The sequence below is a fragment of the Lotus japonicus genome, chromosome 1 (assembly GCF_012489685.1).
Source record: "Lotus japonicus ecotype B-129 chromosome 1, LjGifu_v1.2".
Taxonomy (NCBI): Eukaryota; Viridiplantae; Streptophyta; class Magnoliopsida; order Fabales; family Fabaceae; genus Lotus; species Lotus japonicus.
Window position 1 is genome coordinate 91,369,877 of NC_080041.1, and position 71,812 is coordinate 91,441,688.

Genomic DNA, 71,812 nt, shown 5'->3' on the forward strand with positions numbered 1-71,812 from the left:
TTTTACTATTCATCAATGCATTTTGTTTTCTTCATCAAATTTGGGCTTGCCTATGATTTTTTTTCTACCCGAGCCCAATGGAGGTTGGAATGCCTAAACGGTTAATGCCTTAATGGTGAATACAGAGGAAGGTGGAACTATTCCTCTTCCTCTTAATAACCATTTAATGAGTAATTTATCACAGTTATACTTTATTATCTACACATGGAATATTTTTTCCCTAAAATATCCTCACAGCCCAACAGCCATGAACAAATCATCAAAGTATTATGCCCATTATATTTAATTATGAATAATCATGATAAAAAAAGTAAGTCATGTTACATTTTAAAAAAGTTATATTATATTTTTAAGTTGTTATGTTATAATTAAGTTTTTTTATTCATCATCATTCATGATTAGATCTAATGATAATATTTATTCCTACAATTTTCAGATAAAAACATTTTTTTCATACGTACATACTTTATATATATATATATAATGATTATTTATTTAGTGATGAATAGAACAATTAAAATGAGTCCAATATCTAAATTACTTAATTTAATTTGATTTAATAAATAGTAGTACATATTGGAAAAATAATTAACTCATATTTTAATAAATTCATATTTTTCTGTAAAAATATATAAATTCATATTTTAACAAATTGTAGAATTGCTGCTCCGTGCGATGCACGGGTACAATCCTAGTCATAACAAATGAGCAGGTTCAAGTACTCAGGAATAGGAACTTGAATGAAACAGGATAGAAAAATATATTAGGATAAGACAAGAAATTGATCATTAGAGCAACTCCAACCCTTGGTTCCTTATCTGGTTTCTTAACACACTATTCAGCACTATTCTGCACTATTCCTGTGGGCCCGTACTGCCACATCAGACTTAAGAAACTCCTAAGGAACTGAACCAGATTTTGCTCCAACCCATGGTTTCTTAAATTACTATTTGAAGGGTCCCACCCGTGTCCCACCATACAACATAAATTAATAATATTTATTTTCACACAATTTAGATTTAAAATTTAATACTAAATCAATTAAAAAATAATTTAATTAATATTTATACAAATTTAATTTAAATTTACTTAATAAAACCGGTCAAACCGGTAAATTCAAAAAAATTTAAAAAAAAAAAAGCCCAAACGGGCAGAAAACCGGGTCCAGCCGGTCAAAACCGGTCTGGACCGGTCCCAAACGGTTGGATGACCGGCTAACCCGGTCATCCACTATAAATACTCCCTTATCACTCCCTCCCTCATTAACCCTAGCCGTTTCCCCTTTCTTCTTCCTCTGCTCTTCTTTTCTTCTTCCTCTGCTCTTCCTCTGCTCTTCTTTTCTTCTTCCTCTTCTCTTCTTCCTCACAGCCAACTCCTCACCTCCTTCGACCCGCCACCTCACCGCCTCCTCACCGCCACCAAACACCCACAACCTCAAACAAAACCCACCTCTCCGCCACCAAACACCCACAACCACAACCAAAACCACCTCACCGCCACTCACCCGCCACCAAACAACCTTCACCGCCACCAAACCCGCCTCACCGTCTCCTCATCGCCACCAAACACCCACCACCGCAACCAAAACTTACCCCAGCCGCCATCAAAGCTTCAATCCGGACCCAAATCGCCCCTCAAGCACTGGATCGGAGACATGCAGGCCTTCCACCCTCCGCCACCGCCACCAGATCGGAGAAAAACAACCGGATCAAGCTTTCCTTTACACCCTTCAGCTTCTGTAATTTTTTTTTTTCATTTTTCTTTGTAAAAATTTAATCTTCTGAAGCTTTGTAATTATTTTCTATTTTTATTGTTTGAATAAAATTGTAGGTAGTTCATGCAATCTGTTTCTACTATTTCTTCCCTCTGAAATCTGTTGGAAGTGAATGTGAGAGAAAGTATGTTATTTTAATTAAGAAACTGATAAAGCAGAGTTGCTTGCAGAAGCAACTCTGCCCACTTTTCCTTAGCTAAGGAACCTTAAGGAACCCTGCTCCAATGGGTAAGAAACTGGCCCTTGGTTTCTTAGCAACTCCAACCTGGTTAAGAAACCAGCGTTGGAGTTGCTCTTATATTTCATAACTTAATTGTAATCACCACTATAGCTTATATCAAGAGTATCCAACTCCTCACAATTTCTTTATATATATTGGGAAAAAGAATTACAAGCGACACGAGGATCACAAACCAAAAAGCTATCTCTAGGACAGGGTCCTGAAAAACTATCAATTTTGAGAAGGGGAATTTGGAAATCACGCATGCAAGTGTCCTAATTGAGTTATCGCATTTGAACTAAGTTGCATCCACAATCTCCTATAAATCTGCAAAGAAGTTGTTTGATCCATTGTTTGCATCCTTTCTCTTGTTCCCTGCAAAGGTATCAAATAACCATCCCATGTAGTTAGCGATTAGAATTCTATGACATTTACATCTATCTATGTAAATCATATCCTACCTTCACTGAACTTTGAAGGATCATCATCTTCATCCATCTCATCATTGTCATTGTCAATTACTCCAGTTTCATTTCTCTGTGTGCTTCTTGAATCTTGGAGTATATTATCCAAGTCCCATAGCTGCACAGAAAGAAAAAAATTAATGCATATTCAGGCAACTAATTTATCAGTATTATGATAGGTTCTAACTAGTAACTGAGAAGAAAAAGGAAATGATAACAAAAGAAAGCAAGAGACGTGTACTATTCAGAAAATCCCCCCTGATCAGTGTGATAGAGGTAGAAGATGAAACACAAACTCCTATTCCTCAGGTATTCGAGAACATGAACCCTCCCTACTCCAATAGTCCAATCCAAATTTTCCTACCCTTAACTTCCCTCCCTCTCTCCTCTATCACTTAGCTAGGGTGTTTATGCGCCTCTGACGTGATCATTCAATTATCAGCCACTATCATATAATATGTACAAAAAAAAATAAAACACAAACACCCGCGTGCATGCATACATTTTAATTGATTGACAAGCAAAATTTTATGCCACAAACTGTTACAAACTCATCCAACCAGTATGTTAAAATGCATGCTCTTTATTTTTCTTTTAAAGGTCATTGCAAACCAAAAGTGTCTAAAATAATACTGCCATAGCTGACATCTCTAAGTTTATATTCCTATCTTTAGTCGGTGTTGTGTTCAGCATTTGTAAAGCACCAAATTATAAGTAATGCCATAATTACCATAGATATCACCCATCACACTAAGCACAAAATTCAGTGACTCGTGTATGCTATTGCATAACATCATTTCTCCCTTTTCAGTTGCAACTCGCAAATGCCCATCCAATTAAGAAGACACGTCTTGACATTTTAAGTAATATTGATAAACCATGCAATCCAATAGGAGCAGTTTGGAGCAAATTATTTAATTCTACTAAAAAATGAAATTCCTAACCACTCTGAGTCATCTGTAGTTAAGGCAATCTTTCTATAAAACAAAGTTGTGAAGCCCCAATAAAATGACCAGATAGGGGTTTAGAGTTATCATGATAACGAGTCGTGAGCAAAAACTAATGGAGCAGAAGAAACCTTTCCAAGCAATCTTTGGAAATTAACAAAGATAAGTACCTTTAACAATTGATCGTGTGCAATACTTCCAAGGAACTTTCTGTCATGAGAGAATGCTACAAGACCAAAGAAAATTATCAAGTCAAACTTACTCAACCACAAACAAGAAAAACCATGAACACAAAGATATATGCTTGTGCATGAACATACAATAGTGCGGCTGAAAACAGTAAGAATAAAAAATGAACACCAAAATCCATCTCCGCTTAGCAAATGAACAGCGATAGGAAAACAACAAACTAACAGCAAAGGATTTGATGCTTAGAACAATTTCACATATTGACCAAAAAAAAAAAAGAACAATTTCACATCAAATGATGAGAAAAGAGTGACAGTATGTTACCAAGACGCTCAACAGGATATTCAGAATGCTCTGCAATGGGCTGGATGATTCTGTTTGGTAATATCCCAACCAAGCTGAACAAAAAAAAATCATATATGTAAATGAAACTGAGAACAGAAGAAATAAAAGATTGATATATGATTCGAACAAGAGGTACAATGCTCTCAAAGTCTCAAACCGCTAAAAACTCACTTGATCATCCCATTCTCTGATCCAGTAATAATCCTATCTTCATCAAGCTAAAATAAAATAAAATAAAAGTATTAAAATAACAGGGATGGGAAAAAAACATACAAATTCCTAAAGTAATTATATTATGCTACTATCCACTCACCTTTACCATAGTATCAAGAGAGTTTGAAGAGAGATCAACAAATCGATCGCTGCAGTTGAACCATTAGAAAGAACATAAGTCAAAGAGGTAGAATAAGAAATAAAATAGAAAGAGAACATCCAATTGATGTCTCTCCTCCATAAATAGAAACACTTCTATCATAGAATCATGAAATATTCCATATCATGTACCTACAATCCTTGAAGCATCCCCAAGAGTACAATAGAATGATTCCAGTTTGTGATCCACATACAACTTTCCTACCATTCTGATCACTCATACAAAAAATGTGAGCATCAGCCATGTGCATATTTTCGAAGATGATAAATGTGCAAAAAAACAGTGCATCTACCAGTACAAAAGTAACTAATTGCATGTTTGGTCATGCTGTCAAACCAATACTTGTTTTTAGTCTAAAAAAAATTCTTCAATCTTAGGTATTTGGCCAAAGTAAGAAGCACTTTATAAGTGAAAAATAAAAAACAGAGTGTTAATAAAAAGCAAAAAAATAATTAGTCCATGGCAGCAAGAACAAAAGCACAAGAAACAATTATAAATGAAGTTCCTTTTTAATAGTTCTTTTTCAAAGAAACATGTAAAATAATCGTACAAAAGCATATAAGTTCATACCTTCATTAAAACAACAGACAATAGCTCATCTTCAGAAAATTCAGACTGAGCTTGGACCTGTCAACAAATCAGGAAAAGGTGGTCGAAATACAGTTGCTGATAAAGTACATCGATGTTTCAAAAGGAACTAGAAAACATGGACATACAACTTACTTTATTTCTCCGGAGATTGCAAACAGACAGAGTCCCATCTCCACTTAACAACAAAAGGAAATTTAAAAAAACAGAGAATTTAGACTACATTGATAAGCCGGTGAAAGTACAGTATTAAAAACATTGTTATTCATGAAGCATATTAAAAAAAGCACTACTAGAAATCTGAAAATGGTGATTGTCAGCTCCAAGGTGACTACTGTAAGGGGGGAAATAACAAAAAAGATTGGAACATAGCTAGGTTATGCTTTAATTCAGTACTTGCTATGAGCAAAATGTTTGATCACTGCCTTTGGCCCTGCTAATGCCTAATACTAATCACTGAATTATTCAAATAAAAAATAAACAAATTTATTTGTAATGCCCTACCAAATTATGCCAATAAAATTTCAGCTAGACCAGCTGTCAGTTAGTCAACCAGTATAATTATAGAACATAACCTTATTTCTACAGCAGTTACAATTGGCGATGAGATTTTTTATTTTCTATTTAGCTAAAATAATATGAAAATAACTTGAAAGGCAAAAAGTTGCTATTAGAATTTAAAGATACGATTATTTGGCAATTGTGGTTTCTTTTAAAATGCAACTCTGAATCTGTAAGGGGACACCAACATGAAATTTTCGAAATTATAAATAAATATGGAATCCCTTTTCACCAAAAAGTTCAAAAAGATCTTTACAACCAGTACCTCATGCCAACAAGGGTAATTTTTTCTATTCATTCATAGTTTTGGGTAGGTGAAGTAAAGTTACTGGCTTCGCTACCTTGTTGCCAATAGTTTCATTGCATCAGATGCAAATGTCATGTCTGAAATGTAATCTTCATGGACATCAAATGAATTGCAGCAAGACTGTTCTCTGATATCCCAAACCTACAAGAAGGATACACTATATGAAAAGATCTGAGAAAATGTTGACTATCTAATCCTTTCCATAACTCTAAGACATCAACTTTAACCATCTTCAGGTAACAGGTGGCTTTAAGAAGAAGGAAATCAGTGAAAAAGTGGCATAACAGTAATAACAGAGAAGAAATAGTATTAAGAAAAAAGGAAAAATGACATAATATTGAAAAAAAGGAATGTCCAGAAGAAAGGCCATTAGTTGCTACTTGCAGCAAGTGTTGAAAACATAAGCAATTGTATGTGAGACCACCTACTATGTGCACTTTTCCTATATGCATAGTGTGATAAAAACAGAACAGGCAAACATAGAAAGAAAGGAATTATAGATGGAAGATTGCATTAACTAGAAAGACATTGGGCCCCCTATGGTCCAAATATTTGATGGCTAGGCACACTTATTTTTTGTGCTTGGTAGAATTATAAAACAAGCAAACATGTTGAGAATGCCTAATCAAGTTTAATTTATAAGCTGGGCAAAGGTTGAAAGTTTAAAAATGGAAATTTACTGCTTAGAACTAACATAAAAGTGAACATCTACATCATATATTATCAGTGCACTGTGCAAAATACTCTAGAATAGCACATGTAAATGGAATAAACATGAAATAAAACTAGCAAAGTTACCTTAATACAACCTTCATCATCTCCTGAAGCAACAGTTGACTCAGTCAAGTTAATCAATCTATTGATTGCAGCCCTGTATCAGAACAAAACACCACATGAAAGTTCTAAACCAATGAGCACACAAGCGATCCAGTAAGCCAAATTATGAAAATGAGCAATAGCAGCATATATACTCACTCATGGGCATTATCAATACGGGTGATGGTAGATCCAGTTTCCACATCTGTAGCCAGTATTGAGCAATCCGGAGAACCCGTCAACAGCACTAATAACCAAACATCATAGTAAGCATTTAAAAATCAAAATCATCAAAATAAAACTGTCCATAAAATTTAGTTAAAATCATAAAAAAGAAAAAAGTATTAAAAACTATATTGTGCATTACCACGTCCACCATTGATGAATCGAGCAGCTCTGCAAGACTCGGTGTGAGCATGAACTTCCAACAGCCTGGAATTAAAAAAAAAAGATTGCAAAGTATGGATTACATAACAAAAGTATAAATATATAATGATGAATTGTTAATGTAAAGGCAATATTCATGTGGGTTGAGTACCAAGCGGAAAGTTAGAATTTATACCTCACGGGGTCATTATCATTGCTATCAGAGCTATAACGGTATCTGTAGGACACATGATTCATTAGTCATTACAATCATTACCATAAATACAAAATAATAATAATAATAACTAAGTTATAAAAAACATGTTGGTTAGATATGGAAACCATAGCTCCAGAGCAACTTACATATGAAAGTCACCACTGATCAGTCCTGCAGCCACAAGATTATCTGATGGATGAAAATCGATGTCAAAACCGAGCTTCCCCAAATTTATTTCCATTGCTGTTTAGCAGACCACAGAAGAAGAGAATATTAGAGAAGGGTCAAACAAATTGGGAAGAAAAGCAGTAGTTCAATGGAATACATCCAAACCTCTTTCTACAGAACCCGGAGATGTAAAGAATATAGAAGAACAGTTTTATTGTTACAAACTCTTTTTTTTTGACAAATTATTGGTACAAACTCTATTACACCAGGGACACAAGAGACATGGAACTCTCCCAGTTTCCTTCAAATTTCCAAGACATAACCCTCTAATCTCCTCTTTCTGGTACTTATAACCTCATCATATCTCTCACTCTCTAGCCAACTCCTTAACTACTTAAATATTGCACAAACTAACTCTCACTAAGAGTAACCTATCAATAGTACTCCCCCCTAAATAGTCACCTTGTCCTCAAGGTGAAGGGTACTGTAAATGCTGAAAACACCAAGGCAAGTTGCATTGACCTCCCCCAGTGTTATCAAGGTGGGTCACGGCAGAAAGCCAAAATACCGCCATAGAATTAAGGCGGATGCCATGGCAGCCTTAATAAAAAATATTAAAATTATATATATCTATAATATATATACATATGCATACAACGATACATACACATGGAAAAACCTACATAATACAATATACAACAGATAAAAATTCTGCTAACTAACAACTTATATCATCAAATATAGGCTCAATATATAATACCAAAAGTCTCATACAAAAGTTCAATAGATAGATATTAAGTCTCATCGAACATTTTACATACCAAAACATCAAGACAAATTCAAGACTTTAATTGACATTGCAAATGAAGTATAAAGAGTAACACCCACCAGCACTAAACAGGAGAAAGAAAACAGAGACTTAAGTCTTTAAACAGAGGAACAGGGGTTTAAGAGAAAAGACATAAGCCTTTGGGAGATGATAGGGGCGTGAAAACAGAGGACAATTATGGGGAAGCTAAGAAAACAGTACCTGAGAGCTTGATCAGAGCAGAAACGCGGTGGCCGGAGACCGGAGTGCTCGCCGGTGGTCGGAGGTGGTTGGGCAGCAGCTATGGGAGTAGTGAAGATGAAAGATATTGAGTGAGATTGAGTGGAATTAGGGTTTTTTTTTTTGGTCAACAGTGGAATTAGGGTTCAAATTCTGAATTTGGGGGGATTAGATGCTGAAACATGGACTTGGGCCATAAAAATTTATGGGCCCTTGCAGTTTTTTTCTCTCAAACAATTTGGGCTCTTTCTGCAAATGTTATCAACCGGCCCGACCGGGACTTGGGTAGGAGGCCGATTCGATTCCTCCAAGAAACTAGTCAAGTAGAAAATTGGTGGAGAACTAAAAAATCGGTCAAGAATCGGCAGAATCAGTCAAAATCGGTGATAGGCTGGTCAATAATGGTTCAACGTTTTTATCCTCCATCTTCACAGTGTGAACAAAATGAGGGAGAAAGTGTGAGTACAAAAATGTGACACCCGAGGCCGACGAGGGCGGGGAGTGATCGTCGGTGCAGTGAGGCACGGACCAGGAGCGGCTTCTGGCAGGCTTCTAGGCGAAGGGGCACATGAATGAATCGATCTCACACCCGAACAAGAGGTATTCCGAGACTGTATAGGTATGAGACTATACAGTTGAGGATGGCTTAAAAGATTTGATTGATACTACTCATAACAACAAGATGCATCTTCTTTCGGGAGCCCAACTCATACAAACTCCAAGGTTAAGTGTGCTTGCCTTGGAATAACATTATGATGGGTGACCTGTTGGGAAGTTTTCCAGGGAAGTATGTGAGTGAGGACAAAGCGCACTGAAAAGACTCGTGTCATTACCGTGAGGTCAGTCGTCAGATCGAAATGTCACAAAAAAGACGATGATATACTCAGAAAATGAGAGCGAAAAAGGAAGAGGGGAAATAAATAATTTTTCGTTTAGTTCAGTGAAATAAGAGTGAGGAGATATTTTAAAACATATTTACTTTAATTTACTTTATAGTTTTTACTTCCTTTGAGAAACTAAACATGAGGAAAGAGATTTTTATCCAATGATGTATATTCCCTCCAATTCCTCCCACCGGGAAATAAAATTGAGCTATAAGGGCTTTTACCCCTCCATTCTCCTTCCTTCTTAAAAATTGAAACGAACAAACTTGATAAGTTTAAAAAAACTTATTTAACCCTTGAAAATTATAAACAAACAAACACCAATGTAAACGTTCTGCTAAAAAACCTCATTTTGGTAACTGATGTTTGCAATTTTATTTGTTTTGTAAGTCTGAAATAACAGAGCTAGCTAGCATGCTACAATAATTAATTGTTTTGATATAATAGTGAAATAACATATCTACAAATACTATATGTAACCAATCACAACGTACTCTTCTGCTTTTTATTTAAATTTTGACATGCATTATTACCCATTTAACCATACTTATAATGTTTTATTTCATGTATACTCAAACCTTTACAGTAATGTGTTTAACCTTTTCCAAGTTAGGAGACATATGTTTTCTTTTCATTCAGTGAAAGTGAAACCATCAATGTTCTGCTTCTTTGCCGCTTACTCAAAACAACACGTTTGTAATTAACATTGATTGATAATCAATTTAGATAGAGTTAATTAGATATTGTCTATGAAATACAGTAATATGTTACAAATTACAATCATCATATCAAAGCGTACTTAATTCATTTTTTACAATATTGATGATATCTTCTCTCTGTAACTTTTCCAGTTCTTCTTGTTTTGTTTTATGATTTTATTTTCTATTTCGTTATTTATTTCAAGATTTTTAGTTTCTTTGAAAAACTGAAATTCAATCTAATCCAATCCAAACTAATAAAAATTGGATCGGATCGGATCGGATTTGAAAAAAAAAGATTGAATGATTAAATTATAAAACTGAAACGATCGGATCGGATGAATTTATCATTTAAAACCGAACCGCGAGCACCCTATCATGAAACATGAAATAAATCATTTTACACAACAAATAAAAAGGAGTGAATAAGAGGATAATAATAAACTAATAATATTGCGATCATACAGTGGTGGTGGAGAATTATAAAATAAAAAATGGAATAAAACTCTGAAAACAATAAATCAAAATACTTATTAAACAATGTCACAAAGAACAGGTGAAAGAGAATGTTATAGATTAAAGAAATAATGTGAGAAATGTCTCAAAAGAGCAAATGAATTCTAACCAATGTGCATGTATAGCAAAATTAATTATTTTCGCATTAAGATAAAAAACATTACCTTGCACATGATTGATAAATTATTTTTTTCTATAGTTGTTTCAAATGAAAGAAAATTTGAAGGTGAAAGTTCATAAACATGAAATCGAATAACGAATTGAGAAACAGAAAAATGAAAGGGAGGAAAGAGTGGAGTATGGAAAATATGGAAGAAGGTTGAAAATACTTACCATGGAGTAGACGAACGGAGAAAAAGTTTTTTTTCATAAGAAATTCCAAAAATGGGAAGAAGAAGTATAGGATGAGACTAGGAGAGCCTTCTTTAATTGGGAATTGGAAATACACAGCAACTTCATCAACCTTTTAAACAATCACTTTCCCTCGAGAGGTTCCGGGGACCGCATTTGCTAGTATTTTGAAAGCTCAGGGCTATTCTCAGTCAAAGGATTATGTAAGTGGATCGAGGACAAGTTAATTGAAGAAGATCATTGGGCACTTCCATCTCAGGTGAGGAAAATAGTCCCACCTAAGGTGGGATTGCTATTTTGGCAGGGGTGTAACAACAAGATAGCTTGTAAACAAAATCTTCTAAGTCGAGGGGTTTCCTTGGCGGACAACGGTCTCTGCTCGCTATGTTCCCAAGGCCCTGAAACTGCTGATCACCTTTTTCTACACTGTTTGCTGTCTTGGAACATGTGGAGTGACATAGTAAATAGAGAAGGTGTTGCGTGGGTACATCCAAACTCCTTGGCTGATTTGGCCAAACAGTGGGACTTTCTTTGTGTTAATTCTGATCTTATCTTATGGAAATTAATCCCTTATTCTCTGGTTTGGTCCTTGTGGGTTGGAAGAAATGACTTGATATTCAGAGATAGAGCTTTCAACAGAGATGAAGTCTGGGATATGCATGTTATGCGAATTGGATGGTGGGTAAAAGCTAAATGGAAGGACTGCCCTTATAACACCGAACAATTTAGTGCAAATTTCTGCAATATCAGATTGAAAAGGAGTGCTGCGAGCGTTAGGACAGCAAGGTGGCAACCCCCATCGACAGGTTCTCTCAAATTTAATGTTGACGGTGCATCTCAAGGTAATCCCGGACCTAGTGGATTGGGGGGAGTTCTAAGAAATCATCAAAACAGGGTCTTGGGTTATTTCTCTATCAACTCAGATTTTGGCTGGGCTTTTGAAGCTGAGGTACGTGCTATACTCAAAGCTCTGCAATTTTGCCAGGAATTTATGGTTTATGAGGTGAGTATAGAGAGTGATTCGACTGTTGCGGTGGGATGGATAAACTCCAAATTAAATAGGCCATGGAAACTCCTTAATGAATTAAATCAAATAGACTTCTTGCTGGAGCTAACCAAATGTTCAAAGGTGAGTCACATCTATAGGGAAGCAAATGAGTCGGCGGATTCCTTGGCAAAATCTGGCTGCAATCGGTCCAATCCCCTTTGGTGGTGTTCCAATTCTTTCAGAGTTTGATGTCTTTGTTTTCTTCTCCTCTATTCGCTGCCCAAGCTGATGTTGTGCCTGCTAGTTGCTCTCTCGTCTCTGGGGTTGCTGTGTGGTGTCTCGCTCTCTTTGTTTTCTTGTTGTTTTTCGTTTTTGCTTTCTGCTTTGGTTGGTTTATTCCTTTGCTATTTATGTTGCTTTGTCTTTGCTTTTTGCTCTTGTACTGAATTCTTTTTCGATATTTATATAATTTCCATTCTCAAAAAAAAAAAAGTATAGGATGAATACAAAAAGGAGGAAAATGGAAGTCCTTGCCTTGTTGTCGAGGAGATATGCACACACTGATGCTGAAATTGTTACTAATGCTATAAATTTAACATGTAATTTTATTTCCTAAATTAATAATTTTGATTTATTAATGCTTAATTTTTTCCTAAAATGAAATATTCATTATTTTTCAATAAAAAATTAATCAGAAATCAAACATATCAACAAAATTGTAAGTATTAATGTTTTAAGGATTCATTAATTAAATTATATCAATTTATTTTCGAAAATGTGGAATATTCCATTTTGAAAATTCAATTCTTTAATTAATCATGTCTAATATAATTAAATTTTTTCATTATTTATTAAAAACCATTTCATTGTTCCAATAAATTATCAATTCTTGAGCATCAACGTTTTTAAAATTTGAATTTTAAAAAGATAATGAATTATACTCATTAAATTTAGGAATTAATTAGAGGCATTAATTTCAATTATAAGAAATATAAATTAAGGGTGTAATCGGATCGGATTGGTTCTAATTTATGATTTTTACTTCTAACATGTTCGGATTGGTTCGGTCCGGATGGTCGGATTTGAAATAAAAAAATATTATTTGGAAATATGCACGAAAATTATTCTAAAAACGTGAAAAATTATAAAAAACTATAGAAAAATCTAACATTTTCAAAGAACAGAACATTCAATAATGACATAATCCATATAATCGAAATAAAAATAACACTTCTAATACAAATATAAATATGTAATGTAATGGGCTGAAAGTGTTTCAATCCCCAAATATGATACCCGAACCCATGGTGATCAGATTCAGTAAAAAAATCTGAACCGAACCAATGATCCAATCTCATCCATCATAATGTGTTTGGTTCGGATCAGTTTGATCGGGTTCATGGATCAGACCATACCCGTTTACACCCCTAATAAAAATTGTAGTATCTAAAATAGGAAGTATTTATTCAATTGGAAATTTTTTGGAAAATTCAAAATAAAAAATAATGATGCTGAAAATTTAAAAAATTCAATATTTATTTTTATTTGAAATAATTACGAATATTTATTATTAGTATTTAGTATATTATTAATTAAAATAAAAAAGGATTCCAATTATTTTTATGAATCATATTTGCAAAGTTGTAATATTTTTTTTTAATATTTGATATATCTTAAAAAAAGAATTTAAGGGAAAATAAAAATTGAATTTTTTTACAATCAGAATTGATTAATTTGCAAAAAAATTAAATCTAATAAAAAAAAATTAATCATGGATGAAATGAAATAGGTTCAGAGATGTTCATGTATTGTATCATCTTTTTAAAAATTTGGAGGGGCTGAAAATAATATTATTTGGAATTTATATCCTTACTTTGATAGTTTTTATAAGTATTACTTATGTTTTATTATTAAAAAAGAATTTACCTCTGAGTGTAACAAAAAATAAAATAAATGTGGTTACTGGTATGAGGCAATTTACTTTTGTTGATATATTATTATTTTTCTAAACATTTTTTAAAATTATTAATGTATTGTGTATGTGGCCATAATATTATTAAACTTAGCAATTCATGTGATAAAAAAAGTTGAAATAAAATTTTTTGTTTTCGAGGGAAAATGAATTACTTAAGAGGAGACATGTGGCATAGGTCTTGTAGAAGAAAACATTCTTTTCATATTTATATAGATATAGATAAATTATTATTTGGAAAACGTAGCTTTTAAAATAAACTCTGAAGGAAAGAATCACCTTCTTCAAAACATCTAGTTAATTATCATGAAGCATCTGCTACCTGGAAGAAACATTAACGAGGAAAAATGTGTATGGCACTAATTTTAAAGGTATATTATCCAAGCAAAAGCATTTTAAAGAAGTACCTATAGCAAATCAACTCTGCATATGAATGAAACTGTTGGAAATGGGCGAACATGAGTATGGTGGAGTGAATGAGAGGGGAAGAGAACGTGAGTGAAAAAGAATGTACCTTTAAAAAATTGTTATTGCATCTGAACAAACTCCTTAATGCAACCAAAGAGAAACATGAATGAGTAAAAATAATGAAGAAACGTGAGTTACAACGAATGGGAAGGTCTCGCGTTTATAATTTATAGTAAACATATAAGAATTACAATTTAAATTAGTGTGTCTTAATTGCTAACAAAAAATATATTCTGATTTGATTTTTTATTATATTATATTAATTAGAATAACTAAATAAGGAATTATTAATAGTTTTTTTCATTCCATGGAGTGATTAGGAGTTGATATCCCTGAATAATGGAAAACATTTAAAAATGTATTTTTATAATTGAATCACAAAATTGATTGTGTTAAAGAAATGATTTGAATTTGAAGCACTTGTTAATTTAAATGTTTAAAGTATTTATAAAATTAACTAAATAATTAAAATATGCGAAGTAGAGAACTTGAATACGGGGCATTACAATTTCTTGACCAATATATGCACATATATCTTTGTAACAATAAGAGTCATAAATGTAGTAAAAATTATTTGGTTTAAATTGCTCTTTATATTCCTTAATTAACTAATTTGAATTCAAATTTGAAAAACTTTACTTATATAAATTATTTAATATTTGTAAATTAATTAAAATAAATGATATAATATTTATATGTTGATATTTTTGAATTTCTTATTTTTCTTATAATATTTGATATATTTAAAAATATTTTCAAGTAAATTTTACATTAAAAATATGAAATTTTATAATAGTAAAGGATATTAAATAGGGTGAGAGATGATCATATGCTTTTCTTTTTTGAAATTTGCCGAGATGATCATATGAAATAAAAAATGTGGGAGTACCAAAATTAAAACTTTAATTAAATAAGACAATAATATATAGGGTGGGTCTTGATTGTATGTTGTGACAAAAAAATAGAATTATTTTTTTTCTTGGAGGGAATGTGGATGAATTTGGGGGTGTCATGTTGAAAACCATTAGAATTAGTTTTCAATTGTTAATAACCACTGTATCAAAATACGTGTTTAAATTCTTTTAAGAAAAATCAATAAAAAAGAATATGGGTTTCAATACTTTTTTTTGTTAATATCTCTTTTTACATAAAAAAAAAGAAAACTGAAAATGAAAATTGTAATTAAATTAGTCGTATTGTTTAATTTTTTGAATGTTAGGCATGTGTTTTGTTTAGCATTGATCGTTATTAAAAATAGGAAAACATTTCTAATTTAGGTAGAAACTTAATGAGTTTGGCTGTATTAACAATGGTTGTTTAGATTCAAAAAAAAACAATGGTTGTTTAAAATATGAAATTTTTTTAAATTATTTGAATGAATTTTTTTAATATAACTGTATTGCAAATCATCTTTTCTTTGGTATTATTTTAAAAGCTGTGTTGTATTTTTTTTTGTAAAAAACAAATATGGGGTTTTTTTCTGATAAAAAAAAGGGGTTTTAAATTATAATTTTGCATTATTTATTTATAATGTTAAAACATTATGAAATTTTTATTTTAAATGCTGTGTTGTAATAATTTTGTATAAAAAAAAGCTGGGTTTCAATATATTTTGCTGTGAAAAAAAATTAATAAAAAGAATCTGGGTTTCAATCCTTTTTTTTGTTAATATCTCTTTTTACATAAAAAAAAAGAAAACTGAAAATGAAAATTGTAATTAAGTTAGCCGTATTGTTTAATTTTTTGAATGTTAGGCATGTGTTTTGCAATTGTTTCAAATTTATGATTATAAAAGAAAACTGAAAATGAAAATTGTAATTAAATTAGCCCACAACAATTATGGTGAGTCATGGTTTTATGTTGGGACAAAAAAGTAGGATGAGTTTTTTTTTCTTGGAGGGAAAATGGAAAACTTTGGGGGTGCCGTGTGTCATAGGTTTCTAGAAAAAAACCTTATTTTCATATATATATATATAGATATAGTTATAGTTATAGGTTAGAAAATAATGATATTTTAAATTAAAAGGATTCCAATTTTTGGTGTGTATCATATTTTTGAATTTGAAATAAAAAATTAATGTTAGATTTATTTTTAAAATAATTTCAAGTTATTTTTATATTTAAAATTAAAAAAAAAAGAAAAAGATTCGTAATAATACTTGAATTGTTACAAACTTTCATAAATATAACATTTAAAAATATACATTCAAGTGTATCATATGGAATAAGGAATTATTAATAATAAATGAAATTAAATAGGGTGAGAGATGAAATATGTTGTAACAAAAAAAGTGGGATGTCTTTTTTTTTTCTTGGAGGGAAAATGAATTATTTAGGAAGGGACATGTGGCATAGGCTTCTAGAAGGAAACATTATTTTCATATATATATAGATAGATGATATGCTAAGTTTGAAAATGTTCCCTCCGGAGCAAAGTTTGAGTTTTAGAAACTACATGATTTTGGTTCGTGTCGAAGGTGGTGCTACAGTAACTTTTGCCACTAACTCACTAATTAACATAACCTCGGCTAATCGGTGAAGCCATGAAGCAAATGTCATCGGACCACCACCTCCGGCAAGAACCAAAACCAAGTAGTTTCTCAAACAATAAGGACTAAGTTCAAAGTTTGATCCGAAGAGAGACAATTTTCAAACTTAATGTATTATTCAGGGACCAAATTTTTTATTTAACCCTTAAAAAAATCTTTCCCTCTCCCTCTCCTCCCATTCATTCTCTTCCAACCAAACACTAAAAACACTATGCAAAGGCGATCTTACCGGTGAAAAATAATATATACGAGTGATGTGTGCAGCGGATATGAGTACATTACCAAACTCTGTCATTAAAGTACCATACAGATTTTGTTTTAGACCTTTTAAACCAGATGTGGCGATAACTTAAGTGACATTAGTCTCTTTCAAATTATCAAGAATCATAATATGGATCCTTAATCACGAAGTGAAAGTGTCATCATCATTCATCAGGCAAGCAAACTTAAGTATTACACTTTAGTTTAACAAATATTATTACCACATTGTGTCGAAAAACATCGGTTTTTCTTTATCAAAATCATTTCTAAAAAATAAGCTACTCATAAAAGTTTTTTTTAGAATTGATTTTAACTTCAGAATTTGTAGAAGTATTTTCATACATGCACTAATTAAACTCTTTTTGGCTGGGGCAGGAAGAGTCAGTTATGCAAGCCATGTCATGGTGTGCTAAATTGTGATGATGAAGAAATGTTTCTCATTAAAACGATATGCAAGAACAGAAACTGCAGAATTTGCTGAATTCTTCCCAGTTTCTTAACTACATACACAGAATTTGAACAACACCTAAGAAATGCAAAGGGTCACTTTGCTTGTACTATGATTCTTCAATTTTTTTCGTTTACCCCAACAATCTAGAAATATATTTGCTACATAACCCAAGCCAATGAATTGATTCTATTCTCACCAATTTAATTTCACTGTTCTTCAAGGAGGACACATGATCTAGAGCCAGTGAGCATTGCCATCAAGTAATTCTCTATCTGATTATTGCTTGCTTGACTTGGACATGCACATTGGTTGATAACAGAATAAGCTCATCATCGGTGCTATTGCTTTTAGTATGATTATGATGTGAATGTGATGGCAATGGTAATGATACTGCAGGTGCTGGTGCTGGTGCTGGTGCTGGTGCTGGTTCTGATGCTAGTTCCTCTTCAGCAACCACCAACTTTGCTGCCGCTGCTGCTACTTCTGGTGGTGTTCTTATGAAATGATTCTCGGTGTCGTGGCCGATCATTCTTCTAACCTTCATTGCCTCAGTTCTATTTCCTGCAAAGTTGGAACAAGATTGAAGAGAACAAGGGCAAGAAAATTGTTAATTCATGTGTAGAAAGTGAACTAATAAACAATCAAACTTAATTATGTCATTTTTTAGGAATGTGGTACTGAAAAGGTGATCTTTACCATTAAAATCTAAGTCGGCTTTTGAATTCTCTGATAAGAGAATAAGTGTGGGTGTGATTATTGTAAGGAACGCCCACAAGACAAAAATTGGAACTAGAGTTTTTTCAGTCATCTGTTGTGAGGAAAAATTAGAGCAATTTCATGCACCTCTCTGACTCTGAGTATGGTGTACAAGGCAAGACTTTTTGTGTTTCAATGGCAACCAAAGAAAGAGGAAAGGCATGGAGTATGATGTATTAGTTGGCCATGTTTGAACATAATTGATATGAAAACTTAGAATAAAGGGTTAATGGAAACTACTGCTCAATTTGATTGTTTTTAATAATAATTTGTAAATTAAAGTCACAACTAAACCTGTGACTTGGTTTCTCAGTTGTTGGATGGTTGTTATAGCTACTGATTTGGCTTGGTGTATATTCTATATAATAACACAGAATGCGATTCTCGTATTCTTCTACCAATACTTGATAATCTCACCGACTCTTACGGATGTTTACTTTCCAACCTCTAATTAAAATATGCTGCAACATTTTTATAATCATCACATTTCATTTAACAATAATTAATAGTCTGAACTCTGAACTGAAGCTCTATTTGCGCTTTTAGTTAGCAAAATAAACATTTTCTGCTTAACTGATTAATTGCAGAGTGATCACAATGTATCTCACTAATGTGATAAAATAACATACTAGTTTACACGTATCAAACAAATATTAGATGGAATTCACGACAACATAAACTAAGTTAGACAATAGATAATAGATATAGATGGAGTTGGTTGTTTGTGTCAACAAAATTTAATTAACACACACTGTGAACATTAGTTTCATGATGTCAGCTGTGGACATACTTGTGTTAACCTCCATGGTACCCACATAGTAGTTTAACCATACCGAGAACCAATCATCCTAATGTGCAAATTTTCAATGCTCTTGTAGCACTAAAGACTAATACATCTCACTCATGATATAACTTAGTTTTTAATATATTTATTAAAAAAACTAAGTTTGGTAATAACTTACTATGGATTGGATTGTAATGCTTTAAGATGACACCCGTGTGAGAGTATATACAATGAGAGTACTAAGAAAAATTCTCATACAACAAAGTCTAACACAGTTGGTAGATAACTGAGTTCCTTAAGTATTTAGTCGAAAGTTAGATTTCAAGCCGTGTGTGTGGAGAAGGATTTACCTAGAGAAACATACTCACTTAATATGATTTATGTGTCTCGAGCAATTAGTTGTCGGCCATGAGATACCTTATGAAACAAAAATTAGGAAAGATAAAAAAAGAAAATTTCCCATCCTTACTGTTTTTTTGTCAAGTCATCCTAAGGTTCAAACTGGGCCTCGTGCAGCTAGCAGGCCAGCCCAATTAATCTCGGAGCCAGGCCCATTTTGTACTGTGAACCCCAAATTGCTTCCACCTCTCTCTCTCTCTCTCTCTCTCTCTCTGAATCAGACTCGAAGTGTAAGAACTCAGGAGCTGATTGAAGAAGATCAATGGGAACCCTCGGAAGAGCGATATACAGTGTTGGATTCTGGATTCGAGAGACCGGTCAAGCCATTGATCGCCTCGGTTCTCGCCTCCAGGGTGGCTACTTCATCCAAGAGCAGCGTTAGTCCCTTTCCTTTCCCAATCCCTTTCGTTTGATTCATTTCGTGAAATTCACAGCCATCTTAGCTGTATGTGTTAGATTCATGGCATGTGTTATGGAGTTAGGGTAATTTCATTTTCAATCGACCTTGTAAACAACGACAAATGTTTTCAGCTCAGTGTATTATACAATAATGTTGTGGAAACATAGTGTCGTATCTTCAATTTCAAATGTGGTTTATGATTGATAGCGTCTAGGTTGAATCCAATAACGTAGGAAAATAAGGGTGTTCCAAGTTTTGTTGAGGTTGGGAAATACAAGTTATGACACAGTGAATTTTGTTAAGATTCTCTGGGCATTGTATGCCAATTACGGTTTACTGAAAATAACGAGACTCTGTTGTGTGATGACCCTGTTTTATACAAAAAGCACACTTGATATTCATTGTTGGAGGGTTCTATTTAGTGTACAGCACTGTGCTTAGATTTTTTGGGTGTTATTTGGAATAATAGTCTTGGTTGGAGCATATCTATTCTGAAATGGTATGTCACCTGCAATGTATGCATTTGTTTGTGGAATTTGTGGATTATCTTGCTAAAACTTCTAACTTCTAGTATTTATAGTTTATTTCCTTGCTCTCATTTTTTTTAGTGTTATATGTGGTTTACAATTTGACTTGAGAAAAAAGGGGCGGGGGGGGATTATTGGACGTTATTTACTGCTTCACCGTCCAACTGTGCAATATATCAAGCAATCTTGTTTCTACTTGTGTCTAGTGTCGAGGCATCGGACTCTGATGAACATATTTGATAAGGCTCCTACTGTTGATAAGGATGTATTTGTTGCACCAAGTGCCTCTGTCATTGGAGATGTTCAAGTTGGAAAAGGGTCATCGATTTGGTATGGAACTGTCTTGCGAGGTAAATCAACATTTGAAATTTGAAAGATTTGACGCTTCTGCAGCTAACATGATCTATTATAGAATAATTTGTAATGTATTACTATTTATATTCGGGTATCACTTACTGCAAAACAGAGATATCAGAGCTTTGAAACTGCAATACATCATCTTTCTTTTATTTTGAATCACATTTTTCATGGGAAAGTTAGAGTTCTCTGATAGTCTGATCTTTTATTGTAACTTAAATGTGAAATATATGTTGTCCCTCTGTTTATTTATGATTGTATGCATAATAATCATGTTTGAACTGAACATTATGAATAGGTGATGTAAACAGTATTAGAGTTGGAAGTGGAACGAACATACAAGATAACTCCCTGGTTCATGTTGCAAAATCAAATTTAGGTGGGAAGGTGTTGCCCACTATTATTGGGAATAATGTTACTGTAGGTGAGTAATGTTTTTGCCATGTAAGTGAGCAATATTTTTTTATATGATCAAGAGTGATTCTACATTCTGCCATTAATGAAAATTCATGTTGAACATTTCACTGAGCAGGTCATAGTGCTGTTTTACATGGTTGCACTGTTGAAGATGAGGCTTTTGTTGGTATGGGCGCAATTCTACTTGATGGTGTCGTTGTTGAGAAAAATGCCATGGTTGCTGCTGGAGCCCTTGTGAGACAGAATACAAAGGTTCCATCTGGCGAGGTATGTCTAGCTGTTGTTGAGTATCAAAATGCATGTAAAGAATGTAGTGGAAAGTGCACTGTATTATATACTTAAGGATCCTAGCCAACAACCATATCCTGTGTACAAGTGTTTTACAAGCAAGAAGAAGACAAACCAATTTTAACATTACCAAAAGGCAATTTCGAGAGTGTCTGTACTATCCTAGTCCCAGCCAAGTGCAAGCCTCACCCTGATTCCCTCCCTTTACACTGTTATACTCTCGCTTCAGTCAACATGCTCACCTCACTCCCTCCCCCCCACCAATGCCACCTCAACAGACAGTTAGGCCTCCATTAGGGGATGATTCGGGGGAGCAAACCTCCTCTTTCTACTCACATAGACCTTAGAAATTTCAGGCCTTGAGAGTAGGCTTATAACAACTGCTCACTCCCTATGTCTTAGGTCACCACTACCACCCTTCACCACGGCACCTGTCCACAAAAAAAAAAACTTGATTTCTACTAAAAGGTATAACTTTGGTTTGAAACCCTAGAAAACAAGAATATGGTGAGACAACATGAACACAAAGATGTCATTTTTATTACTAGATGAGTGTTAAAGCCCTTCCCTCAAGTATGTAATGCAGTCTTATACACTGAGCTCTACCCCGATACCTCTGGTTAAGCTGGATCCACCCCTTGCTAGCTGATATACTCTCTCGGTGGCAGGACATGACATGATTATATTACAAAATATAAAATTAATTTATATAAAACAAAAATCTGTCATCAAAAGGCAGAATCAATGTTTTTAAGCGAGCATGAGTCATTGAAGATGTAAATAAACTGCTATTGTGTATCTAATTATTGTGGTACTCTCATCTATATTAGTATTAAATTCAAAAAATAAAGGTCGACAAATTGTAAATGCAGTTAGGAATAGGATTATATGAAATATTCAACATAGATACTCGTCTGACAGGTATTACTACTATAAAATGTATGTTCTTCCTTGCTAAACCCTCACCTTTCTCAACTAGAATCCTATATAATATCATGGTTATCACATTGGCTCTTGGTTAAGCAACATTGGCTCACATTGCCTCCATGTAGTTTTTATCATAAGATTCAAACTATTTGTCCTTTCTTGTTTCCATTGGGGAAAAAATCAAATAAAGTTTCTTATTTAACCTTCTCTTAGGCTTTTGGTTTTAAAGCATGTTTCCGAAAATTATCATGCTTTTGTCCATTACATAGAAAGCCTTTGAATGCCCTCAGGTGTGGAATTTAGGACATGGTTGGCCTTGGCCCAATTGCAAGAGCTTCCCCGATTTGTATTTATCATGTGGTGGAAAGCATTCCTTAATTTTGATTATGGTGTGCTATATTTGTATCATTCATGATATGTTAGCGAAACTTGCATATTTTGTAGGTATGGGCAGGCAATCCAGCAAAGTTCCTGAGAAAGCTCACTGATGAAGAGATAGCTTTTATCTCCCAGTCAGCCACCAATTATACCAACCTTGCACAAGTCCATGCAGCTGAAAATTCAAAATCGTTCGATGAAATTGAGTTTGAGAAGGTTCTGCGTAAGAAGTTTGCACGTAGAGATGAGGACTATGACTCTATGATTGGGGTTGTTCGTGAGATCCCACCAGAACTTATTCTTCCCGATAATGTCTTGCCTGATAAAGCAGACAAAGCCATCCAAAAATGAGGTCTTTAAAAGCATTGTCTTCCATTCCAAATTTCTAATCTTGAAATGACATCAAGGGATATCACGCTTTTTTTTTTGTTTCAAAATCATGGAGGGATTATTTCCATTCCCAATAATACAGGACATGTTTTAGGCTAGAATTATGGCTCCTTTGGAGATCCAGTAAGAAATTGTTCCATAATATTTCAAACTTGGTGCATGTTTGAAAATCTTTCCAGAATCAAATCTGCGGAGAAGCTCTTGTGAGTAGCTTTTGAATGTCTGTGTTGATTCTGACGAAAAAGAAACTGATCTAAACATGCTAGAATTGTCTGTCTGTCTTTTGATGTATCCTATTCCTATGCAAAGTGATTTCAATTTTTTTTTTCTTGCTCTTTTAGGTTCATGACATGACATTATTCATGCTTACTTGGTTCATCAGCTCTCGTTGAAATATTACTAATATGAGGACACTGACGCCTGTGTTTGTCTTCACTCTTCAGTGTTGACATGTGCACCATCCTTTTTGAACGTAGGATTCTGGTTCGTTTGGTTTTTACAACCTATTTCTAGCCAACTAGAAATTTACGTTCAGGGTCATGATTCTTTCAAAGGGCGAAATGTTTGAATAATCCATCTCTGTTAAAATTAACCAAGAGTGGAGTATGTAATAAAGATAAATAATTAGAAGAAACAAATTAGACTCTATACATCTACAGTCAATCTTAGCAATATTACAGTCAGTATGTGTATTAAACAAGCTTCTGGTAGGGTTTGCATCCGACGGTGCAGTTTGCTGCCTTTCTGCCCTCAAGCCCCTCCTCTTTTGGGGTTTCCCTATGTTGCCCAATCAAAAAAAAAAAGGACACCTAAGCAATCCGAATAAGCTACTTTATCTCTAGTTTATTTATTTAAAATAATAATTTATCTTTTGGGAAAAAGACATCTTACGAGTCACTTTAAAGTTTATAAAATAAGCAAATTAGACCCGACCTGTCTCAAAGAAAATCACTATTAGTATTTTGGTACATGTATCATGCCATTAAAATGCTAGCAAATTCTAGCCTATCTAATATATAGTTGAGTTTTTTTAGCATCTATTCCGGTTAATCACTTAATTTTATTTTAGAGTTGGATTAATTTCATAAATACCGATTTAAGAAAAAACATTTTGCTAACAACACTCTCAATTTACCGACCATTGCCTCAGGCCACAAATGGAGCCAAAGGATATTGCCAAAAGAAATGAAATCATTACCAACCACTACTCACGGTGCTTGATTGAATTTGATTCCGCTCCTATGGTAGTAAAATACTATAATATCGCCGTATGGCGGCAAATAATTTAAGCAACCATTCACGGTGCTCGATTGATTAAGATTCCACTCATAATAATATTATGAAAATCTTTAGAATATAATATCTATAAAATGAAAACTTTAATTAATTAAATTAAGTAAAAATATATCTTGTTGGCAGCCTGTCCGTCTTTCCCCTGATGGACCTCCTATTTCTCATCTTTTCTTTGCTGATGACGTCCTCCTGTTTTGCAAAGCGTCGGGAGCTCAGGTGCAGTTGGTTGCAGAAGCTTTGAAATTGTTCTGCGATAGCTCGGGTCTTAGAATTAATATGGCCAAGTCCAAAGCCATTGCTTCCAGGGGAGTCAGCCAGGCAATCCGCAATGAAGTTCGCAATATTGCTCCTATTCCTTTTGTTCATAATTTGGGCAAATACTTGGGCTTTCCGCTGCATGGTGGACGGAGAGACAGAAATGCTTTCCAATACCTTCTGGATAATATCCAAAGGAAATTGGCTTCTTGGAAAACTAACATGTTGAATTTTGCTGGTAGAGTTTGTTTGGCGAAGTCAGTTCTAGCTGCTATCCCAACTTATTCCATGCAAGTTTTCTGGCTTCCTAGATGGCTTAATGAAAGAATAAACCAGCTTGTTAGAAATTTTATTTGGTCCCGTCATGGTGGTAATCGCGGCTGGCATTTGGTGAATTGGGACACCCTAACCAGAGATAAAGATTGTGGTGGTCTTGGGATCAAAGAGATGAACAGGTTTAATACGGCGCTGCTAGGGAAAGCTGTTTGGCAATTGGTCCAGAAACCAAATAAGCTTTGGGTGAAAGTTCTTGACCATAAATATATCAAGGACTCGTCTATCCTCAGTGTTCAACCCAGGCAGAAGGATTCGCCGCTCTGGAAGGGCATCCTTCGGGCTAGAGATCAAGTGGGGCAGCAAATGGTTTTCAGGATTGGGAATGGAGAGACGTCGCTGTGGTACAAGGATTGGAGCGGTACAGGTCCAATTGCTCATCAATTGCCCTTCGTAAATATCGCTGATGTTCATTTGCAGTTGAAGGATATTATCCAGGGTAATGTTTGGGATCTCAATCGTTTATACACTATGATCCCGCTCTCAGTGCAGCAGAAACTCACAGACTTACAGCCTACTGTCTGTGCGGCGAGGAGTGATGGGTGGGTGTGGAATGTTGGTAATAAGGGTCAGTACACGGTTCGGGATGGTTATGCGTGGCTCAATGGTTGTGCTCATGACCAGCAGGGAGATCGTAAGATTGACTGGGTTTGGAAGCTTAAAGTGCCCGAAAAGGTTAGAGTGTTTGTTTGGTTAGTTTTACATAATGCGATTCAGGTTAATCAATTGAGAGCCCGTTGTCATCTGGCTGCGGATGCTACCTGTACGCAGTGTTCGAACGACATAGAAGATGCTCTTCATTGCCTGCGGGATTGCCCGCAATCCTGGGATCTTTGGCAGCGTTTGGGGGCAACAAATTGGGCTAATTTTCGCTGCTCTGAGCTCGAGCGATGGGTGACCTCCCTGTCTCGTGGTGTTCATGGTGTGCGTTTCTTGGCTGGGTTATGGGCTGCTTGGAAATGGCGCTGCAACTTGCTGTTGGACGCTCATCCGTGGCCTTTCGAAGTGGCTTGGCGTCGGCTCTCTCATGATCACGACGATTGGATTCGTAGCAGCCAAGAGGTTGATCTTTTGCTGTGTAACGCATGGTCTCCTCCTCCAACCAACATGGTGAAGTGCAATTCGGATGGGAGTTTCTGTGATAGTAATCAGCGGATTGGTGGCGGTGGAATTATCAGGGATCACCTTGGCCGTTGGGTGGTGGGCTGCTACTCCGGGGAGGCTGGAGATAGTGCGTTCAGAGCAGAAGCCGTGGCGATGCGAGATGTTCTCCAGTTAGCCTGGGAGAAGGGGTTTAGGCGAGTGATCTGTGATGTTGATTGTGCAGAACTGGCCTCCATAATAACAGATGAAGCAGCTTCTCAAAGACATGCAGAGTTTCTTGTGCTTGGTTCTATTCGTCAGCTTCTAGCACGAGAGTGGAACGTCAGGATCAATTGTGTGCATCGAGAGAGCAATATTGTAGCAGACTACCTTGCCAGGAGAGGTGCAGCAGCAAGATCTTCTGGGGCTTGGGTCATTGAGTCTCCTGACCCGGATGTTGAGTACCTTCTCTTGAAGGACTCGTTGTCCATTCTTTAGTTAGTTTTCTTTGTCTTTGTTAATTTTCCGATGTATCAAAAAAAAAAAAAATTAATTAAATTAGTGCGTGCCTTCATGCAGCATCGCTGAGGAACAGAACAGAACAGAAGAGAAGAGGATTCGTCATCTCTTCCGATTCTGTTCCGGCGAGAATGGGAGCGGAAACGCCGTGTGATGGTGAAGACGCCGCCGCTCCCTTCGTTCTGGGACTCCAACCATCTGCACTCGTTGACAACGTCGCTCGCGTCGATTCCTCCTTCCTCGATCGAATCCCCGGCGAACGCGGTGGCTCCATTCCCGTCAGTCTCTCTATCTCTCATCACTCACTCACTTCCTTCCAATTCAATTCAATTGATGCTTGCTTTGCTTGCAGGTTGCGATTGAAGAACTCGATTTCATACTGAGCGAGGTTAAATCTATAGTACCTAATGACGACGCTGAATCTTATTCTTCGATGACGAAATTGAAGACTCTGGCTGGTGGTAGTGTTGCCAATACGATTCGAGGACTGAGCAGTGGTTTTGGAATTTCCAGTGGAATTATTGGGGCTTGTGGTGATGATGAGCAAGGTTACTTGTTTGTTGATAACATGTCCTCCAATGCTGTTGACCTCTCCAGAATTCGTAAGAAGAAAGGACACACTGCACAGGTTCTGCATAATTGCTTGCTTATCATTGTATTTTACTCTCGCTATTCCAAAATAGTTGTTGTTTAAGTTAACGCACTGTAACACTATTTAAAGTAGAATGATAGTTATTGATTAAGTGATTAGTGAAAATTGTGATAGGTTATATGGAAGAAGATGCAATAAATAGTCTTGTGTTTCTAAAACAATAATCATTTTGGAAAATAAGTGAAAAGCTAAAACAACTATCATTTTGGAACGGAGGGAGTAACAAAAAGCTTGTATGAAGTTAAATGTTAATTATAGCTTGGTTTGTCTACTTTGCCAGTGTGTTTGCTTGGTTGATGCCTTTGGTAACCGTACTATGCGGCCCTGTCTCTCAAATGCTGTCAAAGTTCAGGTACTACTTACTTCACTCTCTCAAAACTCACTCATCATTTTTTGTTTGTTTTAGTTGAGTCGTTTTAATTTTGTGAATTTTGTTTGTTTGGTAATGCTTCTTCTTTGCAGGCAGAAGAATTGAAGAAAGAGGATTTCAAGGGCTCCAAGGTTCACTTCTTGATCAATGAAAATATATATTATGGACAAGTTTTTTTATGTTAATTATCCTGTCTGTGCTTCGATTTTGTTATTTGTTTTTCTAATTGTAGTGGGAGGGGTTTAATTTTTTCGATTCTAGGAACTAAAGTTGGACTTTTCATGAATTCTCCACCATTATGCCTCATCTCTTATCCCTTTATACATACTGAAATTCTGTTCTTCTGTCCATCTGTCTAGGTCTACCACTACTTATTATATATCATCTAAAGGTTCTCTGCGAACTTAGTTGCCGATATATTTACATTTCAGTGGTTGGTGTTGAGATACGCGATACTGAATTTGGAAGTTATTCAAGCAGCTATTCTTTTAGCCAAGCAGGAAGGGCTTCTTGTTTCCTTGGATCTGGCCAGCTTTGAGGTATGTCATGCCCCTACTCAGAATTACCCTTTCCAGAAAGGTATTAAAGGGAAAAAAACTGTAATACAGCTTGATGAAAAGAAAATTCAAACCTTTTTAATAAGGTTTTTCCCACCTGAGCTTGGGAAGTCTATAATTAGAGTTTTCATTTATACCATTTCAATAGCACACTAATCTGTTAGCAGGGGCGGAGGCAGGTTTTTTTTATAGAGGGGTGCTAAGGTCTAAAGGAATATGATCTATAAAAGAAATTTATTTTTTATCTCATAAAGAATGTGGGAAAATTATAAATAACTAATAATTTTATATAAACATAATAAATATAAAATTAGTTAGAGTACAAGAGATACTAATAGGCATTTTGACGAGAGAAAAAATCAGAATCAACAAAAAAAACTACAGCTACTTGTGTCTTCTCCAAATTAGGAAGTAGAAAAGTGGCACACCGTAAATTCATAACAAATAATCGCAGAGAATAAACATAAAATATTACTTCCACACCTAGGTTCCACACATAGTAAGAAAGAGTGTGAGTTATGGGTGCTATTCACTTGAGAAAATATGAGATCTGAACTTTAAATTTTTTTTATTAATAAAATGTAAAAAATATAGGGTGGCTACAGCAGGGAGAAACCCCCACTGTAGCTCCGCCCCTGTCTGTTAGTCTGCAAATAATTATGGAAACATGCTTGATTTCTTGTTGTCATTTACATAAAAAGATCAAATTCTTTCTTATGAAATCTCAAATTATCAAATGTGAATGTATGATATTGCTCAAGATGCCTCACCAATATAAAGAAAAATATAGAAGTTTCATTTTTAAAAAGTCCTTTGCATAATCTATATGACTACCATATTTTACACTCATAGTCTCTTTATTTTGGCAAGATGGTCAGGAACTTTAAACTACCACTCATGAAGTTACTGGAATCTGGGAACATAGACCTCTGCTTTGCCAACGAGGATGAGGCAGCTGAACTTATAAGGTGTCTGTCCTTTGGCATCATTATCTGTTCAAAATAGAATTTATCAGTTTCCTAGTTATTTTCTGTCTTATTTTCACCGAATCTGTATTCAGTATTTTCTTTTAGGTGAGTGATATCAATTTACTTTACCATGGATTTTAGGGGCGAACAGAATGCTGATCCAATAGCTGCAGTAGAGTTTCTTGCCAAATACTGTCAATGGGCTGTGGTAACATTAGGCTCTGATGGATGCATTGCTAAACATGGGAAGGAGGTCAGTTGAGTTTTTTCTGTCATTTTGTGTGATCCTTCCCCAATCCTTTTTTTTTCTCTGGGGAGGTGGGGTGTTGCAGTTGGCTCTGGTTTGAAAAGATCAACGAGTCACTAACAAAGCCTTTTACATATCTAAGATGATCCGGGTTCCGGCCATAGGCGAAGCAAAAGCAACTGATGCTACCGGAGCAGGGGACCTTTTTGCAAGTGGATTCTTGTATGGATTGGTCAAGGGTTTGTCACTAGAAGAATGCTGCAAAATAGGCACATGCAGTGGTGGATCTGTTGTCCGATCTCTTGGCGGTGAGGTGACAGTAGAGAATAGGCAATGGATGTACAAGCAGATGCAGCTAAAGGGTCTTCCCCCGCCTGATGATATGTGCAAATGAACAGGGGAAACTGTTGTTCCTTTTCTTCTCACTCCCCCTTCATTTTCACTCATTTTTCATTTCTCTTTTCCTTTGACAATTTGCCTTGTATTATTCATCTCTTACGTTCAATTCAAATGGCAACTATAATTATAGTTTATGGCTGGTTCGACTCATGCATTGAAGGCTAGGCACAAGGATAAAATGCTCACCCATTAACGTAACTGACAAAAATTAAGTCAAAAACAACTAATGATAGCTAATCATAAATCAAGGATAGCTAATAAAATTGGTATGTTGCCGTTTCAAGGATAATCATAAAGCTCAAGCTATATTGCTAATGGAATACTGTAATTGAAAAATTGAAGGATAGCTTATCTCAGAGCTTCAATCCTGCAATCTCACAGCTTCAATTTTCTCAAGCTGCCAATGAATCCACACAATTTACTCTCTAACTTACAAGTTTCAACAATTATAGCTGAATGCGACATTTATTAGTTATATAGGTGCAAAGGTGTATCAGAGGTTTTACAAAGAAGATAAGGGAAGGAACGTGAAAATGGTGTCCTTGCAATCATTGTTTCAACACCTTCCCTTCAACCATGCATGTGTCTGGCTAGCATATTTACTGTGGTTTCACTTTCCTGTGAAACCAAAGTGACTGCTACTGCTCTCTTGTTGGATTCAAAAATCATTGACAAACCATCTAAAAGGATCTGATCTAAATAAATCGTTATTAGTGTGATTTTGTCTTTTTTTTTTTTTGGTTACAATGAGGGGTCAAGCCCCTGTGATTTTGTCTTTGATTTATAATTTTTGTTACTTTTGATGATCATAATTTGTATATCATATTCAGAAAATGGCAATGGTTAGCTTAGTAATTCTGAGTAATGATATATACACACCTCATTTTTTAAACACTTCATTTCCACCTCTTTTTGTTTCTATCTCTCTCATCTTATCATCTATCACATCTCATACTTTCTCTCTCTTATTTTTTCTTTTCTTCCTATCTCTCTCTTCATTCCACCTCTTCCACCTCAAATGAGAGGTGTGTAAGTAACATTATTGTTTTCACAATCTTCATGTTTGAAATAGAAAAAGATGCAGATACAGTAGACTTAATGGGTGAGCATTTTAGATACTATGATTTTCAATAACCTGTATACCACCTTTTCCCTACCTAATCCATTTTCTGTTTCTTTTTTTTAGTTTAATATACATGACTGACTCTTAATTTCTGTTTTGACTTTTGAGTGATTATCTCTCTGAACTTACACTTTGTTTAATTTGGAAGAGAAAGAGAAAAAAGATAATATGAGTAGAGAGAAAAATATGAGAAATATAGCAGATTTGGTAGGTTGTTTGATCTGATAGAAGAAGAAGAGTAAGAAAAATGATCTTTTAGATTTATAGCATTTATGGCGGGCCAAATCTCTATTCTAGCATGAAAAGACCGCCGGTAAGTATCTCCCTACAAATTACAACCCCCCCCAATGAAGAATGTTGGGGTCTTCAACCGCCGTCTATTTCATTCTTCTTTAATCCACACTTCTAAAGATGCATGTGTTCTCTGTTATAGTAGTATATCTCTTTTTTTTTTTTGCTACCAATAGAACAAATCACTTGAACAAAAAGTCTTTCCCATATTAGAACGATATATGGATGAGAGACAATGATATTAAATTTTTAAGGATAAAAAAAGTATAAGAAGAGTAAAGGAATAAATACCACATCATGTGAAGATAAAAATCATGAATTAGAAGCTTGGTCATCCTCATCACGCATATCGTAACTGTTGCAGCAACTACCCTTTATAGCATGCATTTTCCTAGGCAATGCAGTTTATCTTCCAAGTTGTTCAACTATGGAAGCAAGAGTTCCTTCATCTTGATTATTTAAACCAAATTCCAAACACAAATTCTTATTTTTGTGTTTCAAAGCCACGTCAAAAAATGATGCAAGTTGAGTCTTCACCCAATAAAATAACAATTTATAAATTCAAGCATGAAAGTTTAAAGGAAATAAATACAAATTTATTAGATAACTTTCAAATCATGATTTCGTTACACATGTGTCTTACTTTACTTGTTCCCCTCATAACAATCTAATTTATCTTCTTCTCCACTCGCACAGTTTGAACCTGAAATTAACAAAAACCAAATTATGATATTCTAAATTAGAAGCTCAAACGCTGATAGACACACTCACTTTTTAAAAAATTGGCAAAAGACAAAGAAATGATATAATAGAATGAAGAAACACAAAGTACAATGAAAAGTCATTCACCATTTGGGAGTTTGATCAAGCTTGAAGCGCCTATGACCAAATCTACTATAAACCAAATAAAAACCAAAGATAAAGGTAAGAAAACTGACAAAAAAAATTATGGAGCAAAGAGTTATTTATACCTGTAGTTTAAGTTTTGAAGAAGATGAAAGGTTTAAAAAAACTGAAGAATATTGAAAGTTTCTTCAAAGGTTTTTAGGACCCCATATGAATGAATGCATTGATTTTTACAATTAAGTTTAGTGAATGCATTTGGGAATGCAGAAAGACAATGAGATTGCTATGAAATGGACGGTTGAGATTCAATCCAAGTGAAATAAAAGGCATCTTTACCAAAATATACATGGTTAAGCTTCATAGTCTTTGAAATTATTTGTTGATTGACAGATTTACCCCTAAGGCTGCAAAAACTTTCATTTATATAGTTTATAGATAGATAGATAGATTAGTTGATGATAATATACTATCACAATTTCAGCATAACCAATTTTACGTTCTAATCTCATCGTATCATATTTGATACGTTGTATAATATAAGCTTATAAATACACAATGAGTTTATTCATTATTTAATGATAATGTTATATTGTATAGACGTATTCGTCAATTAATTTTTATATATTAAAATGATGAATTATTTAATCAGTATATAAGTGATGGGTACGACTTGATAAGATTATGACGTATAACCTACTTAAAATTATTTAATCCAATGTCACCACCATCAGCCTCCACCATTGCTACTGCCTCCTCGCCACTATCACTAATACATCGTCTCCACCACCACCACCACTCTACCCCATTACCACCAACGCCCTTCGCCACTTCCATCGTCATTATTACCACCACCACCGTCCTACAACACTGCCACCACCACTATTACCGCCATCGCCCACTCCATCACCGACCATCACCACCTCAATTTAAATAATGTCATAAGTTAGTGTATGTAAATTTTTATCGATCCTAATACTAATATAATTACGCCTTATATTGTTTTTTTTAACGTGTACGCCTTATATTGTAATACTTTATATTAGAGTGGGATTTATAAATGATAACTTTTGGTGTGTAAAGGCTCATTTGGGACACCGTATTAGGCATGATAGTATAAGTTTATATAATACATTATGGACTTATTCATTGTTTGATGCGAACATTGTATTGTATGCTTATACATCAATCTTCTCTTATACATTAAAATGATGAATTATTTATTCCACCATATAGATGATGAATAAGACATGATAAGAGTGTGATGTATAAGCCACAACCACAACCCTCCACCATTGGTACCACCACTATCCAGCACCATCGTCGTCGCCGCATCTACCACCTCCGCCGCCACCACCGCAACCGCCGCCGCCACCACCACCACTGTCACTACTGTCATTGTTGTCATCGTTATCGTCACTGCCACAATTGTCACCAGTCCACCACCCACCACTATCACCATCATCATCACCATCATCTTCCACCACCTCCACCACCTCAATTGTCATTGTCATCGCTGCTACCACTACATACTGCCATGATCCAGCACCACCACCATCACCGCAACCACCTTCCTCCGCTGTCGTCACCACCACCATCACCATCACTTCCAACACCACCACCGTCGCTGCCACCACCTAAACCACTACCATTACCGCCACCACAACCCTCCACCATCACCATCACTTTCACCACCGTTGCCGCCACCCTAACCACCACTTAGCATCACCGTTGCCACCTCTACATACACACCTTCAATCACCGCCATCACCATTATCGCAGCCACCTTAGCCGCCACCGCCATCTTTATCACCCACTAACATCATCTTCATTTTTCTAATATATATCAATATTTCTCAAAACATAAGTTTATATTAATTTATATGAAATGATAGTTTATACAATATATCATCAAGCGTTGTATAATATTAAAATTTTATCAGACCTCATATTATCGGTCTAATATCTAGAAGGGTTCTCTCCTACCGACAGCGATGGCAACCAGGGGATGAAGGAACCACCAGATGGGAAGGGAGAGCAGCCACGTATGTCCTTTCGTGACAAACTAATGGGGGGCGGCAAGGCCCTGGAGCCCAAAAAACGGGTAGATCTGTTCAAAGAGGGATTGATGCGAGTGGAATACCTAGATGAAGAGAAGATGCTACCTAGGATCATTGTGGACAAGGGTGTCATTGAGGACATGTGTGTTCCATGGAAGGAGGCCCTAGTGGTGTGCCTACTGGGGAAAAAACTAGGATTCCAAACCATGAAGATGAAGTTAGCTGGACTATGGAGGCTTGATGGTGACTTTGAATTACTGGACGTTGGGAATTGATTCTTCATTTTGAAATTTGACCAGGCAGAAGATAGGAATAAAGTTATTGGGGGTGGTCCATGGATGATCTTTGATCACTATCTCGCGGTGTCTACGTGGAATCTGACGTTCATCTCACCTGCTGCTAAGGTACACCGTACCCTAGCTTGGATCAGAATTCCAGGCCTGAATGTTGCTTTCTATGATGAGAGTTTCCTCATGTCGGTAGCTCAGGTGATTGGCACACCAATCAGGGTGGATATTAACACTTTGCGAGGGGATCGAGGCCGATTTGCTAGAATATACGTTGAGTTAGACCTGACGAAGCCAGTGTTTGGGAAAATCATGACTGAGGATTACTGGTACAATATAGAGTATGAAGGACTACATGTTATTTGTACCAAATGTGGATGCTATGGTCACAGAAGCAGGGAGTGCACTAAACCCTCTAAAGTGGCAACAACCCACTCTGCTGGTGCTGGAGGAACAGTAGATAGCAACACAGCTTCCGGGAAGGCTTCACCAACACCGGGGGCTGGTCCGCCTGAGACCGTGCCAGAGACTGCTACGCTGGAGACCCCAGCGGAGCCGAATGGCCCTGGAGATATAGAAATGGAAGGTAACGGAAAATCATCAAGTAGCGTGATTCATGGAGAGAAAATTGGAGCAGAAACTGATGCAATCAATGCAAATTTGAAAATTCCCCAAAAGCCGGTGCCAGCTGTCCAAATACCAGAGGAGAAATTTGGGGAATGGATGACGGTATCTAAACGGAAACCGAGGTCTGGCAGTGCAGCAGGGAAAAAGTCAGGGGAAACTCATGCCGTTGTCAGTTCTAAAGGAAAAGGGAATAAAGGATTTAGTGCCAATGATGGGGTGATGAAAGCAAGGAATAAAGGCATTGACAAACTCAGTGGGCCCCCGAAAAAGAGTAATTCTTTTAATCCAGGGAATCTTGGTGAGACTATTTTTACCCTTGGAAAGACAAGTGGGCCCAAACCAAACAAAAAAAGGTGTGCCCGTGGGGATGAGTGGGATCATATAACTGACTAACTCAAATCAAGGAGGTGAAACTGGGACCCACGCAGTCCAAACCTCCACCAAGGTTGGATTCTAAGCTGGACTCCTTAGTGTTTGGAGCCAACCAAACCTGCGACATAGATGTGACGTTTGAGGAGTTCATGAGGAATGTACAGAAGGCAACGCCCGGAGGGTCAGAATAACGCTGAAGGCTCAAGCAGGCCTGAGACTGTGAATGCCCATGCAAACTAACTTGTTGTGTGAGGCCTAGCAGGGCAGGGGAGGAGAATCCCCAACCAATACCAGTTATTTAATGATTGGTTTTGAAGATTTTAAAGTTGTAACTTGGAATGTTAGGGGTGCTATGAATGATGTTGGAAAGCTTTATTTGAAGGACCTAGTCCGACATAGAAAGCCTGATATCATCATTTTGATCGAACCGCGCTGCCAATTCGTCAGAGTTCGACACTTTTGGACTTCTGTGGGTTTCTCTTCTCTATTCATTCAGGAAGCGGATGGATTTAGAGGGGGGATTTGGGTGCTGAAAAATGTAACGGTTCAGGTTAACAGTAGGCTTCTGGACCAACACTTCCAGGCCATTTCTTTTGAGTTGTGGAAGGAAAACTGGGCCTGGACTTGTACAGCTGTGTATGCCTCACCGAATGTTGTGGCTAGAGATGAGCTATGGCATCATCTATCTGGACTGCGAAGCCGTATTACCCAACCTTGGCTCTTCCTTGGTGACTTTAATGAGGTCCTTTTGGCCTCAGAAGTTCGTGGAGGGGAATTCCACCATGCTAGAGCAGCAAAGTTTGGATCTATGATGGATAGTTGTCGCTTGGTGGACCTAGGCACAGGTGGTGCGAATTTTACCTGGTTCAGAAAGCTACAAAATAGGCTTATTTTATCCAAACGCCTAGACCGAGCCCTGTGTGATGTTGAGTGGAGATTAGCGTTCCCGCATGGGTGTGTGGAAGCTTTGGCTCGCATCCACTCAGATCACGCTCCCCTCATGGTGCACTGCGGTGATGTGAGCTACAATCAAATTCCCCGCCCCTTCAAATTTATAGCGGCTTGGACAGAGCATCCGGAGTACAATACCTTGGTTAAAAACGCTTGGCGTACGGGGGATGCTGATATTGCCAGCAATTTGCAGCGAGTACGCACAGACTCTCTTAATTTTAATGCTAATGTGTTTGGCAATATTCATCGCAGGAAAAGAAGAGTAGAGGCACGACTTAAAGGAATTCAAAGAGAGCTGGGGAAGAAAGTTACCTCTGACCTAATGCAATTTGAAGGGGAACTGCAGAAGGAGTACCGTAGTGTCCTCAAGCAGGAGGAATTATTATGGTATCAAAAGGCAAGAGACAAAGAGTAAGGCTAGGGGACCGGAACACCTCGTATTTTCACGCACAAGCTGTTATCAGGGGTAGGCGAAAACACGTACAGCGACTCAAGCTCGGGGATGGTGAGTGGAGCGATGATGCAGCCTTGATCAAGGATGAGATTCAACGCTACTTCCAGACACTCTTTGCTGCGGATCCTGCAGCGGGTGGCTCAGAGTTTCCCCATGTTGTCTTTCCCCAAATCTCTGTGGCGGCCCAAGAAGTGCTGGACCTTCCCGTGGATAAAGAAAAGGTAAGAACATCGCTTATGTCTATAAAGTCCTATTCAGCTCCTGGGGAAGATGGCTTCCAACCATTCTTTTACAAAAAATTATGGGAATATGTTGGTGACGACCTATGGAACATGGTGAGAAATGTGTTTAGTATTGGCACGGTGGAGTCCTCCCTAATTAAGACTTTGGTGGCCTTGATTCCAAAGGTGGACCATCCAACAACCTTGAAGGAATTCCGCCCCATTAGTTTATGTAACGTGACCTACAAACTAATTACAAAGGTTTTGGTAAATAGAATGAGGCCTTTCCTGAACCAATTGATAGGCCCCATGCAAAATAGCTTTCTCCCAGGAAGAGGCACGATGGACAATGCATTTGTAGCTCAAGAAATGATTCACCACATGCATAAGTCAACGTCTAGACATGGTACTTTAGCTTTCAAGATTGATCTAGAGAAAGCCTATGATAGTGTCTCTTGGGAGTTCCTAAGAGAGACGCTGGTGCTTTGCAAATTACCTGAAAGGATCATTGATCTGATTATGTGTTGTGTAAGTTCTTCCCAGATCTCTCTCCTTTGGAATGGTACTAGGCTCCCTGCTTTCTCCCCGGGTAGAGGGCTACGTCAAGGTGATCCAATCTCACCATACTTTTTTGTACTGGTGATGGAGAGGCTGTCAGTTCATATCCAGGAGCTAGTAGATAATGGGCAATGGAAGCCGATCAGGGTCTCCCCCGGAGGACCTCCAATCTCCCATTTATTCTTTGCTGACGATGTCCTGTTATTTTGTTCTGCTACAATTTCTCAGGTTAACTTGGTGGCGGGGTACTCCAGAAATTTTGTGCAAGCTCTGGATTGAAGGTGAACCTTACTAAATCGAAGGCTATTACTTCGCGAGGCGTGCGGCCAGAAGTTAGGGATGAGATTAATAGCATTGCTCCTATACCTTTTGTTAGAGATTTGGGTAAGTACTTGGGATTCCCCTTGAAGGGTAGAGGTCTTCGTTCTGCTGATTTCAACTTTATATTGGATAACATCCAAAAAAAGCTCTCTACTTAGAAGTCTAGCATGTTAAATGTGGCGGGGAAGACTTGCTTGATTAAGAATGTTATGGCATCGATCCCGGCCTACCTCATGCAAGTGTTTTGGTTCCCTCGTGGTGTTCTCAATCGTCTTCACCAAGCCATGCGTCGGTTCCTTTGGGCTAAAGACCCAACGCGACAGGGGTGGCATTTGGTTAACTGGGATACAGTGACGGAAGATAAGGATTATGAGGAGTTGGGGGTGCGAGACATGAGGCTAGCGAACACAGCCCTGTTGGGGAAGTCGGTTTGGAACGTGATGGATCAACCTGATAAACTCTGGGTCCAAATCATGACACATAAATATCTCAAGGAGGCATCGGTATTGGAGGTGCAAGCTACCACAAATGCATCATCAGCTTGGAAAGGAATTCTTAAGGCTAGAGATGGTCTGAAAGAGGGTTTCAAGTTCAAAATGGGGAATGGCCGGAACAGATTCTGGTACACCGACTGGAGCGGGTATGGAATGTTGGCTAAGCACGTCCCCTTTGTAGATATCCATGACACTGAGGTAAGGATGACGGAGCTCATCCAGAATGGTGGCTGGAATCTGAGTCGTCTATACACGGCGATCCCTGCAACTATGACCCAAAGCCTTCACCGCATAGACCCGCGACTGGTGAATGGTAGAGGGGATGCCTGGACTTGGGATGAGAGTAGCACTGGCTGTTATACTGTGAAAGAGGCATATACTTGGTTGAATGCGGGAAGTCGTGTTTCCCGTGATAATAGGCGCTGGAAATGGGTTTGGAAGATGAAAGTGCCAGAAAAGCTGAGATTTTTTGTTTGGATTGTTCTTCAAAATGGGCTGCAAACTAATGAGCATAGATGGAAGTGCAAGTTGGCAGTGGCCCCGAATTGCTCCTGCTGTTCCGCTCAGGTGGAAAGCTCCATGCACTGCTTGAGGGATTGCCCCCATTCACGGGAAATATGGTCTTGAATGGGAGCTTTGAGGTGGCGAAACTTCCTCAAAGATGAAACTTGGGGTTGGATCCACGACCAAGCACGGGGCACCCATGGGTTACGGTTCCTAGTTACATAATGGGGTATTTGGAAATGGCGTAATAACATGATCTTTGAAACTCCTTCGTGGACTGTAGAGGAAGCTTGGCGCAGGATTTGCCATGATATTGATGAGATCAATTTGGTGCAGAGTCAAGGTGCGGTGGATGATAGGCTGGGCTGGATGAGTGCCCGGTGGGAACTCCCTCCAAAGGGAGTCATTAAACTCAATTGCGATGACAGCTACAAAGAGGAACAAGCAGTTATGGGTGCTGGTGGTGTGTTCCAGAACGATCAAGGGAGATGGCTTCTTGGTTTTCACAATGCGGGGCTGGGAGGCAACGCGTTTGTAGCGGAAGCAATGTCTCTTAGGGATGGGTTGGAGTTGGCCTGGGACCGTGGCTTCAGAAACATAATCTGCGAATTGGATAGTCGCGAGCTTCTTAGTAGTATTCAAAGCTCAGAGGTGGACAAGTTTGAGCCCATGGTGTAGCAGATTCATAGCATGCTTGAGAGGCCTTGGCAAGTAGCAATGCGGGAAATTCATAGAGAGTGTAACCAAGTGGCCGATTTTATTGCAAAAACGACATGCATGGTTATGGGATATCATATTATGAATAGTCCTAGCCACGAATTAGAGACTCTTGTGTTGAGAGATCTCTTGGGTGTTTGTTAGTTTTTTCTTCTTTGTCAGCTTTCCGATGTATCGAAAAAAAAAATATCTATTATAGATTCAATATCAATATATATATATATATATATATATATATATATATATATATATTATAGATTATATCTATTATACAACCTTAAAAAAAACGGTTCTAAAGTTAAGTTAACCCCTAGGGCAAGCTTCTCTCACTCTCTACGAGGCTTCTCTCTTCCAATCCCACTGCAATATTTATTATTCTCTGTTCCTCTCTCCGGAGAAGGAGAAGCATAGAAGGGCGATGTCGTGGGAAGACGAGATTGTGATGCGTGATGTGAAGGATGCGGGTGTTGTCGTGAGTGATCACGTTGGCGACGAAATTTCGTCTCAACTAGATTTCGAAGAAGATTACAGAGAGGTATTCTTCAACTTTGACCCATGAACCATGTTTTTAGTCTCTGATTGGAGTCATGGTCTATTGCAATATATTAGTCAAGTTCTTTTTTTAAAATATTATTAGTCCACGTGTTTTTTTTTAAAGATTTTCAGCAACCAAAATCTTCTATTAAAATCAATCACAAAGAGGATAAGAACGCTTTATTCAACCATAAAGACTAAATATCCAAGTCATATCAAAATTGCTCAATGAGCACAAATTAACTAAATTCCCAAAGGAGCCAAAACCAACCAAAGAATGGGTGCACAACACCACTTTGGCCATAACAACTTAATGTAAATTGCGAAAATGTAGTGTAGAGGAAAAATTAGAAGGCTAAAAAATTTAATTGCTGGAATTTATTAAGAATTTGATGTTCATTCTGTTCACGTGAAGAGAACGAACTGGGAGCTCTACTTTATCATTAAAGCTTGCACCTTTAACCTTATTAATACTTTATATATTTTTTGAATTTTTTATAATGGTAAAGAAAGTATTTTGCGTACAAGTACTTTTAATCTTATTTTATATTTTTTTATACTAGAAAGGAACAACTACTATCAACAAATCTTGAAACCGTATTTTAAATGATTTGCCATAATTATTTAAGATTTACCTAGATTATTCCTTACACCTGACTTTTATTGCAGAAACAATCTTGGCTAATTTAATAATGTAAATCTTGAGAAAATTTTGGCTAATTTGAAAATTTAAAATCTGAGGATTTTTTTCTTGACCTAAAATTTATTTTCAAAACAAATCTTGAAACCGAATTTCAAAAGATTTGCCATAATTATCTAAGATTTATCGAGATTACTCCTTACTAAATTGACCTCCAATTAACAATTTTATTAATAACCTTCGAGCTTTGTAGATAAGTTGTTGTTTGAGATTTTAGATTTTTTTCAAGAATGCACACCATAGAGTTCCAAAAGAGGGGTTTGTCACACACACATATTTGAGGCTGAAACCACAGCATAAAATCAAAACAAGAGATGACATAGATAAAAACATATCAGCAGAACTTCCTGACCCTAAATTATATCCAAAGTTATACAAGGCGGTTTCGTCTTACATGATTCATGGTCATGTGGTGTCATTGATCCGAATTCTGTTTGCATGGTGGATGGCAAGTGTTCTAAGCATTTTCCAAAAAAAAAATCCAAAATATGAAAGGAGTTCATGTTGATCTAGATCAGACTTAGAAGATAAGTCTTTTTGTCAACTTTACTTGGCTTTTCAGACTCTTCTATTTCATCTGTTGTTTAATATATTTTTAATAATAAAGGGATTGATCGATGTATCAAATACAATAGACATATTTCCCGTGCAAAGCGTGGGTAAAAAAACACTAGTGTATCAGGCTGATTTAGTGACGTGTCGTTCTCACCTTAATTCTTAGTGACGTGTCATTCTCACGTTAATTATCATAAAAAAATTCCATGTGTCATCATCAGGTTAATTCTCATAAAAAAAATACATTTTTAAATTTTAGATTTGATTAGGATTTAAGTTGTTTATTTCTTGATTTTATCTTAATTTATTTTTAGAGTATTAATTAATTTTTATAGTATTTCTATTGAATTTTTGGATTTTTAATAAATTCAGGATTTTATGAGTTTTTATTGTGATTTGCTAGATTTTGATAGTTTTTATCTATGTTTATTTAGTGCATTTTTAAATTTTAGATTTGATTAGGATTTAGGTTGTTTATTTAATGATTTTATCTTAATTTATCTTATTATTCTGAATTCTACCATCTCGCAGCCAGCCACCTTCCGATGTCTCCGCTTCGCCGCCGTCCCTCCACGCCCTTACCCGTCGAGCTCCCTTCTGATCACGTAGACAACCCCTCCGACTCTGAAGGTAGAAATCCTAAAATTTCATGTTTCCTTGTTTTTAACCTAATTGTTGGTTTAGGAGAGAATTTCTGTTTCTGGGCTTATTATTAACCTAATTGTTGATTTAGTTGAACACTTCAAAGCTGATAACTTGAAGGTAGTAGATAGGGTTTGAGCATTATTCTCATAGATTGGCTAACAAGTGAATTGTTATGGATTTTTCTGTTGAAGGAAGTTATCATTTGTTTTTTTCAATCTTTGCATGTCCAATGTCCACATATTTTAGTTGTAGGTATGATCAATTAATATTAGGTTCCATCTTTTTGAAACCTTAATTGTTGGTTTAGATGAGATTATTGTGGTGGCTGTTCGAAAGGACCGTGCTGGTTTCAATCACAAAGTTGCTTCATATCTCAAAATGCTGGTACAAGCTTATTTGACTCTCCGCCGCCGTTGGACGCACTACAATCGCCGCATCCGTCTCTTTTTCAATCCCAATGGCGTTCTCTATTCTGATTGGGAAGCCATGGCACTGTTTGAATGCTGGTGTGTGCAATTTCACAAAACATACCCTTCGGTGGAAGAGAGACTCTACAGGGCCACTGTCTTCAAGGAATCTCTTGAATGGGCCTACCGTCAAAACCAGAAGGAGAAAGGAGTTTCATACTGCCCCCAACGGTGGGCTGATCGAACCGAGGATGAACTAATACGCATGTCTAATTTTGGAGATGACAGTGACTCTGACCCTGATTTTGATCAAATGTTCCGTTGAATCTTGGGAGTTTGTTCTATCCATTATGTTCTTTTTTTCTTTTTTCTAAAGTGGTTCATTAAACCGTAGATGAAATGGATTGCCAGTACAGTTATATCCATTATGTTACTGTTAGTAGTCTTTATTGTTCAGGAACAAACTAAGTTAAGTGATATTTTAATTTCCAATTGCAAGTGATTTCCCTTATTCAGTTTTAATCTCTCTTTCTTTTCTTCAACAATTTATGAACTAGACTCTATTGTGGTTGTCTGGTAGAATTTTTATTGTGTTCAGTGGCAGCTTTATATACCTTTTAAGTTTGTTAGTTAGAACCCTATATCTGTATGTCTGGAATTGTGAGTAGTTTGAACCCTGTGCTTCTGGAATTTTAAATTGGTAATGTATGAGGGGAGTGCTTGATGAAAGTTTACATTGGATATCTTAAACAAACCCATATTTATAATAATGCCCTTGGGAAAATTTATCCTTTCTGGAAAATGAGCAACCTTAAATAAACCCGTCCTGCTCTTTTCTAATCGTGGAGACTACTCCTCCGACTCTGAAGGTTCCTCCAATTCTGGGCTTATATTATTAATCTAATTGTTGATTTTCTTTGGCCTTTATAATAGGAGCGATTTTGTTGTAACAGAAAACTAAACTTGCTTTGTTTAGCTTTAACATGGCTATCGCCATTTGCTGTAATGCTTTGTACATTTATGCCAATCAATTCATGGTGGATTTACATATTAGACTCTCTTATCTTTAGTTGTGGGTTTACATATTGGACATAGAGATGTCTCTATCCTTTTCTTCTGCTTCCAAAGACCGGTTAGAATCGAACAATCAAATAGCAAAATAATGTCACTGGGAACGTGCAATTTCCAATGCAAATATCATCCGCCAAGTTTATACAAATTTAAAAAACACACTCACCCAGTGCTAATTATATCTGCATGGAGATTGTATTCACTGGCGAATACAAATGACACCTGAGGCAATATAAGCCTGCAGAATCTAAGAGTTATAAAACATCTACTTGCCTTTGAACTTGTCAAAGATCTCTATGGATTGATTGATTTTCAATGATATTAGGGTTTATCATGAGAAGGCTGTTAAGGATAAATAGATGTATAAAACAGAAATGGAGGGTTACTGTGAGAGACTGAAGATGTGCCATGTCATAGTGATGTTGTGCCACTGCAACAAAGGCTTCATGACCGAAATAATCTTCTAAAAGTTTCTTTGAAGAATATAAAATCTAAATTTGTCAATATGAAAAACTGTAATGATGACACCCAAAAGTCGCACAAAGACATAACTTCAGGGGGAAAAACTATCATGCAGCTTTCAGGTGGGATTTTGCTTTCAAAACGGAATTTAAAATTCCGATTTCTTTTTATATGCAATGAATGGTTGAAAATGTGTCACATATGCTAAAACACAAAACGGTTTTTTAATTTCTGTTTTTTTCGTATTAAATTCGGAATTTTAATTCCCGTTTTTAATAAAGTGGGGTGGGAAACCCAATAGGTGGGGTGCCAAACCTAATTCCCGATTCCCCTTTCAGTTTTGTAAACAATTTTTTTGGTGACTATACCATTATGAGGTCTGTAACTTGTGTCGATAATTTGATACTATTACCAATTGAATGTTACAAACTTTGGCTTGTAAGCTGAGGCTATGTCATATATAGAAAGTATACCTTGCCAGGGATTTTGCAGCCACTCTGAAGCCCTCTTCAATATATTTTTGAAAAGCAAATACAAAGGGAGAGGATTTGAAATTTAAGCAAATTAGTGGGAGAAAATGGTGCATGGTTTGACAATTGCATTTGTAGAAAAGTGGGTGAAGGGAATGTGGTGCAGTCCTGGACTGATATGTGGACTTATTTGGGGAAGCTAAGCGAAAAGTATCCCCGGATAGATAGACACTATCAAATCAGCGCAATTGTGTTGTAAAGATTATGGGCTATTGGCTGAATGGAGGTTGGCCTTGGGATTTTAAGTGGAGGAGAGCTCTGTTGGACAGGGAGAAAGTGTTGGTGGAAGAGCTAGCTCGGGATCTTCATATAGGGTCGGTCCAACACTAAATGAGGCATAAATGAAATTTTAAAGTGAGAATTTTTAACTTTTTTTTTGTCAAAGGTTCGTGAAAAATATATTTAGGTATCGGGCTTGGTTTCTTTTTTCATGGAGTATTTTTTTAAAAAAAGTGAGGCCTTTTCGTGGGATGGGGTATTTTTCTTTTAATGGATACTATTGGACTTTGTTTTTTGAACTTACGCATTGATTTTTATTTGAAATCTTCTTTACAAAAAAACTATTAGACTTATCACGTGAATGAAATACATTTTTTACTTAGTAACATTTATTTTGGGGTTCTAAAACCTTTGCTTGAGCCACATGGGCCTTGGGCTGGCCCTGCCTTCATTGTTTTGAGCCAAAAGTTGGAATATCTGATAAGTGGTACTGGAATCTAAACTATGATGGATAGTTCTCTGTTAGTTCTGCCTATTAGTACCTCTTGGGCAGTTTTCGGGAAGGATATAATCCTGTTTTTAGCTCTTTGTGGCAAACTTTAGCATCGTCAAATGTAACTTCCTTTGCCTTGAAGGTTTTGCTGGACCGAACACAAACCATTATTACTGTCACTACCACTATCATACTACCAGCCTACCACCACTACCTGAAGTAGCCACCACTATCTGAAGTAGCTTATAGCTTAAAACTTATTAAATTTATTCTCCCTTTTTATACTTATCATTTTAATAAAATTCTAACATTAACTTTTTTATATTTTTTAAAAAATTAGAACTTAATTATTTTTATTTTGAAATAATTACTAATATAATTTTTTTAAAAATATTGTTATAATTTAATCAAATATAAGCTTAAATTATCACCTAGTTTGGCTCGTGGTATGTATAGCCAAGCGTTCTTGGCGGGTGTTTGGGGTGTGTGGCGTTGGAGGAATAATATGTGTTTTGAAGAATCTCCCTGGTCCATTCATGAAGCATGGAGGAGACTGTGCGTGGAACATGATGATATCAAGATGTGTTTCGAGCAAGGCGACATTCTGAACAGTGAAGGTCTGCTGCTCCCCATATGGATACCCTAGTTAAACTGAATGTGGATGGTAGCTTCAGGGACTAAGAGAGGCTTATGGGTTATGGTGGCCTTCTTCATGATCACCAGGGTGTTTGGTTATCAGGTTATATGGCAATGGAAGGAGGTGGCTCAACGTTGATGGCAGAGTCCCTTGCTTTGCGTGGATGGCTTGCTCACGAGTTTCGTTAGGTGTATTGTGAATCGGATAGTAGAGAACTGGTGCGTATGGTGCAGGAGCAACAGGACCTTCACCTCTTCCCGGTTGTTGCTGAGATTGTTGAGTTATTGACTCGTGCGTGGTCAATGACGATCGTGTGGATACCCTGTGAGTGTAACATGGCGGAGGACTGCATATCGCATGAGGCTGCCTGAGAGCCAACTGCGGGGAGTAGAGTGTTGGTTCGACCGTCCTTTGATCTGGAGACTCTGTTACTCAGAGACTCCATTTTAGTGCTTAGTGTTGTTTCTGTTTGTTATTTTCCGATTAAACAAAAAAAATATTAAATTATCACCGCCCGCCACCGCCATCGCCACTACCATTGTCATGCCACCACCACTTCTCACTCCACCACCACGTTGACTACCATCACCCCCCCTCAATTTAAACAATGTGACAAGTTAGTGTCAAACGTTGTAAAATATTTTTTATATTATTATAGTATAATAATACAAAGGGTTAATTGTCAAATTTGTAAGCGAGTATGATTTTAGTCTCTCAGCAAAAAATGACGTTTATTGACAGTTTTTTACCGTCACTAAACGTGATTTTTTCTACTAAAGAACTAAAATCAAATTCTCGATAGACTAATTTGACCATTAACCCTAATATACATGATAATTTTATGCATGTGTATAATATAATATGTTTATTTTGTCAAAAATAATATGTTAAAGTGACTACTCCACACTTATCGGGCCTAATACTATTGGGCCTTATATTATTATTTTTTAGATATGATAATGATAATTTTGGGCATCTAAAAACTAACCCCCGCGGCAAGCTACTCTCAAACGAGTCTTGTCTCTTCAAATCCCAGCGCTGTTCCAGTCTCCGTAGAAGCAGAACCACAGATGGGGTGCACGGTGATGTCGTGGGAAGACGAGATTGTGATGCGTGATGTGAAGGATGCGGGTGTTGTCGTGAGTGATCGCGTTGGCGACGAAATTTCGTCTCAGCTAGACTTCGAAGAAGATTACAGAGAGGTATTCTTCAACTTTGACCCATGAACCATGTTTTTAGTCTCTGATTGCATGTATTATTTGGTACTGTTTCAGTGTTCCCCTTTAGTTGAGGTAGAGGTAGTGAATAGGTGGGAGTTGCCTCCTGTGCTCAAAGAAAGGTGCATTGCAGCTGGCGTGGAAGGATCAGCTTTTGGTGGAATATTTCCAGAAATATGTAGGGCATGGGCAACTTTTCACAATTCCTTCTTTCTTTGGCGCTTTGATAAGTGGTAAGTTAAGTACCCAGTATTAGAAATTGGGTGGCCTATACTCAACCACAAAAGCTAGCTCAAGAGTTGAGGTTTGCACTACCCTTATAAAGCTTATCTAGGCTCTATCTCTAGCCAATGTGGGACTTCTAACACACCCCCTCACGTCCAGGATTGAACAGACTGGAACGTGGGATTAACAACGGGTGGCCCAATAATGGGAGGTCTCCACAACAAATGGATCTAGGATAGGCTCTGATACCATATTAGAAATTGGGAGGCCTATACTCAACCACAAAAGCTAGCTCAAGAGTTGAGGTTTGCACTACCCTTATAAAGCTTATCTAGGCTCTATCTCTAGCCAATGTGGGACTTCTAACACCCAGTTCATAAGTAACCCATGTTTACATGTACTGCACGCACTACTTCTAATTTAGCATTCCTGCTTCTATAGGGATGGCCAATGTTCTCAATATAGTGAGGAGGAAGAACCTATTTGTGCTGTTGGTCTTGCAAAGTCAAAACCTGGTGTTTTTGTCAAAGCTATCCAATATCTTTTAATTTTAGCAACACCTGTTGAGGTATTAGCCATTTTTTTAATCTTCCAAGGGTTTGTGTACTAAATGTTGTGTTTCTGACCTTTTCTTTTTGTGTGTGTGCATATGGTAAAGTGCTTTTATTGTACCTGAGCAACATCTTGTGTGTTGGCTTGCTCGAGTGTTTCCCAATTGTTGATAAACTTTAAGCCTGTGTTTCTCTTTTTATCAGTTAATTTTAGTAGGAGTATGCTGCTCTGGAGGCGCAGATGGTTCAGATCCATTTGAACAAGTTTCATTACAGCCATTGCCAAAGCACCATCTGATGGGGTTACAATGACATGTGTATCATGTACTGATAAGGGACGCATTTTCCTTGGTGGTCGCGATGGCCACATATATGAGCTTCTTTATTCAACGGGTGCAATATGGCAAAATCGATGCCGAAAGATCTGCGTTACTCCTGTTCTAGGAAGTTTAATTTCAAGGTTCTTTGTGCTTTTTAATCTCCTTAACTGTCTCAATCTTCAAATTGTATGTGTATTTTGTAAATGGTATACAGCATTACCTCATTTTCACGATCATCGCCGTTATTTGCAGATTGGTCATGCCAAATGTGTTCAATTTTGGAGCCGTTGACCCTATTGTTGAAATGGTTTTTGACAATGAGAGACAAATATTGTATGCGCGAACTAAGGAGATGAAGCTTCGGGTTTATGTTCTCCTTCGGGTGTTAGTGGTGGTCTTAACTTTGGAACCATGGCTCTTGCTGGTAGACCTCAGAATAAGGATCTCTCACTGAAGGTTGAGGCAGCTTATTATTCTGCTGGAACTCTTATCCTTTCTGATGCATCACCTTCAACTATGCCTTCACTCCTTGTTTTGAACAGGGATTCAAGCACGCAGTCATCACCATCAGGTAATCTCGGGACAGGTATTAGGAGTTCCCGGGCATCACGGGAATCTGTATCTTGTTTACCAGTTGAAGGAAGGATGCTTTCTGCGGCAGATGTTTTACCTTTGCCAGATAATGCAGCTACTATGTGGTCTCTATATTCCGAAATTGAGTTTGGTGGTTATGAGAACTTGATGGAATCATGTGAAAGGGCATCGGGCAAACTCTGGGCAAGGGGAGACCTCTCAACTCAACATATATTGCCTAGGAGGAGGCTTGTCGTCTTCAGCACCATGGGCATGATGGAAATTGTTTTTAATAGGCCACTGGACATTCTAAGGCGACTATTAGAGTCCAATTCTCCAAGATCAGTTTTGGAAGATTTCTTCAATCATTTTGGTGCTGATGAGGCAGCTGCAATGTGTCTATTGCTAGCTGCAAGAATAGTACATTCTGAAAATCTTATTAGCAATGTTATTTCTGAGAAGGCAGCTGAAGCTTTTGAGGACCCAGGACTTGTTGGCATGCCACAACTTGAAGGGAGCAGCACTGCTGGTGGATGTAGCATGGGCCTGGTTGTTCAGGAGGCTGAGCCTGTTTTTTCAAGTACATATGAAGGACTCTGTTTGTGTTCATCCAGATTACTTTTTCCTCTATGGGAACTTTCTGTGATGGTTGTAAAAGGAAGTTTAGGTCCTTCAGGAACTTTATCAGAGAATGGGGTTGTTGTATGCAGATTCTCTGTTGGGGCTATGCAAGTCCTTGAACTCAAACTCCGATCTTTAGAGAAATTCTTAAGATCAAGAAGGAACCGGAGGAGAGGGCTTTATGGTTGTTTAGCAGGTTTAGGAGATGTGAGCGGTTCCATTCTATATGGTAGTGGTTCTTCATTAGGATCTGGTGATCAAAGTATGGTAAGAAGCCTGTTTGGGGCATATTCAAGAAATATGGAGTCTAATAGTGGTGGAAATACTAATCAAAGGGAAAGTTTTCCATATAGTCCTGCAGAATTAGCTTCCTTGGAGGTGGGTCTCCATTGTTAAATGTTTGGATAGTTGATTTCTTTTTAAGCTATTAGTTTAGTTTTTCACTTGGGTTTGTTGTGCTACAGGTGAGGGCAATGGAATGCATTCGGCAGTTGCTCCTTAGATCTGGCGAGGCCCTGTTTTTGCTTCAACTTCTTTCTCAGCATCAGGTCACTCATTTGATTCAGGGATTTGATGCTAACCTTCAACAGGCATTAGCTCAGCTAACATTCCACCAACTTGTTTGTTCTGAGGAGGGTGACCGTCTTGCTACTAGACTTATATCTGCTGTGATGGAGGTAAAACCTTGTTTAGGCAAGCCATGAACGAAACTAAATACACAAAAGTATATACATAAATGGATATTTCTTTCTTTTTCTTAAATAAAGTTTTTCCTCTTTTATAATTAATTTCCTTAACATTATCCATTGCTCCAGTATTATACTGGTCCTGATGGTAGGGGAACAGTAGATGACATTAGTAGGAGATTACGAGAGGGTTGTCCAAGTTACTATAAGGAGTCTGTTTACAAGTTCTTCTTAGCTGTGGAAGCCCTGGAAAGAGCTGCTGTGACTGTGGATGCTGACGAAAAGGAAAATCTTGCAAGGGAGGCATTAAATTCCTTGAGTGAAGTACCAGAGTCTGCAAACTTGCGCACGGTTTGCAAACGTTTTGAGGTTTTAAGGTATATATTTGTTTCTTTTTCTTGCCCTCCTCCATCTCCATATCAAGTATTGTCATTTGTTTTCATGTGGTTGGAAAGCCTTCAATCTGAAAGTCACACACTTTCTGACTTCAGGTTTTATGAAGCAGTTGTGTTCTTGCCTCTTCAAAAGGCACTGGCTCTTGACCCCGAAGGTGATGCCTATGATGACAAAATTGATGCAACTATCAGAGGACAAGAACTTGCTCACCGTGAGCAGTGTTATGAGGTAATTATCAGTGCTTTACGGTCTCTCAAAGGTGACACCTTCCAGAAGGAATTTGGCTCTCCCATCAGATCTGCTGCTTCACAGTCTGCTCTTGATCCAGCCTCTCGGAGAAAATACATAAGCAAAATTGTTCAGCTGGGTGTTCAATCACCTGACAGCATATTCCACGAGTATCTCTACCAGGCTATGATTGATTTAGGTCTTGAGAACGAATTATTAGAGTATGGAGGGCCAGACCTGTTGCCGTTTTTACAAAGTGCTGGTCGTAAACCCATACAAGAGGTTGTGTATGATCTCTTTCTCCCCAATAATTTGTTAATGGTTTGCTGTACATTTGGTCAAAAGGCACAAATATTGTGTATTGTAATTTAATTTGGATATGCTTTTCATGCAGAAGCTACAAATTGTTGTTTTTTCATGATGATTCTTATAAATTTGTAGTTTGCTAATTATCTTCACCTTCTTCTGATTTTTCCTATCTGATAGGTTTGTGCTGTGACTGCGACAAGTTCTCCAATACGGAATTTAGAAGCTCCTATGTCGTCAAATCACGCCAAGTTCTATGAACTTTTGGCACGGTATTATGTCTTGAAGCGGCAACATATGCTGGCAGCTCGTGCATTATTAGGACTAGCTGAGAGGCGCTCTATTGATGGAGTTCCTACTCTTGAACAGAGGTTAGCGAGTTCTTTAATTTCCTTGTCCTTATCATCTCCTTTTCTACATTTCCTTTGAGGCTTTTGGCTTTCTCAGTTTGTTTTATTGCTTTGTTTTATTGTTGGCTGCAAAGCTGGTTGGGTTACACCATAGCTGGATCTCATCTTTTGAATGTTAAGTCATAATTTGTAATATCAAGACTGAACTTTTCCCCGGATAGTGAATGGTATAATGTTTAAAACTATCAAGATCGTACATCGGCGAATGACTTGGAGAATCGTCCCCCCTTGAGCTATCTTTTGGTGGTTTAGCTAAGTCTACTCTGTTCTCAATTATAATAAAAAAAATATTATAAAATGTATTACCTCAAATAAAAAACCTCGAAGTAAATTATTTCAAGCAAAATAAAATTATGTCATTCAAATTGAAGCTGGAGGTTTTTGGTCACTTATACCCTAAATGGAAATGGAATTATTGTTCTGTACTTCCATTGACACTACTTAACGATGCTGAAGCTGACACTTGATCTAACCATATAAAACATGGAAATTGAATCCTGATTTACCATCATTTCTCACATAAGTTCTTCTTGATGGGTTTTGGATGAGCATAAATTTGCTAACGCCTATAAGGCTGCTCCTCTTCCCGTGCGAGACACTGCATGTTACATGTTTTTTTTTATAGGCAAATGTTAATTGTTAGTAATGTTAAATTAGTCCCTCCTCAGGGTTCGAACCCTGGACCCTTCACCCTTAACTCCCCCCAACTTTTATGTCCCCTAGCTCTTACCACTTGAGCTAACCCTCGGGACACTGCATGTTACATGTAATCAAGCTGTTCTCCTTTTCCACTTAAGACATCTACATGTTGCATGCAGCATATCTTCTAATAATTTTTATGTTTTGGACAACTCAGGTGTCAATACCTAAGCAATGCAGTTCTACAGGAAAAAAATGCAACTAATAATGACAGGTTGGTAAGTTCTACTCGGAGTTCCTTTGATAGTGAATTCCTAGATTTGCTTGAAGGGAAGCTTGCAGTGCTTCGGTTTCAGATAAAAATCAAACAGGAGTTAGAAGCTATGACTTCTAGGTCTGAGGTTTTGCATGGCACACCTGGTTCTGTCCAAAATGATTTAGTCCCTGAGGGAAGTTCAACTGCTGATGCTAATTTTGTAAATGCAATACGAGAGAAAGCTAAAGAGCTATCAGCAGATCTAAAAAGCATAACACAGTTATATAATGAATATGCTGTTCCATTTGAGCTCTGGGAGGTATTTTCTTCCTCTTTTTGGCTGTTTATGTATATACATATACATGAAATTTGTCCAACCTCAGAATTTTTCTCTTCTGGTGGTTCACACTTCACATTATTAATTTGTTAGTTTTGTACAAGCTTAATCTCTTTTAAGAGCTTGATAATGAATGAAACTATTAGCTAGGTGTCTTTTGAAGTATTTTTTAGCTTTAGTATCAAGATTATTCTGAGCAATTTACTTTCAGCCATCATGTGGTTGAAGTAGGGAATAAAATGATGCATTTTTTGGTTCATCCTTGAAGAGAGAAAAATTAGGGATTTAGATCCTCTTCTCATTTAATAAATTTTAAATTTCTAAGTTCTATTACCTGTTTTATTTATCTAAGTTCTACAAATCAATAATGTTAATATAATTGTCATTTTATTTATTCATGTTTGTTTCCTTTTTTTTTGACAAAGCTAATCCATGGAGTATAGTTATGATTTTACACTACTTTCTTTTCCTTCAAGTGGTACCAAATTAGATGTGGGGAAATTGTTACTCTTCTTTTGTTTCCTTTCAAAGAATATCTTTTTTGTCAAACTGAACGAAGCATTACAGATTGTGTTGCACCTGTCATTGCTTTACTGGATGATTCATGGTTATGTATGTGGTATTCTTGTTAAAAACAATTGTCGCAACAAAGTGAAACTTTGAACCTTATTTATTAAATCTCCTTTTTACTTCTCTTTATTTCCTACATTTTTTTTCAGATATGCCTGGAGATGCTGTACTTTGCCATCCATTCTGGTGAGAATGACAGCAGCGTAGTCCGAGAAACATGGGCTAGACTTATAGATCAAGCTATTTCAAGAGGTGGCGTTGCTGAAGCTTGCTCTGTATTAAAGAGGGTTGGCCCTCGTATTTATCTGGGTGATGGAGCTGTTTTACCGCTTGACATTATTTGTTTTCACCTAGAGAAGGCTGGACTGGTATATGTTCCCAAATTTGTTAAACCCTTTTTATTTGGCCTTAAATGCTACCTTGTGGATATTACTCCTTTTTCCTCTCTAGATCGCCTTTTTATTTTTATGTAAGCTGGAGATGTGAATTCATGTCTTTCTGCAGGAGAGGTTAAATTCAGGGGTTGAACCTGTTGGAGATGAAGATGTTGCAAGAGCCCTTGTTTCTGCTTGTAATGGTGCAGCTGAACCTGTACTGGACGCATATGATCAATTGTTATCGAATGGGGCTATTTTTCCTTCCCCAAATCTTAGATTACGTATGTTGAGTTCTGTTCTAGTGATACTACATGAGTGGGCTATGTCTGTATATTCCCAAATCACTATGGAGGGAGAATTCTCATTGGAACATCCAGTTGCTAGCCAAGGACTTCGAGACAAGATCACTAGTGCGGCTAACTGGTTGACTTCTTCACACTTTTAATGTTGTGGCTGTTCCTAGACTCCAATTCCATATTGTGAATTAGCAGCTTGTTTCTGTGAATCTTCCATTGTTGTTTTGTCTTTGATGTTCTGATCTTATTGACTTGTATTTACAGGTATATGACTGAAGTGAGGAGATTAGCCCTTCCACAGAGCCAAACACAAAGTGTGTATAGAGGCTTTAGAGAACTCGAAGAGTCTGTTTTGTTGAAATGATAAGCAGACAAAATATATGATAGTGAAATTATATCATGCTTTAATGTTATTTATTGCGTCAGCATGATATGATAACTCAATCTTGTCTTTTTATAATATCATGTTCATCATGTGTAAAAGTTATCATAAGGGGGACTAGGTTAGAATTATCTTGATAAGATAAGAGAATAGTTTTATGTTCTTTTTTAGTACCCTGACCTAAATTCAATTATTTCAATATTTATAGGCTTAATTGCACTTTTGCTCCCTGATCTTTCACCTTTGTGCGATTTACCTCCCTCATCTTTAAAATGAGCGAATTCCCTCCCTCTTCTATTAATATGTGCGATTTAGGCCCTTCCGTTAGTTAGCCGTCCAATTACTAACGGCGGTTGCTATTTTCACCCTCCCTTTTACTAACCACACCCCCATATTAGAAATAAAAATAAAAATAAAATAAAAAAATGGAGGTAAATCGCACAAAGGTGAAAGATCAGGGGGCAAAAGTGCAATTAAGCCAAAAAAATAAAAAAATAAAAGAAATAAATTAAATACAATTAATAGAAAATAAAAAAAAAACTGAAAAAAATATTTTTATAAAAATCAAAGAAAAAATAATAAAATAAATGAAATAAGTTAAATACAAATAATAGAAAATGAAAAAACATTTTTATAAAATAAAAAAAACTGAATTTTTTTTTAAAATCAAAGAAAAAAATATTTTTATAAAATCAAAGAAAATAAAATATTTTTTTTAATTGAAGATAGAAATTTAAAAATAAAATAAAAGAATAATTATTTTTAATTTAGTGTATGTGGTGCAAATAGAAACAAATTCTTCTTTTATTTTATTTTTAAATTTCTATCTTCAATTAAAAAAATATGTTATTTTCTTTGATTTTATAAAAACATTTTTTTCTTTGATTTTTATAAAAAAAAAATTCAGTTTTTTCTTTGATTTTATAAAAATATTTTTTCATTTTCTATTAATTGTATTTAACTTATTTCATTTATTTTATTATTTTTTCTTTGATTTTTATAAAAATATTTTTTCGGTTTTTTTTAATTTATAATTTTTTTTATTTTCTATTAATTTTATTTAATTTATTTCGTTTATTTTTTATTTTTTTATTTTTATTTCTGATAAGGGGGTGTGGTTAGTAAAAGGGGGGGTGAAAATAGCAACCATCGTTAGCAATTGGACGGCTAACTAACGGAAGGGCTTAAATCACACATATTAATAGAAGAGGGAGGGAATTCGCTCATTTTAAAGATGAGGGAGGTAAATCGCACAAAGGTGAAAGATCAGGGAGCAAAAGTGCAATTAAGCCATATTTATATATATAATTTATCATAATAGTAATTAATAAATGTAATAATATTAATTTTAAATATCAATTACTAGTTGTTATTGCTAATTAAAATTATTTAATTACTCATAAATTTAATTAAAAGATGAACTAATATATAATATGTTAATGGTGAAAATTTTAAATTTACTCATAAAATAATTAAATCATCATTGTCACTTGCTACTACTTAGTCGACATTATTTTTTATTGAAATTATAATAAAAATAAATAATTATTTATTTACAACAATAAAATAGACTACTCACTTCTAAATTTTGATTTATTAATAGTAAATGTAGACTAGTTTTCTATTTTTTAAAATTATTTCTCTACTGTACCAAAAAAAAATCTCTACTAATATAAATAAAAAGTACTTTTGAAAAGAAAAAAAAAATTAATTAATTGTTATTTTTTATCACTTGCGACTACTAAGTTAAAACCAATTAGTTAACGATGTAGTTTTAATTAAAATAGACTCCCTTCAAACGAATAATTAAAATAGACTAATTAATACAAATTAATTTCATTTAAAAACATAGGCTCATTTATAAAAATGTAAAGAAATTAAATTTTATAAATTAATCATTCAAAGGATCATTATTCTGTCTATATCAAATACATGATGGGATAAAAGTCATACTCTTATCCTATTTTTCCCTTATTCAAGTCTATCATGATGCATGGGTATTCCATTTCGCCTCTCGTACCCGGTACAGGTACGTACCTCGGTATCCGCTGGGTACGCACCTAAATATTTTTTCGAACAATTTTTTTTTGGGAATTTATGGGTGTATTTTAGATATTTCTTGGATACATATTAACCAAAACTAATTTTTAATAGTTTTTATTCCTTTTATATACACAAAAATGTTGTACCACACACAAAAACCTTATCAATCAATTATCTCATATTTTCCTTGTGATTGTTCACTTGCATTGTTTAATAGCAGATAAGTTAGTTAATTTAAGTTTGCTTTTTGGCTTCATGCACACATCTCAATTTCTACAATTTGCTTTGTTAGTTTTGACAACAATGTGTATTTTAAGATTTATTGTGAATTTTTTTCCCTAACATGTTGAAAATATAATCTTTGAATATGTATATATTATAAGCGTATCCATAGTTTTTTCAAAAAATCTTGTACCCGTACTCGTATCCACGCAACCTAGCAGCATTACCTTCCATGACAAGCCATTCTCCATGTATGTGAGCGAGGGACCACGAAGAAAAGAGAGCTGCTGCTGCAACCCAGTAGTGAGGGGGGTCACTAATTAAGCTCGCCAAGAACCACGAGCCAACTCACTGAGCATCATAGACTTGCAAAACAGTGTCGAAAATGAGTACATAGTCAACCAAGGTGCAAAGGGAGCTAAATCATTCCTTATAAGGCTCAATGATGGTTAGAGCTACACTTGGTAAGCATCGGTTTGCTTATTGGGCTAAGCATGTCAATGAAACGTTTACACTGTGTTTGGAAAGGTGGAAAAGGACCGGAAAACATTGTGCACATGCATTTGGTTAGGCAATGAAAATACCAGAAAATGGAAAACTGACACAAACTGTCACATTTCATAAATCATGGCTCGAATGCCATGAAAATGAACGGTAACGTGTAAAAACATCCAATTGCCAATAATATCCTTTTTTATATTCCAACAACCATTTTTTAAAAGATTATATAGTAAGGATAATATAGTAAATTTGTAAACACCACTCTTACTTTTCTTTTCATTTTTCATTCTCTTTCTCTCAATCCAAACAACTTCAAATTTCAAAATCACCTCATTTTCCATTTTTATATTCGCATGTGCACAATGTTTTCTGATATTTTCCACGCTCGGAATTATGATTTTGAGCATCATTTTCCAATTATGACGTGAAACTAGATTGCCCATATTCTAACAACATTCGGAATTATATGTTAGGATATTGCAATTAATCTCAAAATGATGCTGTCTACCTTCAAATGTCCCCACACTAAGTATTTTATGTTAGGACAATTGGACCCAGAATTCAAAAGTTTATTCTTTGGCTCTTTGCCTTCAACCTTGTCCCAAACATTAAGTGATACTTATTTGGGTTACACACGCAACGATAAGTGATAAATCTAATTCTGATATGTATAGGTAAAAAACATTTTTTTTTTTGATAAGCTGGTAAAAAACACTTAAAATATTGAGTCAAATTAAAATTAGAGTTTAATGGATATGCACTGACAGTATAAAATAGTTTTACACAGTCATCCAATCAAAGCATGCCTTATAGGAGAGATAATTACATTTGACTTTAATTTTAATTAAAAGAATAAGATATTTTTTGATTTGGCGAAATTCAATTGGATGTCTGTGTAAAACTATTTTACACTGTCAGTGCATATCAATTAAACTCTTAAAATTAATGGTGATTATTTTCCGATGCACCAAAAAAATTAAGGGTGATTCAAATTAAAATTAGAATCATATTTTTAATTTTTCCGAGGACTTAAAATCTAATTTTAATTTTATTCATTAAAATTGATCATTGTGTTAAATAATAGTGTTGTTGGTCCCCGATGATAGCTCAAGTATTAAGAATTAGGGGAACATGAGTAAGAGTGGGAAAAGTTTAGAAATCAAAATTAATCTCTTCAACCCACACCCAAAATCAATCTTTTCTGGCATAGACTTTGTGTGAAAAGATTGATTTTGGGTGTGGGTTGAAGAGATTAATTTTGGGATTGACTTTGTTTGATTATAAGACTAGTTTGAGAATTGATGTTTTCTGGGATTTTTTCAGAATTCATGAAGAAGATGATGAAGTTCATGAGAGGAGGAGATGAAGATGATTAATTTCTGGGTTTTTTCCCAGTCACCGTTCAATTTTTAACGGAAATTGGACGGAGGATCAACGTTGCATACATGAGTTAACATGGGGGACCATCCCTGTAATTAAATTTAGTGGGGGACCAAAATCATGGCTCTGGTAAATGTGGGGGACCAAAGTTGCAATTAAGCCATTGGTAAAAAACACTTCTTTTTTTTTGATAAGCCGGTAAAAACACTTAAAATATTGAGTCCAATTAAAATTAACGGTGATTATTTTCCGATGCACCAAAAAAATTAATGGTGATTCAAATTAAAATTAGAATCATATTTTTAATTTTTCCGACTTAAAATCTAATTTTAATTTTATTCATTAAAATTGATCATTGTGTTAAATAATAGTGTTGTTGGTCCCCGATGATAGTTCAAGTATTAAGAATTAGGGGAACATGAGTAAGAGTGGGAAAAGTTTAGAAATCAATCATTAAGAGGTACAATTTATCTTTTCGATGTATAAAAAAAAAACTTAACCTATACTTGACTAGTTTTAAACGAAAATTCAATCGAGCATTTCTTTAAGTTTTCTACTTTCTAGTCGCAACCTCGCAATGTATAACAACTTTCTTCCGAGTAATTGAAGTAAAATTGAAGTAAAATTCTAAAATAAACTTGCAGCTTCCGAGTAATATCAACACTATGTATAGTATCAGGTCATAGTTCCAAAATTCAGCAAGATTTTCATAGGATCAGTATCAACACTATGTAGTATCAAATGCCCCAGTGTCCGGCTCAAATTTATAAGCTCTGCAGAAATAAAAAACAACATAAAATAAAGAATCAGAGAACTTCAAACTTGCAAAAAGTGACAACTTACATAAAAAAGAATGCTGATAAAGTCTGAAGAAAATTGCAGGTATTACTCATGCATAAATCTTGAGTATTTCATCTAATAAATTAGTGACAACTTACAATGGGAGAAGAAATAATGCTACAATATAGTGCTATATTCTACACAATTAGCATATCATAATGTTAGAGTTTCAAACCAGATGAAGAGAAGCTAGGCCCTCAATAAAATAAACATCAGCAATAACAGTACCAAGAAAAATGCTGACAGCAAGAGAAAAAGACTTCCTAGCCGTAGATAGTGCAGATTGCAAAGGGAGAAGAGATCCACAATATTGCCAGAGGAATAAACCAGTAAAGAGTTACCATGTTATTGTAACCCCCAAACAAGCACTTGGGTTTGTTTCCCAGTCATAAAAAGAAACCCCAAAATTCTTTTGTTTACACTTGAGCCATTTCCAAGACCTAAACTTCACCAATTTTCAGAACTGAAGGGTTTGCATTGAAAATCACATCATTTCTTTGTATCCAAATGGTCCAAATTGCATGTAAACCTATGACAAACATGATTATGGAATATGATATATTTCCAATCATTTATTTAGACATCAGTTCATTGATCATTGAAAGGAATAGGGCCAATTCTTAATAAGACATCCTGTATCAAGTCAAGTGAGTCATTTCCAAGACCTAAACTTTACCAAATCGATCACTTTTGCAGAACTGAAGGGTTTGCATTGAAAATCACATCATTTCTTTGTATCCAAATGGTCCAAATTGCATGTAAACCTATGACAAACATGATTATGTAATATGATATATTTCCAATGGTGCATGCTCTGGTGCCCACAATTACAAATGAGTGTAGGTACAGGAGTGACATGTACCAATAATATTAAGACACCTGTGATGAATTTACTCTTGTTCTAATATATCCTTATTATTTTATTAATTGTGTAAAGACCCCAAATTTATTCTAAATTACATGCTTCTTTTTATTATAATCACTAGAGTACATCTTCATATTCTTCAAAACTCATTTCCAGAACCGAACACAGTAATCTCACTCCAGTTTTCAATTTCTCAATCTTCTTTCTTCCCACCCAAAATCAATCAAAACTGATAAACCCTCCAAACCAAAATCTCATAAACCAGAATCTATTTTTTTTTTCAAAAATAGAAGGTAAAATAGATGAAAGAATGTAATCTGAGAACAAATAACTAACTCAAAAAGAGCTCCTGTCAAAAAAAGAAAAAAAAACTAACTCAAAAAGAGCCATAGTCAAGTAAAACAGAAAAAAAACAACAGATAAAAACAGAAAAAGGAACGAAAGCTACAAACAGCAAGAGCCCTAATAGGGACTCGTCTATTGCATCCGAATTTGGCTAGGTAATCGGCCTAATAATTTGATTCCCTTCTTAACCTCCGATCCGGCTTTGATAACCTCTGATTTGGCTTTTGTTAACCTCTGATCGCTACCACCGCAGAGATAGAAAAGGAGGTTGATGATCGGGTTTCTGGATAAACCAGAATCTATTAAAACCCAAAAGCTCCAAATTGAACCCAAAATCCCTTTCAAGCATTCAAACCCAAACCGCCCTTCAGAACCAGAATCTCCAGGAAACAGACATAAAGGAAGATGGAGCAGATGCAATGGCTTCTGAGCATGGAGATGCCGCGCCGAGACATCGACTACGTCAGACTACCCACGCTTCCGCACGACCGCCACCATAGCCCAACACAGGGAAACGAATCAGACGAACAAAATATGAGAAACAAAAGTGATTTTTTTCCTGAATGAACCTCTCGGAGGACATCACCGCGCGGGGGATCTCGCCGAAGAGCGACAATTAAATCCAGTTGAAGCATGGGGAGAATTAATGTTGATTTTGCAGATTGGGAATGGAAGAGGGAGATCTAAAATGGAAAGGGTGGTTTCTGCAAGTGTAAGTTTCAAATGTGTGTTTGGGGAAGAGATAGAAACCTAAATGCTAAGATGTTTTGGGGCTAAAATGCAGTATTTACTTTTTACATCAGGGACTTTTCTATAATTAAATTAAATTTCATTCCTTAATATTAATAACAACAAATATTACAGATGTAGTTAATTCAGTGATCCACATCACTCAAGTACCCTACCCAAAAAAATAATTTGGGCACCAGAGAATTCGCCTCATTATTTAGACATCAGTTCATTGATCATTGAAAGGAATAAGGCCAATTCTTAATAAGACATCCAAGTCAAGTGAGCAAGGAACAAATGGGCATAAGAAAAAGAAAATATACCTGGTAGGATAAAGAGCATTGGTGTTGATGTTGTAAGTTCCGGACGCAAGGTTAGGGTTCCTGCGCATGAGCATGTAGCCCCCTATGCCCCACTCTGGGCCCCAGGAGTTCCTGAGTACCCAGTAGTTGCAGCCTCTAGAAGTATGCCCTAGGGCAACGATGACCATCCCGTGAGTTAAGCATTCGTCGTAGACATACTTCTCTGGAGAAATAGAAGGCCCACTGACGACACCCTTAAAGAAGATGACAAAGTTAAAATTAGTATTTGATAGCTGTTTATAAAAAATATCAAAATTTATCATTCAATAAAATTTTACACACCAAACCTTTTCATAATCAAAAAACTTTTTCAGATCAGATTGAGGGACGCGAATCTTCACAGCTACTGGCTGGCGTTCTACTGCAAGTTGCATATCCTTGTCATTGGCGGGAACTTGTTGGTAACCATCAATTCTAATTCTTTCTCCAGTACTTCCTAACTACAACAGATTAGATGATGTAGACCAATATAAGTAACCAGGTTATCCATTCCCATGGCAGAGTTGAAAGAAAGAAGGTTATCAAGCTGCCACACAAATAAATAATCAGGCATAGCCCCTCCTATGATAACAATCAGACCCTGAATCTAGAAACAGCCACCCTAAACCTCTCTCATACCAGCAAAATAAACAAGACACCCACAGCAACTGAACAAGATCCACAAACAATAAATTGACAGTCACTAAACAAACAAAAAGAGATAAGCAAAGTATTACAGTGTTCCTTCGGCAAGTCCCTTTAACACCCTCATATGGATAGTCCTCTTCCATTGAAATGCCATTTCTTTTTATGTACTCGAGTGCAAATTTGGTTTGTCCTTTTCTCTTTTCACCATCACAACAGTCTTGACCATAACAACAGTCCATCAGTTCCTGCTCGGAGAGCCTCACCAGCAACCCTGTGAAAATGGCATACAGGGACTCGACGACTCCTACTGCGGCAAAAGCCCAGCAACAGCCTTAAAGAAAGGAAAGCATGCATGATGATGTTAGTATATGATGCATAAGTGAATTAGTAATTGGTGTATTCTTTTTAACTTACTTGCTTCAAGTTGATCTTTGATTTCATTAACGACCCCCTTGATCCTCCAATCATATGCGGGAAGTGGATCGAAATGGAGCCGTGCCCTAGCCCGCTGACGTTGAGCTCTTCCTCGCCGCCTCAGCCTTGCACCGCAGAACAGAACATGTCTCTCCCCTGCACCCTCCTGAGCACGACGCTGACATACAAGATTTGAAAAGAAGAACCAGGTTTAAATAGAATAACAAAGTGACAGTACCAAGTAAGTAATACCGAGTAGAATCAGGACTAATTTGACTTAATTGCACTTTTCGTCCCTGATATATACTCCTTGTGCAATTTTGGTCCTCTTTATTTAAAAGGAGCAATTTAAGTCCATTAAAAATTAGGATGTGACAATTAAGTCCACCGTTAGCTTCCATCCAATTTTAAACAGAATATTCTTATTTAGATTCTAATTTTTTTCTAATTACATCATCATGTTTGACACATCAGCAAATAAATAAAAAAGAATTAAAAAAATAAAACAAATTAAATATAAAGAATGAAATTAAACCTATTGAACCCTAATCCCAATTTTCCCCAGCCACCGTCACTCTCAACTCCCTTGAATCCTCTGCCATCCACAACTAACATTTTCCTCCACCTTTGAGCATCTTCATCGTCCTCCCCTTCATCTTCACACACGTAGAGAGACAAAACCAAATCGAGAGAATCGATGGTGCATCTCCAAATAGAGAGAAAACGCCGGTGCTTCTCCAGATCGAGAGAAAGCTAGATCGAACAAAGAGAAGGAGGAGCAGGGAAAGGGTGGACGCACAACAAGGAGAGAAACTTGATGCAAACTTTGATGGTGTGGTGCGTTATGCCATGGCCAGGGAGCGGTTCTGTCGACGGCGGCAATGGTCTGAACCTCGACTGTGGGCTAGATGAGGTTGCGCGGCGGTGATAAAGGAATGCGCTGCGGCGAAAAGTTGGTGGCTGAGATGGGATTAGGGCCTCTGTTCTTTCTGGTCTGGTTGGAATTTATGTTCTGGTTCCAGAATTTGGGGATTTCAGTTTTGTTTGGCTATGGAAGGGAACCTTATGTTATGGGATTTCATTTGGTTGGAATTTATGTTCTGGTTCCATAATTTATGTTATGGGCTTGAATCTGATGCAATTTTAGATTGGAATTTGTGGTGATGAAAGGTTCCTCCTACTTGCTCCACCGACCCTATGCCTTGGCTCTTCTAATTTGCCCAGTCTTTGTCTGTTATCCCTCTTTTCTCTTCTTGGTTTTTATTCTTTCTCTCTTTTCTTTATTTCTTTTTATGTACTTCCTCACGTATGTATTTGGTTGAAGTATAGTTGATTTTTGTTCCTGGAATTTTTATAGCTTCTTGTCGTCTATGAAGTTGTTGCTACTTCTGAATTTGTTTCCAGATTTTTCTTGTTTTTTTTTTTGCTGTTGATTAATTGCAGATGAAGATGGAGGTTGATTACAGATTAATAATTTGATTAGGATTAAAGATTTAAAGTTAAATAAATTTTATTTCAAAAAAAAAAAGTTAAATAAATTTTGATTTTTTGTTTTTTGAAATTTTAATTAATTTTATTTTGTATTACTTGGAGTCCTAGTGGCATCTAAGTGGTAAAATGTGTGAGGGCCACGTCATGAATGAGCGCCACGTATGAAAAATCTATTTGAAATTTAACGGAATCTAATAGAAGGATCCAATTGTCACAAATTGATCTTTGATGTACAAAAATTGCTCCTTTTAAACAAAGGGGATCAAAATTGCACAATGGGTATAGATTAGGGATGAAAAGTGCAATTAAGCCTAATTAATACTATCCGATCTTGGTCAAATTTGTTACATTTTTTTAGGCAATTTAAACCTTAATTTAAACCTAATTTCAATTTCAAAGCAAAGGACCAAAACCTAATTTGAAAGAGTAACAACTAACAACATTAAAGAGAGGAGACACAAAAAATCAGCAAGAAGTAGAATCAATCCTAGAGTTTCGGAGCATTAAATAGCATCAAACAAACTTCAATGCGAAACTAATTAAAAATAGCACCATTAATGCAAGATTTATGGAGGTCGAATACCTTGTAGTAGTAGTAGAACCAAAAATCCCCGCAAATGTCGCAAATGTCGCAAAAATCGCACCCGAGAAGGAACCGAAAACATTGTTCGCCATTGATGGTGGAAATGTTTGTTGTGTGATTGAGACGGTTTGTAATGTGAGCTGGAAGCAGTGTGTGAGCCTTGCGTTTCAAGGATTTGGTATTGTCAATTTCAAAATAGTCTCAAATTAAGGGCATGACACATGTATTTTTTTTTAATAGTCACAATTGAGCCTAAGGACTTAATTTAATTCAAAAAAAACTTTTTAGGGACTCAATTTAATTAGATAAAATGTGAAAACAACTTTTGTAATTTTTCTTTCAAAATCATTTTCATTGTGTAGTTGTCGTAAACTTTGATAAACGCCTTATAGCTAAGTGGCATCATAGATCAAAACCCTGCAATGCAATGTTGTAAATAATTATAATGTAATAATTATGTTTACATATTTTTTTGGTTACAATATACTTAATCCATCTATACAAGTATACATCCAAAACATTTTGAAAATAGAGTAAACATTTTAAAAGGAGCTTGAGTTGTTATATTATATCTTCAAATCCTAAGTTAAGCTTTACTCTTAATTAAACTAAACACATCAAATACTCAAAGAAGGCAAACTTGGAGATGGAGATTTCAAAGGTGTAATCCAAAGCCTTTATTTAACACAACTCAATATGTCATGACTACTATGCGTTTACATTGCTGCTTCGTGATCGGATTGTGTCCTTGTTTTTCTAACACGTCTTATTTGAGAATGCATTTAAGGTGTTTGATAAAAATACTGATTTACAATTTCTCTTTAGTGGAATATAATGTCTACTTTTTGGTAAATAATGAAGTATCTATAGATTCTACCGCAACAGGAAAATCAGCACAAGTTAGTGAACTAACAATTTGCTTAAATATCTTAGTTGAAAGGAAGATTGAGTTATTATCATGTACAACAGAGAACATGTAAGTGATCCTGGTGCTGAATGTTCTGATGTTATTATCATTCTTGGATGGTGTTGGATTCACTTTCAGATAAACAGCCCTGAGGATAGGTCAATGCTTCACGTGGCCCTTCGTGCTGCAAGGGATGCTAACTGATGCAAAAAATGTCGTCCCTGATGTTTGGTCAGTTCTTGAAGGACATTATTGTTGCAGTTGGTATTGGTGGCAGTTTCTTAGTCCACTGTTTGTACACACTGCACTTCAAACAGGTTGGGTGATTATTACCAATTCTCTTTAGCAGTAGTAGTAGTAGTTTGATCCAATTTTTTGCTGTCCTTTTATTTGTGTTGACAGATAAAAATACATGCGCTTGCTCACGCACATCATGCGGTATTTGGAGGAATCACTGTCCTTAGTTGACGATGAGTAATTGTGTTGAAAATGCTTTTATGTCACCTTGTAGATCCTGAAGCTATTGAATCTGCATGGGGTTGTGTAGTATCTAATGTCAGTGATGTTTCCAAAGTGTGATTTCAAGGTTTGACTTACTGAGACTTTATGATATTTTTCGTTTACAAATCAAGCTTAATATAGCCACATATCTTATTATAGTTCCATAAAATCAATATCATCCTCGGTTTGAATTTATCTGCAGCCTTGCAAATGTTGATCCTATTGACGTTGTTAGGAATATCACTGGATGAAACAGCTCTCGGTATATATCATTGGATCATAATATGTATAATAGATTCATAGATACAGAGTCTTAATTTTCATGTCTTACTGGTGCTTATCATGATTGCAGTTGTGATTGCTTCAAAGACTTTTACAACAGCTGAAACCGTGCTGAATGCTCGAACTCTTAGAGAATGGGTTTCATCTGCCCGAATAAGTGTAATATTAATAGTAGCTTTTCAGTGTAGGCACTAGGCATTTGTGGCGGGGTCTGCAGTTTTGTTCCTTTTTTACGCAGAAACTTGTAGAACCGAATCTGGAACATATACTTGTAATATACATCTCATCCCACACGTTCTAAATATACTAACAGTTTGTTTAAAAGATAGAAAGTGTACAAAATTGACTTTGATAATGAATTGAAGACTGTCTCATGGTATGGTTATTTCCAGGCCCTCTGCAGTTGCAAAGCACAATTCTCACGGTTATTACCATACTTTACTTTTGTGGCATTAGCTGACTAAGTTATCTATGATATGCATTTCTTTATTTATTCATGAATCATGTTATTGTCTGCTTTCAACTGGTCATTCCTGTTTGCTCGATACATATACATGTCTTGCTTCGTATATCTTTTAATGCGTACATCATTCGAAATCACTCACAAGTCACAACTCACTTGCGCCAATCCTTATTTTTTATATTTTAAGATTACAACGGGGTGGAGTTCTGAGTTAATATTTAACTGGTGCTATTCTCACACTATAAAGGCCATGAAACTTGCATTTATCTATCTATGATTATGGCTGAACCTTACCATTTCCCCTTTCTTTAATTTCTGAAACAGCTTGAGCAAAATTTTGGTATTGATCCTAACAATGCTTTTGCATTTTGGGACTGGGTTAGTGGTTGGTATAGTGGTGAGTAATGTTTCCTCTATATCCTCTACCACTCTCATATCCTTAATGTACATTTGAAGGTTTCAACAAATTTGATTACATGACCTGAAATGCGGCTTGCAGTTTGCAGTGCTGTTGGCGTGTTATCGTTAACTACTTATCTCTACAATATGGCTTTTCAGTTATCGAGAAGTATGTGTTTTGCTATTGATATCATCCTAATATGCATTGCCACTTCTTTTTCGTAGAAATTATTTTAATCTACTTTGGTTTGAGTTTAATCACTCTATTATTAACAATTTTTGTCTATTACACCCTAGAGTAAGATTAAGGGGGTTGGACAAACTTCATCATGCATCACCTTCTTCATCCTTTAAAATTATATTATTTATCAATTTTTAAATTTAATTTACTATCCCTATATTATGTTTTAAGTTTGTTTTCTCCTTTTGAAGTCTTACTTGACAGAACTTTCAGCATCAAAGACCTGGGACAATTGAAATATTTTCTTAGATTTGAGATAGCAAGGTCCAAGCGCGGGATCACTCTCTATCAGAGGAAATATGTGATTGATTTACTTCATGGCACAGGTCTTCTAGCAGCCAAACCATGCTCAACTCCCATGGACTCAACAATTAAGCTACACAAGAATTCTGGGAATTTACTCCTTGATCCAACTAGCTACAGAACTTTATTAGGAAGGCTGATATATTTGACTAATTCAAGACCTGATATCTCCTATGCAGTGAATAGAATTAGTAAGCATCTTTCATCACTCACAATTGATCATCAACATGCTGCATTTCGGGTACTGAGATATCTAAAGGAAAGCCCAAGTAAGGGTCTATTTTTCTCGGCTGAAAACTCAGAGAAACTGTCAGGTTTTGCAGACTCAGACTGGGGAGCATGTATGGATACTAGGAGGTCAGTAGCTGGCTTCTTTTTCTTTCTTGGCTCATCAATCATATCTTGGGAAAGCAAGAAGCAATCAGTGGTGTCCAGATCCTTTTCAAAAGCAGAATATCGGGCATTAGCACAAGCAACCTGTGAAGGACAATGGCCCGTTTTTTTGCTTAAAGATCTCAACATCCATGATTCTGCGCCTGTTAATCTCTATTGTGAAAATCAATCAGCTCTTCATATAGCTACCATCCAGTCTTCCATGAACGGACGAAACACATAGAGATTGATTGTCACTTGGTTCGTGACAAAGTCCAAGAGGGAACGCTTCACCTGCTTCCGGTCAAGTCTGCTTCACAAGCTGCAGATATCTTGACTAAGCCATTAGCTCCTGGCCCTTTCAAACACAATTTGTCCAAGCTTGGACTGTTGGATATCGACATTCCAGCTTGAGGGGGATGTCAAAATTAGATACACCACCTTTACTTCTAGGAAAATTAATAAAACTTTTTGCAAATTTATTGATATATAGTAACCATTTTTCTTAACCCTAGAGAATTAGATAAAAGTAAATTATAATAGGGGACGGAGGGAATACTTATCTATAAGTATTGTTTTATGTATTGTTTTTCTTGCCCCAATTCATAAGATCTAGTGGTAGATAAGCAGTAGGCAAGTTAGATTTCTATGAAGGAAATTCATAAGATCAAACCTAGAAAATTCATTTATTGGAAGGGAGCTAGCACTATCGTATCTAGGACCGTTCATATTTCATAGTCAATTTAATTCAATAAAAATCGAAAAACCGATCTAAAAAACCGAAAATTGAGATGATTCAAAATTAGAAAACCAATTTTTTTTATTGGATTGGATCAGATTTCAGATTTGACTTTTAAAACCGAATAAATCCAATTCAAACCGAATGTTTGCAAATAGATATAATTTTATTTGTACATATATCATATCATTCATACTTACATATTTATGTTCGTATATGCCTATATCATTATTCTATGACAGATACTTATTTATAAATAAATATTTGGCTAAATAGAGTTTCAAGTAATAATTTAAAAAATATGCATCAAAGTGAATATATATTTGAAAAATATGTCATCTACTATGCACGATTAATTTTTTTAGTGCTTATTTTAGAGGCAACGAGCCAAAAATTGTGTTTTTAGTAATTTGTTGGAGACTTTTGGTGATTGTCTTTACGTTTTTATATATTTAGTGGTAGTTTTTGTTTTGTTGTCTTTTTTCTTTTCTTGCTCTTGTTGTATTTTGATCTCACTTGGGAGGGAGTGTTCCCAAGACCTTTTACCTATCAATATATATTATTCTTCTTTCAAAAAAAAATTTATAATGTGCTGTTATATGATTTTAATTTATGTTTCTTCATTAATTTTGATATTTACCGCAGGAAAAACTGAAATTCAATCAAATCAAAACCGATAAAAATTAGATCGGATTGGTGTGGATTTAAAGAAAAAAAATCTGATTGGATGATGAAGTGACAAAACCAAAGTGATCAGATTAGATGAATTTTTCTCTCAAAACCGAACTAATACAAACCACGGACACTTCTCTGTATACCAAATTAACACATGTCAATAACAAAAAAAAGGAATATCTTAACAGAGTCGTTACGAGACACAAGAGCTTTGATGAGTTCAGTCTAGGGTTGGCAACGGGCCCCATGGGTGCGGGTTTGACCATTCCCACACCTGAACCCGAACTTAACACCCAAACCCAATATGAGTGCAAAAGTTAAACCCAAACTCAAACCCCTAGGTTTCGGGTTACCCAAAACCCGATGAGATCCGAACCCGTAAAAAACCCAAAAACCCTATCGGGAAACAACATGTACATAGGAGAGCATGAGCATAATCTGATTAAACTTCATCATCTTTCTAATACAGAGAATAAATCATAATTCATGCGCATAAGCTAATAAACAACATAACTCATGAATTTATGGACATCACAATTCTAAATGTCTAATTAAACTTTATTCTTCAATATTCTTTTAATTAAACTTCCCAGTAGAAGTCTTCAACAAACAACAACAACAACCACAAATAATATAACAAACTAACAAAAACAACCACAAATTCGGGGTTGAGTTTGGGTTTGAATGCGGGTTTAATCAATGTCACACCCGAACCCAAACATGTTTTAAAATTCAGGTGAAACCCAAACCCAAACCCAAAAAAATCGGGTTTCGCCCAAAATTTAGGGTCGGGTTGGTCCCACGAGTTTGGGCTTTCTTGCCATCTCTAGTTCAGTCCAATCGTGTACTCTATTTGGCATGGCCTTGGATGCTGCATGAATGAAAATTATAAAGTTTATTAAAATTGAAAAATACAAAAACTCAATTTTATTCCCCTAATGAAAAAACACTAAATTTTCATCTTCAATCTCATCTTCTACTTCTTCTTTCACCATTTTCAAAATTGTTCATCAATGTTCCTCTTAATGAGCACCCTAAACTTGAAAAGCTCGAACAGTAAAAAACCTTCATTTTTCTTCCCCCTGTCCTGTAAAGTCCAAATGAAACATTTTCTAAAAATCTCAAATCCTAAGTTTTGAGTAACAACAACACTCCATAATAATTGAGTCAGTTGAATGCAAATCTACTCAAAGAGTTTTCATATTTCGACCTTTCAAGAAAGCTAAACAATCATAGTCCGGAAGCACATCATCCAAGAAACCAGCAATGCGATATCATCGTGCTAAACAAGCAGCATAGTCTGACGGTCTTAGCGTCTACAGCTCAACGTCCAACGCACTACTTCCAAAGGGGGACGCGACATTTAGTTGGAAAAGCTATATATATATATATATATATGTTGAAGTAACTAAGTCAGAAGTTTGAGAAAGGAAGGAGGGGAGAAACAAGAGAAAAAAGGTGAACGTACAGAGTTGTCATATCAGTCATAGACATTCCTCTAGAAGATATAAGACTCATTGATTGAGAAAATCTCACCTAACACCCGGCTACTTTTTGAAAGATCTTTCTTAGAAACAAGGACAACAACGGGCAAATGCATCCAATGCTGGACAAGTGGTTGTTGTACCTCTACAGAGGCATGGACGATCAAGTCTAAAAAGTCTTCAACAACTCAACGACACTTTCACGAATCAGTATAAAAGGAAGACCACACGCCTGGAAAAGATAAGAACTTTGTCTATCATATGAGCTTTGAAGCAAACGTCTAAAAGAAAGTTCTTCACACCAACTAAGAGCACTTTGAACGTCATATCCTCTCTGAAATACTCTTGAGCCCAGTAGAGCCAAACACACATAGTTGTAAGAGAGTAACTAAAGCTTACAAATTTTCTACATCACACTTTAGGAAGAGAATCAAAGTAGAACTTAAATCGTGTTGAATTTGGGAGAAGTCCTGTAGAATACTAGGAGGAGTCCTGTAGAATACTTGTTAGATTGAGTCCTATTGAATACTTGTTGGGAGAAGTTCTATTGAATATTTATAGGGAGAAGTCCAACCAAATACTAGGAGAAGTCATGTTTAATACTTAATGAAAATCTTGGTGAAAGTCAAGGTCTGGACATATCCAGCCAATATTGGGTGAACCAGGACAAAAATCTTTGTGTCGCTTTTGCTTGTTGATTTTATTCTTTGGTTAAAATCGTTTAAAACTATCCGCTACACTAAAGACTTTCAAAACGA

General features: G+C 36.1%; 4 protein-coding genes, 1 long non-coding RNA gene and 1 pseudogene across 6 annotated transcripts; 3 read left to right on the top strand and 3 right to left on the bottom strand.

Annotated features, from left to right (window-relative positions):
• Positions 1-2,117: 2,117 nt before the first annotated feature.
• On the bottom strand, positions 2,118-8,525 carry LOC130727742 (WD repeat-containing protein 55). The gene is made up of 16 exons (XM_057578977.1): positions 8,366-8,525; positions 7,314-7,410; positions 7,147-7,188; positions 6,952-7,016; positions 6,744-6,831; positions 6,567-6,639; positions 5,803-5,909; positions 5,036-5,078; positions 4,883-4,939; positions 4,444-4,520; positions 4,253-4,301; positions 4,111-4,157; positions 3,919-3,992; positions 3,576-3,631; positions 2,456-2,576; positions 2,118-2,369 (listed from the first exon to the last, which is right to left on the bottom strand). The coding sequence occupies exons 2-16, from the start codon at positions 7,406-7,408 to the stop codon at positions 2,314-2,316; spliced, it is 1,050 nt and encodes a 349-aa protein (XP_057434960.1). The 5' UTR covers positions 7,409-7,410; positions 8,366-8,525; the 3' UTR covers positions 2,118-2,313.
• An 8,959-nt stretch (positions 8,526-17,484) lies between these two features.
• LOC130732216 (uncharacterized) lies at positions 17,485-18,506 on the bottom strand. The gene is made up of 2 exons (XM_057584320.1): positions 18,218-18,506; positions 17,485-18,082 (listed from the first exon to the last, which is right to left on the bottom strand). Exons 1-2 carry the CDS (start codon positions 18,327-18,329, stop codon positions 17,790-17,792), a joined length of 405 nt encoding a protein of 134 aa, XP_057440303.1. The 5' UTR covers positions 18,330-18,506; the 3' UTR covers positions 17,485-17,789.
• Positions 18,507-19,648: 1,142 nt separating this feature from the next.
• On the top strand, positions 19,649-23,469 carry LOC130727743 (gamma carbonic anhydrase 1, mitochondrial-like). Its single transcript, XM_057578978.1, has 5 exons — positions 19,649-19,837; positions 20,594-20,737; positions 21,043-21,168; positions 21,277-21,428; positions 22,821-23,469. Exons 1-5 carry the CDS (start codon positions 19,723-19,725, stop codon positions 23,103-23,105), a joined length of 822 nt encoding a protein of 273 aa, XP_057434961.1. The 5' UTR covers positions 19,649-19,722; the 3' UTR covers positions 23,106-23,469.
• Positions 23,470-46,966: 23,497 nt separating this feature from the next.
• Positions 46,967-54,456, top strand: LOC130711881 (nuclear pore complex protein NUP155-like; annotated as a pseudogene).
• A 4,425-nt stretch (positions 54,457-58,881) lies between these two features.
• Positions 58,882-64,780, bottom strand: LOC130711891 (ervatamin-B-like). Its single transcript, XM_057561667.1, has 6 exons — positions 64,658-64,780; positions 62,615-62,792; positions 62,290-62,531; positions 61,861-62,013; positions 61,535-61,767; positions 58,882-59,205 (listed from the first exon to the last, which is right to left on the bottom strand). The coding sequence occupies exons 1-6, from the start codon at positions 64,778-64,780 to the stop codon at positions 59,160-59,162; spliced, it is 975 nt and encodes a 324-aa protein (XP_057417650.1). The 3' UTR covers positions 58,882-59,159.
• A 517-nt stretch (positions 64,781-65,297) lies between these two features.
• LOC130732217 (uncharacterized) lies at positions 65,298-68,665 on the top strand. 2 transcript variants are annotated; one of them, XR_009016967.1, is made up of 5 exons: positions 65,298-65,349; positions 65,734-65,912; positions 65,998-66,181; positions 66,299-66,358; positions 66,449-68,665. It is a non-coding gene; the product is annotated as an uncharacterized LOC130732217 (long non-coding RNA). The 2 variants fall into 2 exon arrangements; XR_009016966.1 differs by having other exon boundaries at positions 65,319-65,912.
• Positions 68,666-71,812: the final 3,147 nt, after the last annotated feature.

What these genes read in the sequence shown, in the direction of transcription:
- LOC130727743 (XM_057578978.1), top strand. Translation starts at nt 19,723, where the DNA reads ATGGGAACCCTCGGAAGAGCGATATACAGTGTTGGATTCTGGATTCGA. An exon ending in CTACTTCATCCAAGAGCAGC is followed by an intron (nt 19,838 to 20,593) that starts GTTAGTCCCTTT and finishes ACTTGTGTCTAG; the next exon opens with TGTCGAGGCATCGGACTCTG. An exon ending in GTATGGAACTGTCTTGCGAG is followed by an intron (nt 20,738 to 21,042) that starts GTAAATCAACAT and finishes CATTATGAATAG; the next exon opens with GTGATGTAAACAGTATTAGA.
- LOC130727742 (XM_057578977.1), bottom strand. Translation starts at nt 7,408, where the DNA reads ATGGAAATAAATTTGGGGAAGCTCGGTTTTGACATCGATTTTCATCCA. An exon ending in ATGAAACTATTGGCAACAAG is followed by an intron (nt 5,079 to 5,802) that starts GTAGCGAAGCCA and finishes TTTGTTGTTAAG; the next exon opens with TGGAGATGGGACTCTGTCTG. An exon ending in GGATGCTTCAAGGATTGTAG is followed by an intron (nt 4,302 to 4,443) that starts GTACATGATATG and finishes GTTCAACTGCAG; the next exon opens with CGATCGATTTGTTGATCTCT.
- LOC130732216 (XM_057584320.1), bottom strand. Translation starts at nt 18,329, where the DNA reads ATGACTGAAAAAACTCTAGTTCCAATTTTTGTCTTGTGGGCGTTCCTT. An exon ending in AGCCGACTTAGATTTTAATG is followed by an intron (nt 18,083 to 18,217) that starts GTAAAGATCACC and finishes CCAACTTTGCAG; the next exon opens with GAAATAGAACTGAGGCAATG.
- LOC130711891 (XM_057561667.1), bottom strand. Translation starts at nt 64,780, where the DNA reads ATGGCGAACAATGTTTTCGGTTCCTTCTCGGGTGCGATTTTTGCGACA. An exon ending in CCATAAATCTTGCATTAATG is followed by an intron (nt 62,793 to 64,657) that starts GTGCTATTTTTA and finishes CTTGTATGTCAG; the next exon opens with CGTCGTGCTCAGGAGGGTGC. An exon ending in CAAAGATCAACTTGAAGCAA is followed by an intron (nt 62,532 to 62,614) that starts GTAAGTTAAAAA and finishes CCTTTCTTTAAG; the next exon opens with GCTGTTGCTGGGCTTTTGCC.